At 44.5% G+C, this 72089-nt stretch overlaps 2 protein-coding genes and 1 pseudogene across 2 annotated transcripts; 1 reads left to right on the top strand and 2 right to left on the bottom strand.

Moving 5' to 3' along the window:
- Window positions 1–17493: 17493 nt before the first annotated feature.
- Window positions 17494–19107, bottom strand: LOC120366601 (centromere protein V-like protein 3). Its single transcript, XM_039475637.2, has one exon. It carries the CDS (start codon window positions 19105–19107, stop codon window positions 18286–18288), a length of 822 nt encoding a protein of 273 aa, XP_039331571.1. The 3' UTR covers window positions 17494–18285.
- Window positions 19108–37055: 17948 nt separating this feature from the next.
- On the top strand, window positions 37056–38237 carry LOC120366627 (centromere protein V-like protein 3). Its single transcript, XM_074391932.1, has one exon. It carries the CDS (start codon window positions 37056–37058, stop codon window positions 37881–37883), a length of 828 nt encoding a protein of 275 aa, XP_074248033.1. The 3' UTR covers window positions 37884–38237.
- A 13467-nt stretch (window positions 38238–51704) lies between these two features.
- Window positions 51705–64204, bottom strand: LOC101052299 (ATP-dependent RNA helicase DDX3Y-like; annotated as a pseudogene).
- Window positions 64205–72089: the final 7885 nt, after the last annotated feature.

Raw genomic sequence — 72089 nt, 5'->3', positions numbered from 1 at the left:
AGTGATTCTCTTGTCTCAGACTCCTGAGTAGCTGGGGTGGCGCCCACCACCACACCGGCTAATTTTTTGTATTTTTAGTAGAGACGGGGTTTCACCACATTGGCCAGGCTGATCTTGAACTCCTGACCTCAAATGATCTGCCCACCTTTGTCTCCCAAAGTGTTGGGATTACAGGTGTGAGCCACCACATCTGGCCCATTGTTTTTCTTTCATCCAGTTTTTTTACTTTTTGTTCATGGTGAGTAGGATTGTAACAAGTTATTTCATCACAGTCATGGCTGGATGTGAAAATGGCCCACACATAATTTTTTCTATTTCTTTTTTGTTTGTTTGTTTGTTTTTTGAGACGGAGTTTCGCTCTTGTTACCCAGGCTGGGGTGCAATGGCGCAATCTCGGCTCACCACAGCCTCCGCCTCCTGGGTTCAGGCAATTCTCCTGCCTCAGCCTCCTGAGTAGCTGGGATTACAGGCACGTGCCACCATGCCCAGCTAATGTTTTGTATTTTTAGTAGAGATGGGGTTTCACCATGCTGACCAGGATGGTCTCGATCTCTCGACCACGTGATCCACCCTCCTCGGCCTCCCAAAGTGCTGGGATTACAGGCGTGAGCCACCGCGCCCGACCACTACTTCTTTTTCATCAAAATTTTAAAAATTTGTTTTCAACCTGATATCTATTGCAGATCATGGTGACTACAGTTAACAATAGTGTTTTGTATGCTTCAAATTTGCTTAGACAGTAAACTTCAAATGTTTTCACCACAAAAAGACTGATATTTGAAGTGATAGAGATGCTAATTTGCTTGATGTAATCATTCCACTTGGTATTCCTAGCCTATAATATCACTGTATACACCGTAAATAGATATAATTGTAATTTTTCAATTAACAATTTTAAAAATTAAAAAGTTACAAAAACTAACTAAAACCTCTGTTAATCTCTATCTTTAATTGGTGTATTTAGACAATTTTTTTTTTTTTTTTTTTTTTGAGACAGAGTTTCGCTCTTGTTACCCAGGCTGGAGTGCAATGGCGCGATCTCGGCTCACCGCAACCTCCGCCTCCTGGGTTCAAGCAATTCTCCTGCCTCAGCCTCCTGAGTAGCTGGGATTACAGGCACGTGCCACCATGCCCAGCTAATTTTTGTATTTTTAGTAGAGACGGGGTTTCACCATGTTGACCAGGATGGTCTCGATCTCTAGACCTCATGATCCACCCGCCTCAGCCTCCCAAAGTGCTGGGATTACAGGCTTGAGCCACCGCGCCCGGCTGTATTTAGACAATTTACATTTATTTTATTCATTTATTATTTTAGACTGTGATTAACGTTTTATTAATGATAACCTACATTCACACTGTGCACTTCTAAGATTTACATCCAAAGCATATATTGCATTTACATGCAATGAACAGTGCAAGATAACAAATTCAAGCCATGGCTGCATTAAGAGTGTGGTTTGTTTTAAATTAAAATGAATATATAATACCATTACCACCTCCTTTCATCATGTACAGTACAAATCTACTCTTCCTCCTTTTAAAAAATATAAAATTTGGCCGGGCGCGGTGGCTCAAGCCTGTAATCCCAGCACTTTGGGAGGCCGAGGTGGGTGGATCATGAGGTCGAGAGATCGAGACCATCCTGGTCAACATGGTGAAACCCCCTCTCTACTAAAAATACAAAAAATTAGCTGGACATGGTGGCGCGTGCCTGTAATCCCAGCTACTCAGGAGGCTGAGGCAGGAGAATTGCCTGAACCCAGGAGGCGGAGGTTGCGGTGAGCCGAGATTGCGCCATTGCACTCCAGCCTGGGCAACGGGAGCGAAACTCCGTCTCAAAAAAAAAAAAAAAAAAAAAAAAAAAAATATATATATATATATATATATATATATAAAATTGGCGGGGCGCGGTGGCTCAAGCCTGTAATACCAGCACTTTGGGAGGCCGAGGCGGGTGGATCACGAGGTCAAGAGATCAAGACCATCCTGGTCAACATGGTGAAACCCCCGTCTCTACTAAAAATACAAAAAATTAGCTGGGCATGGTGGGACGTGCCTGTAATCCCAGCTACTCAGGAGGCTGAGGCAGGAGAATTGCCTGAACCCAGGAGGCGGAGGTTGCGGTGAGCCGAGATTGCGCCATTGCACTCCAGCCTGGGTAACAAGAGCGAAACTCTGTCTCAAAAAAAAAAAAAAAAAATATATATATATATATATATATATATATATATATATATATATATATATAAAATTGGCCGGGTGCGGTGGCTCAAGCCTGTAACCCCAGCACTTTGGGAGGCCGAGGCGGGTGGATCACAAGGTCAAGAGATCAAGACCATCCTGGTCAACATGGTGAAACACCGTCTCTACTAAAAATAAAAAACAGTAGATGGGCATGGTGGTGCGTGCCTGTAATCTCAGCTACTCAGGAGGCTGAGGCAGGAGAATTGCCTGAACCCAGGAGGCGGAGGTTGCGGTGAGCCGAGATCGCGCCATTGCACTCCAGCCTGGGTAACAAGAGTGAAACTCCGTCTCAAAATAAATAAATAAGCCAGGCGCGGTGGCTCAAGCCTGTAATCCCAGCACTTTGGGAGGCCGAGGCGGGTGGATCACAAGGTCAAGAGATCGAGACCATCCTGATCAACTTAGTGAAACCCCGTCTCTACTAAAATTACAAAAAATTAGCTGGGCATGGTGGCGCGTGCCTGTAATCCCAGCTACTCAGGAGGCTGAGGCAGGAGAATTGCCTGAACCCAGGAGGCGGAGGTTGCGGTGAGCCGAGATCGCGCCATTGCACTCCAGCCTGGGTAACAAGAGCGAAACTACGTCTCAAAAAATAAAAAAATAAAAAATAAAAAAAAAATAAATAAATAAAATAAAATAAAAATAAATAAATACATATCCAGTCAATCAACCAATCAGCAGCAGTTGCAACAGCTATTTATGGCCTGGCGGGCATGATAAACCACCCTGCATCCCAAAATGAAGGAAACAGCATGTCCTATTTCCCTGCAGCTACAGCTAATCCCCAGAGGGCCAACTCACTCAGTGACCTTCACAGGCTGACCACAGGTGGGTTGCTCCACATGCACAGATGATGCCAAGAGGCCCCAGGTCCTCAGGGTCCTCCATTCAATGGCAGAAAGTAATTTAAGGCCATTGTCCCCCTATTCTTCATGAAAGGGAAAAGAACAATCTAGATGTAGTGAGATGGGATGGTTCCCTCTCACAAATCCCCTTGTGGGATTTGTGATGGAATGGGGGCGGGTAAATGGCTCGTTTTGTTCTGCCACCAAGCTCAAACCCCTTGCAGGAAGGGGATAGCATATAGGCGAGCAGTTCCTGGACCAGGGTGAGCACTTTGGAGCTCTGGCCCCACCCAGCAACTAGGGGTGTGTTACAATTAATGCTCTTTTAGCAGTTGCCATCTGTGGATGGCTAAATGTTAACCAGCTCAGTGGAGAGTCAAGGTGACAGCCTGTTACACTCTGCTCTCTTGGTACCCCAGTTCTTCTACGGTGTCCAGGAAGAATCAGGTCACAGGGACTTGAAGGAAGGTGAATGTAGAGACTTTATTAAGCGGCGGAAGTGGCTCTCAGTGGAAGGGGAGCTGGAAGGGAGATGGTGCAGGAAGAAGGTGATCTTCCCTGAAGCCTAGTCTCCTCTGGCCGAGCTCCTCCCTAAAGTCCTGCCATCTGATGTCAAGCCACATCTATCGTAGTCTCTGATGCTCAGTTGCCTCTTTTCCTCTAGACACTCAGCCGTTTGTTCTCGTCTCTCCTTCTCTGCTGCACTGCTCTGCTCTTCTGCCAGTGGAGTTTGGGTTTTTTTATTGGGTACAGGATTGTGGTTATGGCGAGCACCCTGATACTAATTCACACTCAACCTCAAGCTATTTGTCAAAATTACAGTTGAAATTTTCTACCAGCTATGGTTCAACCAGTTTCTGTTCCTGTTAGTTAAGTAGATCTTAGCTGTGATCTACCTAGCTATGATGCTCTGGATTCATCTACTTCTCAAATTTCAGGATGGTGGTTTGTCCTGACAACTCAGTTGTCTGACGGGATCTTGAAAAGTCATTGATTTTTAATTTTGTCCAGTTTTATTCTGTTTGAAGAATGGGTGTTTTATTCTGTGTGAAGAATTCCTCTGTTTGAGAAATTTCTTTGCTAAGAAATTCCAAGCACGTTACATGTCAGAGTAGCTCCCTGGTTGTGCAGCAATAGTTGAGTATTGTCTTTAGCCCCCAAATACTTATTTTGTCTTCCTGAAGCTCTGATGATTCAAATGTTAGAACTTTTGTTTTAATCCCAGAGTTCTGTTCATTTTGGTTTACTTGTTTTTCTCTGCTTTCAGGTTGAGTATATCCTACTAATCTGTACATGAGTACAGATTAATCTACATGAGTACAGTATGCTGCATTACCGTGCATGAGTACAGTATTTATGCAGAGATTAATATGATATACTCAATCTGAAAGCAGAGAAAAACAAGATATAATCAGGTTCACTGATTATATAAAATATAAAACAGGGAAACACAGATATAATCAGGTTCACTGATTATATCTTTCATCAGCTCCATTCTACTGTAAACCCTGTCCAGCAAGTTTTTAATTTTTTTCTCATTTTTTTAGTTGTAACTTCCATTTTGTTTTTTTCTATAATTTCTATGGCTTGGCAGAGATCCTCTTGTTTTCATTTACTTCGCAGTAATCCATAATTACTTCTTCAAGTAATTTTACATTGGCTACTATAAAAATCTTTGTGTGATGAGATAGAAGGTTGGCACAAGACACGGGTCATAAAGACCTTGCTGATGAAACAGGTTACAGAAAAGAAGTGGCTAAAACCTAGCAAAACCAGGATGGTAATGAGTGTGACATCTGGTCGTCCTCACTGCTACACTCCCACCAGTGTTTTAACAGCTTACAACATCAGGAAGTTACCCTATATGGTCTAAAAGGGGGAGGCATGAATAATTCACCCCTTGTTTAGCATATAACTACGAAATAGCCATAAAGATTGGCCACCAGCAGCCCTTGGGGCTGCTCTGTCTATAGAGTAGCCATTCTTTTATTTCTTTACTTTTTTTTTTTTTTTTCTGAAACAGAGTCTTGTTTTGTCACCCAGGCTGGAGTGCAATGGCATGATCTCAGTTCACTGCAACCTCCGCCTCCTGGGTTCAAGTGATTCTCCTGCCTCAGCCTCCCAAATAGCTGGGATTACAGGCGCCCACCACCACGCCCAGCTAATTTTTTGTATCTTTTTTTTTTTTTTGAGACGGAGTTTCTCTCTTGTTACCCAGGCTGGAGTGCAATGGCGCGATCTCGGCTCACTGCAACCTCTGCTTCCTGGGTTCAGGCAATTCTCCTGCCTCAGCCTCCTGAGTAGCTGGGACTACAGGCACACACCACCACGCCCAGCTAATTTTTGTATTTTTAGTAGAGACAGGGTTTCACCATATTGGCCAGGATGGTCTCGATCTCTTGACCTCGTGATCCACCTGCCTTGGCCTCCCAAAGTGCTGGGATTACAGACTTGAGCCTCCGTGCCCAGCCTCTACTTTTTAAGTACGCTTGCTTTCACTTTATTATTATATGTACTGTCTCCTAATTCTTTCTTGTGTGAGATACAGGAACCGTGTCTTGTGGTCTGGATTGGGATCCCTTTCCAGTAACGCCTACTCCATAACAAAAGCCAAATGTTTGTGGGGAACACTTTACAGAGCCTTGTCCAAAGCCATGGGGGAGGATATTCTTATTCAAGCGGCCTCCAGTTTTGCATTCTCACCTAAGGAGTGAATGAAGATACACAAGAAGACAGTTATGGGCTGGGTGTGGTAGCTCATGCCTGTAATCCTAGCACTTTGGGACATTGAGGCGGGAGGATCACTTAAGCCCGGGAGTTTGAGACCAGCCTGGGCAACATAGCAAAAGCCTGTCTCTACAAAAAATACAAAAAAATTAGCTGGGCATGGTGGCACACACCTGTAGTCCCAGCTACTCTCCTTGAGGGGCTGAGGTGAAAGGATCCCTTGGGTCTGGGAGATTGAGGCTGCAGTGAGCTGTGATTGCACCACTGCACTCCAGTCTGGATGACAGAGTGAGACTCTATCTCAAAAAAGGAAAACACACCCTTGTGAAGATCAGAAGCCAGAGAAACCATTGAGATTTAAATGGGATATTACAGAATGCCCTCTTTCCCTCACACCTTTCCAACACAACAAGGCACCCGTAAGATAATATTAAATTACAGCTGGAAGAGCTGCAACACAGAAAACTTTCTCTGAGAAGGAATACTTAGAGAAGCCCGTAGTGAAAACAGGATACAAAAACTATACTGGAGGAAATTGCAGCCTTTGAATCCTAGTGCTACAACAAACTCTAAACAAAGCCTAACTCCTAGCCATATTAACATAAGTAAGGTTATCCAAACTTCATAAGTAAGGTAATGCAAACGCTTCATGCCAAATCATTAAATAACAAAGACGGTGGTAACATATGTATATTGTGATACCTAAAGAAACCACTAAAAAAAAGTACAAGGCCCGGCACGGTGGCTCACGCCTGTAATCCTAGCACTTTGGGAGGCCTAGGCGGGTGGATCACGAGGTCAAGAGATCGAAACCATCCTGGTCAACATGGTGAAACCCCGTCTCTACTAAAAATAAAAAATTAGCTGGGCATGGTGGCGCGTGCCTGTAATCCCAGCTACTCGGGAGGCTGAGGCAGGAGAATTGCTTGAACCCAGGAGGTGGAGGTTGAGGTGAGCCAAGATTGCGCCATTGCACTCCAGCCTGGGTAACAAGAGAGAAACTCCGTCTCAAAAAAAAAAAGTACAAGGTGAGCACAACAGGGTGACATAGTAAAAAATAATTTATTTGTACATTTAAAAATCAGTAAAACAGTGTAACTGGATTGTTTGTAACATAAAGGATTAATGCTTGATGTGATGAATATCCCATTAACCCTGATGTGATTATTATGTATTAGGTGCCTATATCAAAATATCTTATGTAACCCACAAATAAATACACCTACTATGTACCATAAAAATTTGAGAAAAAGTGTGTTCAACAAAAGGTACAAAGTGATATGCTCAAAGTATTGTAGAAGAGTGAAAATTCAATTTTCAAACATATCCAAGTAGACCAAATGAATACAAACAAACACAGGAATGAGAAACACAGGGAACAGAAAACAAATAATAAAATGGCAGACCATTTCAATATTTACTTCACATGTAAATTGCCTAAGTACACCAATTAAAGGCAGATCTTGGCAGAGTTAATTAATTAATTTTTTGAGACAGGGTCTCCTTCTGTCTCTCAGACTGGAGTGCAGTGGCATGATCTCGGCTCACTGCAACCTCTGTTTCCTGGGCTTAAGCGATTCTCCCACCTCAGTCTCCTAAGTAGCTGGGACCACAGGCGTGCACCATCATGCCTGGCTAATTTTTTGTATTTTTCGGTGGAGACAGGGTTTCGCAGGGTTGCAGTGAGCCAAGCTCGGCCACAGCACTCCAATTTGGGTGATGGCGATCCCCTCTCCAAGAAAAAAAAAAAGCAGTGGTGGCCATTCAGTTCTGACTGAGGGCACAGCATGTGAAACGGCCTTGTGATCAGCATAACTGTAAGAAGTCCAAGGAACGGAAGAGACTTTATGTGACTGGAGTGAAAACCACAAACAGGGGAGCGCTGTGAGATGGGGGGGCAAAGACAGAAAGTGGCTGAGTGCCACTCAGGCTGATGACTGGGTCTGTGTAATCAGATGGCCTGCATTTGGCCCCAGGCTCTCTCCATGAGTAGCTCTGTAACAGGGGACAAGTAATTGAACCTTGTGGGGCCTCACTCGTATCCTATGGGATGATGAGAAAGTTACCTTAGGGGGTACTTGTGAGAATTCGGGACATTGTGCCCGTAAAGCACACAGAACCATCAACTCTGATGACCAGTGGCAGTCAGTCATCGAGTGAATGTGAGCAGTTATGACTGTGAGTATGGTGGATGGGCAAGGATAGCGGGGAGGAAGCAAGAGCGGCCTCACGGGTGCAAAACTGGAACACGCACCCATTCCCTGATGCCCGCACTCCGCTGGCACGACTCTGGCTGAGAACATTCCCTTAAATTCTGCATCCCAAGTGCCTCTCTTGTTGCATCCTAGTCCTGAACCTCAGGGAGAGGTCAGAACACACAGGCCATGCTAAAGATTTTGGTTTTCACCCTAAGAGCACGGAAGAGCCCTTACGGTTGTAACCAGGTGGAGTGAGCGGGGTGTGTGTGCGCGTGTATGTGATACTCTGTTCTTGTAAGTATCACTTGGGAACGTTTGGATTGGAGAGAGGCTGGAGTGAATGCGGGTAATGGCCACTTAGCAACACTTCACATTGTCAAAGTATCCCGTGATGAGAACTTGGACAAGATGGTGGTAGTGGAGATGGAAAAACAGAGAGAACGTTGATGGATATGTAGGAGAGAAATCTCTGCTGGCCAGAATGCCACACGACAGGTAAGGGAGAAAGGGGTGACAAGCATGATGCCTAAACTGCTGGTGTGTGCCACTGAAGAGAGTGATTCCGAATGGGGTGGCAACACTGGAAAGGAGCCAAACGCATGCATTTGTCTTTGGTCCTGTGGAGTCAGAGGTGTCCTTAACACGATCGGATATACTGCATAGAGTTGGTCACTCCAGCCTGGAACTGTGCTGACAGTGTGGGCGCATAAAGAAATATCCTTGGTGACTTATAGATGGTGAGTTAGAGGTGAGGCTCCGATCGGGGATGCCCAGTAAAAGCATGCATCGATAACGAGTGGCCCTAGGACCAAGCCCAGAGAAGGTCAAATACGCAATGCCAGGGTACGGGAGGAAGAGCTGATGGAGGAGCTAGGTGAATGTGAGCTCTGGCGAAAGGGCGAAGGACATCGGGACAGCAGTGGCACAGGATTGGAGAGATAAGAGTGTTTCTAGGAGGAAACAGTGCTCTGTGGTGTCAGAGGAAGGAGGAAGGTCATGCAATTGAAACCTGGACAATCTTCATTACCTGTAGCAGCCCAGAGGTCACGGGTGATGTTAGTCAATGGAAGACAGTGAGGGGGGTGCCAGAGTGAAGGTCACGTGCAGGCTGACAGGTGAGAGAGAGGTGGAGGAATGAGGACAGAGCACCCACCCCTTCTTCCAGACACCCGATCATGAAGGGAAGGAGAAAGAAAAGATGCTTCGTGGAGGGGTTCATTGGTGAAAGGAAGGACGATTTTAGAGAAAACATAAAGGAAAATGATGTAAGGTGCCAGGTTTAAATTGTCGATATTACAAGTTTCCTCTGGATCCAGGCTGCGTGCTCAGTGCCGTACGTCCATTACGGCATTAAAGCCTCACGAGATTCTGAGGGCATGGGGTTATTACCACATTCGACAGATAAAAACCCAGGGTGAGAGAGGAAATGTGACTGCGTCGAAGTGACAGGTTTTTTGTTTTCTTTAAAAGCTGCATCAAACATCCTTGTATTACATACTTTTTGTACATGTATATGATCATATTTGCAGGAAATGTTCTTAGAGGTAAAACTGATGCATTAAAGGACATGAAAGTTGGAAAGTTGAAACTTTCTGCCAATTTGTCCTTCAAAGAAGTTGCACCAGGCCTGGTGGGGTGGCTCACGCCTGTAATCCCAGCACTTTGGGAGGCCAAGGCGACGTGGCAAGTTATGCAAGAGTGTGACGCGCGGACTAGGCACCTCCCCACCGCCACACCCTATCATGTTTCCCTTGAATTCTGGCGGCTGGTCCCGGATCCCTTCAGTTGTCCCTTTTTCTCCCGTGCTTTGACTGTGTGCGACATCTGACAGAAGCAAAGCAGAAGCTCCCACCTCCCAGAGAGAGGGGGGAAGTTTCTTGAAGGGAGGAATGGGAAGGTGGGGGAATGCTTCCAGCGTGCCCCTGCACTTTGTCTCTGGCTCTGTTGAGTTGTAGGGGCAGCTCTCCTCAGCGTGTTTTCAAGCACTGGGGTTGGGGGTGGACGATGACCAATTGTCTGGAGACTGAGTGCAGAGGAAATTGTCCGGAAAGTGAGTGCAGGAGACGCTAGACGATTGCTCTGGCTGCTCTGCCTGACTCCTGAGGAGTAGGCACTGAGCTTGGGGACAGACAGCAACTCTTTGGTGAAACAGGGAGATTGCCTCTAGGGCTCACATCCAAGGAGAGGTGTGACAGGGACAGGAGGGATGGGTACAGTTTGAAACCCTGGCATCAGGCCTTTTTGAGCCTTGGACACAAGCATGGGTACCCGTGCGTGTGCATTTTCTGTGGTTAAAGGTGCCTTCCGGAAGGGATCGGGCAGTGCTCCCTCAGCCCACCCTGAGCAAAGCCTCTCTGCTGGTCTCTGCCTACCTGCAGGGAAACAGTGTCTGTCTCTGCCTTTGTGTGGTTACCTTATAGCTTGGATGGGACATGCACAGTCATCCAAAATTATGTTTGTGTCTCCCGTTCACGTCTCTAACACCCAGAACAGAGCTAATTGTATGAATGAACAAAGTAATAGTTTCACAGCCAACTCCAATTTTAATCAACGTATGCAATCAGAGTTGAAAACCCGACACACTGTTATGTTGAAATTGTACTCCTAGCTAAACGTATCCAGTGCTTGCTGTGTGGCAAACACTCTTCTGCGTGTTTCACTGTGGCGTGGGACATGACGAACAGGAACCTAGGCTGCCATAACACGGTGACCTGACCTAGTCTGAGGAGTCAGAGAAGAGTGCCCCGACAGTGCCATTTACAATATTGTGCAAAGACACTTAACGTGAGATCTCCGCTCTTAGCAGACCTTTAAGTGTACAAGAGAGTGTTAGCTGCAGGCACAATCTTGTCCAGAAAGTCTCCAGAGCTTATTTTACTGGCATCACTGAAACTTTACACTCACCGATGAGCGACTCCCCGTTTCCCCCACCCCCTTCAGTCGAAGGGAACCACCATTGCGCTCTCTGCTTCTATGAGCCATTTTCTATTTCTCCTTTCAGTGGAATCACCTAGTATTTGTCTGCGACAGGCTCATTTTGACGGCACTCTTCACAATAGCCAAAGTAGAGAAACATATTAAATGTCTGTCACTGGGCCGGGCTGCATGGCTCACACCTGGAATCCCAGCACTTTGGGAGTCCGGGGCGGGCAGATGGCTTGAGGTCAGGAATTTGAGACCACCCTGGCCGACATGGCGAAACCCGTCTCTCCTAAAATGACAAAAATCAGCCAGGTGTGGTGGTGCATACATGTAGGCCCAGCTACTCAGGAGGCTGAGGCACTCAGGAGGCTGAGGCACGAGAATAGTTTGAACCCCGGATGCACAAGTTGCAGTGACCTGAGATCGTGCCATTGCACTGCTGCCTAGATGACACAGCGAGGCGGTGTCTCTACAAAAAAAAAAAAAAGAAAAAAGAAAGAAAGAGAGAGAGAAGGAAAGAGAGAGAAAGACAGAAGGAAAGAAAGATAAAAAGAAAAAGAAAAAACAGTCTGTCACTGGATGAATGGATTAAGAAGATGTGGCATACACAAACAGCACGATGCAGCTTTTAGGAACGAAACCCTGCAACGTGGAACAACACGGATGAACCTCGAAGGTTTTAGGCTAGGGAAAATGAGCTGGGCTCCAAAGTACATAGACTGTGAGATTTCACCTCTGTGAGGTACCGAGAAGAGGCAAATACATGGAGAGAGAAGGTAGAATAGAGATGACCAGGGGCCGTGGGAAAGGGGAGAAAGGGAGTTACTGTGGGAGGGGTACCAAGTTTCTTTTGAGCAGATGAAAACTGGTGCGAATGGATCGTGGTGAGGGTTGCACAACAATGTACTCACACGCCAGGGACACGTCAACTAGAAAGGGTTAAAATGCCAAACGTCATGGTGTGCGTATTTTACCTCAATAAAAAAAGATGCATAAAGAGAAACTCACAGGACAACTTTGCAGCATTTTCATTTCCCTTGCTCCGCCTGCTTCCCGATGCGGTGTTGGCATTGCACCCAGCAGCCTGCATCCCCTGTGAGGAATCCCGGTACCTGGTCCTGGAGGGAGCAGAGCTCATTCAAAGGTCATGGTTTTCATGGGTTCTAACCTGTCTAGCGGCTTCCTGAAGGACAGAAGCAAGCTGCTCCTCTCTGACCTAACAGGGAAGTCAGGGCGGAAAAATGCTGGGCATTTCCTGAAAACCTCATAAGGCAAACTGAAAAACTGCAGCTGCCGGAGGCAGAAATTACAATGGAAATCTATAACGTAACCCCAAATCTGGGAGACATGCTGGTGGACAGTCCATTGGGGAAATGAGAGCATTCGGAAGCAGTCCCGTACCTCAGTGGCACGTTTGCCAGGCTCATGTGTGTTATGGCGTGTCTCAGTTTTTCATCCCTTTTTATTGTCAAGCCATACTCCCCTTAATGGAGAAACTAAATTTCACCCATGAGTTCATCAACCGATGGACGCTGGTCCACTCACAACCTTTCACCGCTAGGAAGAATGATACCATGTATGTTCGTGTACAGGTTTTGTTGGGACACAGGTTTTCATTTCTCTGTCGTGCATACCTAACAGTGGACCTCCTGGGCCATAGGGAAATTCTGTTTCTAGTACTGAGGGGCAGCCAGATTCTTTCCAACCAAGCTGCCCTAGGCTATATTCCCACTAGCAATGTACCAGGACTCTAATCTCTCCACGTCCTTGTCAGCAATTGTTATTGCCTGTCTTTTTTATTCTTCATCTTGCTGAGTGTGAAGCCATAGCTCATTGTGGTTTTGATTTGCATTTCCCTACTTGATAATGATGAAGGGGGGGCGGGGTAGATTTTCCTGTGCCTATTGGCCATTTGTATACTTTCTTTGGCAAACTGTCTATTCCGATTCTGTGCTCAGTTTTGAATTAGGTCATCATTTGACTGTTGATTTATCAGAGTCCTATATATATACTGGATGCATCTATGGTCAGAGAGTACAATGCAAGATATTGGACCTAACGCCCGCCTCAGCTTACTGCGGGGAAGAGGAACTCAGGCAGAGTCTCGTAGTCTCCCGGAGTCGTGGGGTACGTGGTAGGAACATTCGTCATTAAAAAGGAAAAAAAATTCCTGCCATGTGTGACATGAGTAAACCTGGAGCATATTAGGCCAAGTGCAATAAGCCAGGCACAGAGAGACAAATGGCACCTGATCTCACTTGCATGTGGAGTCTCCAAATGGGAACTCATACATGCAGACAGTACAAATGGTGGGTACTGGAGGTTACGGGTTGGGAGGGGTAAGGGGTGTTGGCAATGGATACCAATGGTGTTGGCAAATCAGAAGAAATAGAGACAGTCGGTTTTTCTGGTGGACACCCTTGTGCCTGCCTGGCATACCTGGAAGGCTTATGTTAGAGATGCGAGTCCTAACTAACTGTCTCTGGGATGCTGGGAGCAGGCTCCCTGGGTCTTCTGGAGGCAGGAATCTGCCACCTTTGGATGAGGAGGCTTTATCTCAGAGACCCTGGGGTTATCATTGGATTTTCCCCAGCTGGAATCTGCAGTTCCCCACAGCTGTTGACAGTTCCTCCAATGTCCACGTGTGGGCATGAAGTCACTGATGCTTACATCTTTTACAGCCTGACCTATGAGAGCGGCCTTCACTCACTTCAAGTCTACTATTTAGTTGAGAGGCAGTGATGACATCCGCCCCACCAGCCGCACACCTGACATTGGGAAGAGCATGCAGACTGTGATCCTGGCTCAGAGTCAAGGCTCAGAAATTGTGGTGCCATTCCCAGAAAAGCCTTAATCCTGCTCATGCTGGAGGAGGGGGAAGGTATTAGGGTAACTCACTGAGGCGTTTACTTTGGAGGCCGAGGCAAAAGCAATAGGGTCTAGGTCCTTTTGGTCCACATATCTGGGCGAAATAGCGTAAGTTACATTAGGAACGATAGTTGTCATTTCTTGAGCACTTGACACATCAGGGCATGGAGCGCCACATTCTCTTTCCGGCACTTCACTAAAGATGCTCAGTAAATGAAGAAACAGCTAGTTCTGTCGCCATTGTGCAGATGATGAAACCAAGGCCCGGAGCAGGGTGCCGACTGGTCTGACAAAGGGTGCGCTATCGCTCCGCTCCTGCCGGACCCTGAACTCGGCTGGCCTGTGACTCGTCACACAGTTTTGAATGGAAAAGTCTGTCTCTGTTCCTCACGTCACACACTGGGAGACGACAGGGTCTGGGGAAGCTTGGAACTTAACAAGCCACCAGAAGGCCCATGTCCTTCTGCCCTCCTACCTTTCTCTAAATGAATTGCTTTTACGCTCAGTTTTCACATCAAAGAAACGTGGATGCCGGCTCCTGAGGCAATGGTCCTGGAAGTACTGCCTACACCTCAGGCTCTGCACAGGCGAGACCAAAGCTGCCTTTGAATTCTTGCTCAGACAACAACAGGAAGAATAGAAAGGGCTCACACGCAGTAAGTGCTGACTACAGTCGAGGCTCCATGATTCCTTCCTGGGCACGCTCTCCTTGAAGCCTCACAGAGCAGGTGAATGGAGCTTCTAAAACTGGTTGCCAGTTTAGGCAGGCACGAGTAGCAGAGTTGGGACACAGGCAGAGGTGGATGTCCCTTCAAAGCCTCTGTCCTGAAAATAAGTGTTTTCCAAACTCTGATGTGCAGGCCATTTGTGGCCATAGACACAAGTACCTCGGCACGTAGGCGAGCAACGTGGGGGCTCATGAAACAGCAGAACGTGTAATCTACGGTCATTTCAGATTTTGACAGGAGGCCCGCATCGTGGTGGCCTGTGCTGGGCACCTGGCCACAGGATCTCGGCCAGGGCTGAAGAGCTGCTTTTGATGGGAGCTGGAGATAGGGTGAGATGCGGAGAGAATTGGATCCGTGAAAACAGAGAGGGGCCAGGTCGAACGGGGCAGAAGTGCCTGAGAGCTAGGTGTTCTCCAGTCTTTATTGACCGTGGTATCCAGCAGCCGTGGCTGTCCACCTTCTCCCTGCCACCTGCTCCTTGGCACCCATGGGCTTGGTCCTTCCATTGTCAGAGTCTCAGTTTCTTCCTCCACCAATTGAGATGAACAATAGGCATTCTGAAAGATTTTAGTGCCAAGTAAATAAAGGAGCACAAATGAGACATTTGTTGAGAGAGAGAGAGAGAGAGAGAGAGAGAGAGAGTCCTTAGATCTAGTTCATCTTTTTCATTTTCCAAAGTACAGCGACAAATGTTGTGTCACACCTGTAACGTCAGCACTCTGGGAGGCCGAGGCAGTCGGGAAGCTTGAGCTAAGGAGTTCGAGACCAGGCTGGTTCCCGTATGGTGAAATCCCCTCTCTACAAACCATACAAGAGGTTAGCGGGCTGTGGCGGCTCGTGCCTGGAATCCCGGCTACTGGGAGGCTGAGGTGAAAGGATCACTTGGGCAGGGGAGGTGCAGGCTGTAGTGAGCTGGCATCACCCCACTGCCCTCCAGCCAGGGCAACAGAGCCAATATCTGCCTCAAAATATAAAACCAAATAATAAAAATCACGTATAAGAACAAACATTTTCAATACATCTATTTCTAATTACGTTTTGTGACCAGAGATACTGTTTTCCATTTGGTTCGTGATGGAAATTTTCCTTTTACAACACATTTCCAGGTCTTTCCTTGACGCTTGTCAGAAAACAAATTCACCTTCTAGTCTGGAGTTCATCCTGAGACGTCATCTGAAGAGCCGGCGTACAAACGAGTGGCCTTTGTGGATCGGGTGCCAGATGCGCTCCTCCATTCTACCGAGACAGGGCTGTTTCCATTCCCTTCCCTGTGGCATTCCACGGACGAGCGGAGCTACGTTCTGAGAACGTCGCCTGAGCATCTTCACCCAACTCCGCTTTCGTCCACAGCCCGAAGTCCTTCTCACTTTCTATTTGAGACATCCCAGACCCACTGTAAATGCCTGTGGAATGGATGAATGAATGAAAAAACAGGGATTTAAAACGGAGGGAGGAAGGGGCAATCAGTGGCACGGGCTAAGGCAGGCCAGCATATGCAGCTAGCAGGAAGTTACCTATTTCTGGTGGGGTCAGAAGTACCTATGGTCCCGAAGATAAGAAGACTTCTACCCTGGACTGGGTTTGCCATGGCCATGGTGAGCTCCAGGACTGAACAGCCAGCCCCCTTCGGACTGTCCTCTTCCCTCCGGACCTCCGGTTGTTCATTTAGTCTCCTCTCGGTCTTGCTCAGAGATAGGAGTCAGTCACCTATTTGGTTTCCTGATTATGTCTTGAATCCTCGACAACAGTGCACAACCTATATGTGACCCGTTAAACACATGTGACTGGCCACCATGTGGCAGCGGACACCAGTGAAACATAACCGGCTCCCTAGGAGCCCACCGTGACGGACTATATGGCAACAACAAGATCTGGCATCTCTCATGCTGTGATGAAAGTTGCCACGTTCACAGCGAGACCTGCGATTTACTCTGCCTCCCACGCTTCAATCTGAAAAGGCTGTGACTCACCTCTAATCAATAGCGTATGACACAGGAGTCTTGCTTGAGAGAGGAGACGCAACGTTCACCATGGATACAGAAAAGTGCTGCTTGGAGCCTGAGTCATGTAGTCGGAAGCCTGAGAGGACTGGGAGGCCCACGCTGCTGTGAGGAGGCCAAAGGCCACGGAGTGGTAACACGGAGGCCCTCCGCCCGCCGGGCATCGTCTTCCAGTCCTCTCCATGCAGGCAGCAGGGATGTCAGTGAATGAGCCTTCAGATGGTTCCAGTCCCCAGCCGGTCGGGCTTCTGCAGCTGAGGTCCCAGACTCATGGGAGGCAAGTCATATCCACTGTGCCCATTCGGAATTCCTGCCTCTGAACTTCCACGCATATGATATAATGGTCGTTATTTTATGGCCTCACTGCGGGGCCGTTTGTCATACAGCACGAGGAACAGGAATGCAGGACACATGCCCTAACCAAAGCCATTCCTCCTCCCTAGAGTTAAACCCTAATCTGATGCTGGCTTAAATTATTTCACCGCCAATGCGTCATGGTTTTCCCAACTGTATAGATGCCCCTGAACAAGGCAGTTTCGTACCCTCTGGGTGCCTTGATGGGAGGAGTTTGGGGGACCTAAAATCAAGAAAACAAGCACTCAGGGATCATGTAGTCAAGGCAAGGCACCGTGTTGACCCTGAGAACGCTCTGTTAGCTGTTAACATTCTCGGGGACAGAGGAAGTTGAAGAATCCAGTTTAAGCTGCTTGATGCCAGTTACATAGCCGTGTATGACAGCAGGTCCGGGATTCAAAGACAGGTAGTGTGTCCCCAGAGGCCAGATGTGTAAACCCTCTGCTAATTCCCCTCATCAGAAATGTAGGGAACCCTGTGCAAGTATTCTCTGCTACAAAAGGCAGAGTCACCAGCATCTTCTGAAATAATCTGAGACCAAGTACTTTCAAAAACCAAGCCTTGCCATAGCCAAGTCGAACTTCACAGACACACCAACACACATAGATTCCTAAAAGGTGTTTACTGATTTCTATATACTTAACACATGTACAAGACAGGTCTTTCAAAAGATTAAAGAGGGCATACAGTGAGTGCATGGGTGTCTTTCTCATTCCTGTATCCCCATCTCCTTACCCAGAGACACTTTCCAGATGTCAACAAGGAAAATAGTAACAGCTTTTGGTGATTAAGAGCAATGAGGTATGGAACACGACCAAATCTTGAAATAGATCACTAAAAACCCAGTAAATAGCATAACGCGAATCTAAGTAGTGGCAATATGAATGTCTACCCAAAAGTCACAGGTGAGGGCGCACACCGCACCATAACGAGTGGAAGACGTCCTGGCAGCATGTTTACAAACTGTTTGTGTGTTGCCGTCCTACACACCAGACACAAAGCGCTGAAAACGACAAGGCTGTTCACAATGGCACCAGGAACGTACAGTACGCGGGAATCATCGGCAGGTGATTTGTGACAACCGTACGCAGAACAGTAAAAGCGAGAGATACAATCAACGGATGGCTGGAAAAAGCAGAGACACTCTTCTTGCTAATGGGATTGCAAGGTTAATGTTGTACACAAGATTAAAGTTGTGTTCAAGGTTTGGAACGTCAGCGAGTTCACTGAAAACTAGCGGAGGGGAAGGGCAAGCCCTGGAAGGGAAACCACGGTTTGACCAGGCCAGAAACACCTCGCTCACAGCGTGTGATCTGTGCAGGTAGCCGGAGGCTCCGCGCAGGGCCGCCCGGCCGGCCGGTTTCGGGCGTGCTTGCGCTGTTCCTCTCTGCGCGGACAGTCACTGTTGCTGTTCGCGGGGACAGGCAGGGGCTGACTGGGAGGACGTCTTGGGGGTGGCCTTGCGCTGCTCCTCGGCGTCCTCCTTCTCCGGGTCGCCCCCGCCGACCTCCTCGATGACCACGCTGCGCACGGTGCCCTCGTCCAGGCAGTGCGGGGCGACGCCGTAGACGCGGGGGTCGGAGACGGTGGCGTGGAAACTCTGCACCCCGCACCTGCTGCAGAAGCTGTGCAGCGCCGGGTGCGTGTTGGAGCGGTAGGTGACGATGCTGTCCGCGCCCTGGAGCAGCGTGAAGCGCGAGGCCGGGACGAGGAAGTGGCGGTGCTGCTTCTTCCTGCACAGCCTGCAGCTGCAATCCACGACGCGCAGATCCGCGGGGGCCCAGACCGCAAAGCGGACCGCGCCGCAGTGGCAGCCCCCGGTGTGATGGACGAGGCCCGGGTACTCGAAGGTGTCCAGCAGGACCTTGGCGGCGCCCTCGCAGCTGAGACCCCACAGCTTCCTGAACTTCTCCCAGCGCTCCCGCTGCGCGCCCAGGTCCAGGTCCTGGGGGGACGCGGCTGGCGCCGGCGGGTCCGCGGGTGGTGCGGAGGGCAGCGGGTCTCTAGTGCGTTTCTCCCGGACCCGCCGCCATCGGCGCTTCTGCCACCACCTTCCCAGCCACCTCCGGGCCGCCGCGGGGCTCCGGACCCCGACTCTGACCCGGGGGCGCTGTCGGCGGCTGGCGCGGGTGACCCGGAACGCCGCGCAGGAGGCGGGAGGGTCCCCGGGGCGTTTCGGCCTCCGCCGCGGAGCAGTGGCCCGGTTCCTCACTCTGCCCATGGCGCCCGAGGCCTCCAGATCCGGTGCCTACCCCACTACCCCTATTTCCTCGTCAGACACTGAGCAGCCTCCTTGTGTCCGCCGGCAGGATTGGTTACCTGTTGAATGTGATGTAAAGAGACCCTTCCCTTGACCCTACCGCAACAGCCTTCGCTGGCCTGAAAGTCAGTCGTGAGGCATTCAACAAACACCTGAAAGTCAGTCGTGAGGCATTCAACAAACACCTGCTGGGCACCAGGTACCCCACCTGGGCGCTGGGGTGTGGAGATGCATCCGGCTTCCCAAAGCACTCACATTCATTTAGGATCAGGTGGATGCAAATACAGTCCCCAACACCTTGGGACCTTGGCTCTGGCAGAAGTGAGAACCAGGGGCTCTGGGAACACAGAGGAAAGCCCACACACTGGAATCCGAGGGGCCGGTGGGAGGGGCACGGAAAGACTCCTCTAGAGTCTTCTTGGGGGTTGATTCTTTGATTCGAGTGTAGTGTTTCGTCTTTCTGACTCATAATTTTCGTCGCCATAAAGGCCTCTTTACCTAATGTTGACATCCCTACTTCTGCTCTTCTAGTTGATGTTTACCTGATGAGGCTTTTCCCACCCGACGTATCCTTTTCATGTACCCAGGGCAAGGGAAATGCAACTGAGCTTCATATAAACGTGGAATAGTCAGACTGCGTTCCTCGCTGACTCTGCCAATATCCACGTTTTCATACATGGTTTAAGTTCATTTCTACGATCCCTGGGCTAGTGTTTAAGTCCACCAATTTATTATTCGTTTTCTTTTGTTTCCTCCCTGTCTCGGCTAACATTTCCTCCTGTTTGGCCTTTCTGTGGCTTAGGTGTACACTCTGCAGGGTGTTTATCTTGGTTCCCGAAAGTGTTTTCAACTGTTTGTCTCAGTGCTTGCTCTGGGATTTTCAGTGTGCATACGTGACTTACTGCAGGCTCCTGGTAGCCACTCCTCATTACTTCCATTGAAGTGTGGAAGCCTCGGCCCCTTTCAGCCCCTCTGCCTTCCTGCTTATCCACAACCTTGTCTAGAGTTATCAGATGGTTTCGTAAGTTTTCCTTTAACCAACAACAAACGTGATTTCTACAATTCACAAGGAAAAGGGTGGCTTAATGTTTGACCCCTAAGAATGTGTTTTCTGCCGGGTGTGGTGGCTCAAGCCTGTAATCCCAGCACTTTGGGAGGCCGAGGCGGGTGGATCACAAGGTCAAGAGATCGAGACCATCCTGGTCAACATGGTGAAACCCCGTCTCTACTAAAAATACAAAAAATTAGCTGGGCATGGTGGCACGTGCCTGTAATCCCAGCTACTCAGGAGGCTGAGGCAGGAGAATTGCCTGAACCCAGGAGGCGGAGGTTGCAGTGAGCCGAGATCGCGCCATTGCACTCCAGCCTGGGTAACAAGAGCGAAACTCTGTCTCAAAAAATAAAAAATAAAAAATAAATTTAAAAAAAATGTGTTTTCTATTTGTCTTGACTACTTTCTGATACTCCCAGAGGCCGTCTTTTATTCGTTTTTTTTTTTATTGCATTTTAGGTTTTGGGGTACATGTGAAGAACATGCAAGATTGTTGCATAGGTACACACATGGCAGTGTGATTTGCTGCCTTCCTCCCCTTCACCTATATCTGGCATTTCTCCCCATGCTATCTCTCCCGACTCTAGCCATTCTTTCACCACGGGTCGTGACAAATGCTTTCCTTTACCTGATAAATTTTCCCTTCATCCATGAGGGATGGTATCACTGGATACAAAATTCACAGCTGATAGGACTTTTATTCAACACCTGAAACATGTCAGGACACTTCCCCAGCAACCCCAGCTGGTCTGAGTAGACATTTACCCTCATTGAAATTGGGTTCTCCTATTATCAATGGACTGCTTCAGTCTTGCTGCTTTCAGTGTTTTTATCAGCTTCAAAACCCGACTATGATGTGTGTCCACCGACATGCGCATTGCTTTGTGGTTGTCTTCTCTGCAGTTTGCTTTTCTGCCAGAATCTCTGGATTTATGTTTTTCACTAAAATTTGGACATTTTCAGCCTTCTTTTCTTATACTACTCTTTGAGTCCACTCTCTAGTTTTGGTGCTAGAGATGTTGGAACTTTGCTATTGTCTTAACTTCATTGATGATCCATTCAGTTTCCAATGAGTCTGTGACCTCTCGAGCACACTAAGGTGTTCTCAATCCTTTTTTTCTTTTCTTTTTTTTTTTTTTTTTGGAAGAGTCTGGCTCTGTCACCCAGGCTGGAGTGCAGTGGCAGAATCTCACTGCAACCTCCACCTCCCAGGTTCAAGCTATTCTCCTGCCTCAACCTCTGAAGTAGCTGGCATTACAGGCTCCCACCACCACACCCAGCTAATTTTTGTGTTTTTAGTAGAGACAGGGTTTCCCCACATTACGCTGTGGTGATCCTCCCTCCTCAGCCTCCCAAAGTGCTGTGATTATAAGTGTGGCCACCACGCCGGGCCATCAAGTCAAGCCTATTGATTGGCCTCCATTACGATGATGGTATCTTCTGTCATCACAGGTCTCTCACCGAGTGCATCCAGCAATGTTTCCAAATTCTGTTATTGTTCTCATTTTCTGTTCCATCATTTCTTTTTCATACATCTGCTCATTGCTGAGATTTTCCATTTTCTAGTCTTGCTCTAGACTGTTTGCAATTTAATGATGAAGCATTTTTATGATGTTTGCTTTAAAATGTTTGTCAGAGAATGGCAACATCTGTGTTGTCTCTATGTTGTCACCACTGGATTGCATTTCCTCATTCACACTGTGCTATTCCCGGTTTTTGACACAATGGGCTATGCTGTATGGCATACCACATATTCCGCTTATTACTTTAGGAGTCTCTGGGCATGAGACAAATAGTGGATGTTAGAAGTCAGCTACTTTCTTTAGGTTAAGCATGTAGATTCTGGTGTCCGTTTTTAGGTTCTGGGATTTTTTTTTTTTTAAGTGTATTTTCAGAGCATTTGTGATGCTATTTTTGTGTGTTCGGTTTTTCTGCTGACACAGAAGCCCCAACTGTTCCCTGCTGGTGATTTTTTTGAGAGGCAGAAGAAGCTAAAGTCCACACTTTATTCCAGGTTTTCTACTCCTTAGCAAATATCCTTTTTTTTTCTTTCCAAGATACCACGCAGCCTACCATACTACATTTAATTGTCATCATCCTGCCTTAGGTTCCTCGTGGCTGAGACAATTTCTCAGACTTTGCTTGTTTTTGTGACCTTGAGGGTTTTTAGGGTTACTAGTGAGATATTTTCTACAACGTTATTTTTTCAAGACAGTGTCTCTTGCTTTGTCATGCAGGCCTGAGTATGCAATGGCAATGGTGGGATCTCAGCTCACTGCAAACTCCACATCCAGGTTCAAAGCATCTCCTCCTTCAGCCTTTCAAAGTACATGAAACTACAGGCATGCACCACCATGCCGGGCTAGAGTGTGTGTGTGTGTGTCTGTGTGTGTTTGTGTGTGTGTGTGTGTTCTGTAGAGATAGGGTTTTGCCATGTTGCCCAGGCTGGTCTCAAACTCTTGGACCCGGCCTCCCTGCAATATTTTTCTTCTCAGATTTTTCTAATGCTTTTCTCATGATTAGACTGATGTTGTGAGCTACTGGAGAATCTCCACAAAGGTAAAGAGCCATTTTCAAGTGATCGCATGAAGGGTAGATAATATCGACATTAGTTTTGACTGTGTAAGTTGACCTCGATCACCTGGCAGAAGCAGTGTTGGATGGTGCTCCCATGAAAATTTCCTCTTTTCACCCCTGTCCATACGCTGCTCTTTGGAAGGAAGTAATTAAGAAAAGATCACTCTTAACTGGTACTAAGTTATACATTTTGTCTTTGAGGCAGAGTATATACATTCTTTGGAGTTCTCCTTCATGGCACAGCTATCTATGCTTCTGCATTTATTTCCTTATTCAATCATTGACTTATATCACAATACTTTCATGGATATTTATTTGATACATTACATTATAATCCAATACTTCTTTTTTTAAATTTTTTTTTTTTTCCAGTTGTGGCCACTGGGTGCACTTTCCGTTCACCCTTAGGTCCCATTGGTGTGCTCCCAGTGTTTGGGGTTCCATTTTGTGTAATTCCTTGCTTTTTGGCACATCCTGCACATTTCTGTCTTGCATATGTTCTAGGCTTGTCTGGTCTATTTTGTAGCTCCCAGAATCAGCCAATTCTCCAAGGATCTTTGTTTTCTTTTAGCAGAAAATAGTATCAGAAGTCAAGTATGGCTACTAGCTGTTCTCGTAGCTACCAGAGTCTAGTGGTTTCTAGGTCCTCTCTGCTGAAACAGAAAGCAAATACATATGTATGTGTACTAACCCCTGTATATGCACATTTCTACATATGTTTTGATACGTGATCATGAGGATCTATAATAAGCTGAATATGAGTTCCTACCTATGTCTTCAATTCTACTCCATCACAGCATGAATCATTCTTGCCCCTGTCACATTACAATCTGCACTTCCCTCTCCTGTAGTGAAAAACCTGCCTCTCACCATCCACCATCCCTTTACTAATTGTTAGGTTCCAGTATACATGCAAATGCTGTCAGAGTTTTCAACCTGTGTCCATACTGGCAACAGGTTTGTCTAGTCGAGTGTGCTGCATTTGTACAATTTCTTTTGTCTTTAGCCTTACACACCTCTTTCATTACCAGTGTTGCTTAGATTAGCTCTTTGTACTTGACAGTCTTCAGGGATGCTTTTCATCCATTGGTAAGGTTAGATTCTTTTGTCACATTCTGCATTTCAGCCTGATATTTCCCAACCTCCATAATAATGTTTTAAAAGGTTAAACACATTAACTTTCCTTCTGTGTCCTGTCAATTTCCATGGATTCTGACAAATGCTTTGTCTCATACAATCACCCTGTATCTCACCCTATCCTCACACAGAGAGAGTTATTTTTATTTCCTCTTCTTTTGAGGACACAAACCCCATCAGAGAGCCCCCACCCTCATGACCTCATGACCTCAAACCCCATTACCTCCCAGAGGCCTCACCTGCAAATACCATCACACTGGAGGTCAGAACTTCAACAGGTGAATTTGGGCAGGAAGCAAACATCCAGTCTATAATGCACAGGATAGTTTCACTGCCCTAAAGCATTACCTGTGCTTTGCCTACTCACGTCCTCCCGTGAAAGTTCCCTCCACATACCTTGCCTCCTTCTATTCAACCTTTTGAATAAAGTTTCTCTTTACTAATCCTGGATTTGTATTTTGTTTGACAAGACATACATTTTGAAGCAAACTGGGCAAATACTTAATAGCAAGAATGTTGGAAGGTGTGGCAAGACTCTGATGAACCTCATTAAGAACCAAGCAGACTGTCTTCCAAATTTGCTGAAAGATACAGACTTCCCACTTTTACGTGAATGGATGTTCCTGTTGTTCTGCATCTGAGGCAGCAGTTGGCTTGTCCATTTGGGGTTTTGCCGTTCTGTTAGATGTGTAGTATCATTTCTTGATTATTTGAATTTGCATTTGTCTATCAACGCCAAATTATGGTACACATTCGTTCACATGCTCATTTATCACTTCCACATCTTTGGTGAGGTGTGTGCTCAGAACTTTAGCTGATTTTGAAATTGGGTTATTTGTGGTTGTTCGCTTTTTCAGTGTCAAAAGTTCTTTGAATATTTGAAATCAAGTCTTTTCGCAAATACCTGTTTGGAAATATTTTCTTTCATTCCTTAGGTTGTCTTTCTTTCTTTCTTTCTTTCTTTCTTTTTTTTTTTTTTTTTGAGACGGAGTTTCGCTCTTGTTACCCAGGCTGGAGTGCAATGGCGCGATCTCGGCTCACCGCAACCTCCGCCTCCTGGGTTCAGGCAATTCTCCTGCCTCAGCCTCCTGAGTAGCTGGGATTACAGGCACACGCCACCATGCCCAGCTAATTTTTTGTATTTTTAGTAGAGACAGGGTTTCACCATGTTGACCAGGATGGTCTTGATCTCTCGACCTTGTGATCCACCCGCCTCGGCCTCCCAAAGTGCTGGGATTACAGGCTTGAGCCACCGCGCCCGGCTGTCTTTCTTTCTTAACAGGAATGTCTTCCACAGAGCAGAAAGTTTTAAATTTTAATAAAATCCTAATGACTTTTTTATATTCATGGACTCTGTGGTAGGCTTTGTGACTAAAACCCCATCAGGAAACACAAAGACATGTTGATGTTTTCCCTGTGTTTCTTTTCCCCTGTGTTTCATATTTCTGCATTTCTTTTTATATTTTACATTTTTTTTTTTTGTGAGACGGAGTTTAGCTCTTGCTACCCAGGCTGGAGTGCAATGGCGCGATCTCGGCTCACCACAACCTCCGCCTCCTGGGTTCAGGCAATTCTCCTGCCTCAGCCTCCTGAGTAGCTGGGATTACAGGCATGCACCACCATGCCCAGCTAATTTTTTCTATTTTTTAGTAGAGATGGGGTTTCACCATGTTGACCAGAATGCTCTCTATCTCTTGACCTCGCGATCCACCCATCTCAGCCTCCCAAAGTGCTCGGATTACAGGCTTGAGCCACCACGCCCGGCCTATATTTTACACTTTTATATTTTCTGTGTTTTATATTTTGAATCTTACATATGGGACTTTGGTCCTTTTTGAGTTAATTTTTGTTAAAGTTCTTGGTCTAGGTTAATTTTTTTCCCATATGGACCCGAAATTTCCCAGCACCATTTATAGAAAAACTATCCTTTTTCCATTGTATTGTGCACATGCCTTTGTCAAGGATCAGTAGAGAAATATTTCTGCAGTTCAATTATTGGGCTTGCTAGCCTGTTGCATTGAACTGCGTGTGTATTCTTAGCAAATGCCACCCTGTCTTGATTACCATAGTTTTGTAGTATGTGTTAGAATCACATCTTACGACCTTGTGTAGCTCTGTTCTCCTTTTTTAGAATGGTTTTTCTATTCTAGCACATTTGTGCTTCAATACAAAATTTCGAGTCAACATGCTGATATGTACAAAGCGATTGCTGTAATTTTTATTGGGATCCTGATGTTACTATAGATCAGTCTTAGAGGATTTGAAATCTTCTAACAATTCTAAATCTTCCAGTCCATATATGTGACATCTCTCTCCACTTATTTAGATCTTCTTTTGTTTTTTTCTGATCGATATTTGTAGTCTCTACAAGCGGATCCTATGCCTGGCGTCTAGATTTAGACCTAAGTACTTAATAGGTAGAGTTGCTTTGTAAAGAGCAACTTAAAAAAAATCAATTTCTCATTTTTCACTGATCATATGCAGCTAAAAGTCGTCATCAATATAGTGATTATGTCCTGTGACCTTGAGAATCCAGCATTTTCCTGTTGTAAGGATGGGATTGATCATTTCTTGTCTATTTACACGTGGAGCTGAAACTGGAAGTCTCATTTGTGACCATTTTTGAAACATGCCACATCAGTATAAGTTTATGGTTTGCAAATATCATGCCAAGTACTAGGAGAAGCAGATACGAGTTTGAAGTAGTTATTACAGGGAAGTTAGGTGTGTGTAGTGGGGGTGGGAGGGATTCAGAACCAAATGATTTCTGTTTTCATTGAATTGCTATTACATCATTTAGTAATGTAGTTACTAAACTGTATGACAATTTAACTCTTAAAATTCTACATGTATGTATGATTTGAGAAAATTAAATAATGGATGATGCATTTTATGTACAAATTGTCTAGAAATTTTACAGGAAAGAATGCACAGAAATTGTAAAGATAATTCGAAGATGAAATAAATAATGGCCCCCAAATGCATACAATTATTAAAGCTGTTATTACCTCATTTGCTGGTTGATGTCAGTTGTCAGTATTGTTCCTCACTATGCATGCATTGCCTAAGATCACAGCAGCTTTGCACACTAATTGGCCAAGGTGAAGATGTAAAAATTGGCCTCTGTCAAATCATAAGGAGGCAATGACATAGAAGGGGACCTTATCCTCATTTTACAAATGGAGAAATTAACGCTAAGAGAGATTAAGTAACTTGCTGAAAGTTATACACTAAGTAAGTGGTGGATCTGGGACACTCTCCCAAGTTGTATCTGCTATCAGCACCCATGTTCTTTCTGTTATACGGCTCTGCCTGTCCAAAGGTGGGCTGCATTTTGAATTGTCACAGCTTCATTGGATAATGGTGTTCTTTTCTTTCATCTGATCTTTGAAAAAAAATACAAATAAACAAGTAGAGATAACTACAGTCATCTACTTCTTTTTAGAAAACACAAACTCCTAAGCCTCGTTAAGTTGACTTAGAAGCTGGAAACAAAGATAGAAATCTTCCAAATTTATTTACTGAAAGTAGCCTGATACCAAAATCTGGAAAAGACAGTATATGCACAAGGGATCCCAGGGGGTTAAGTCTCACCCCTAGCCTGGATCCACTGGATGCAGATCCACTGGCCTGAAAGAAAAAGAGAAAGGGGCTGTGGGACCCCTAAGGTGCTACGGACAGGGAGCAGGCTGATACGACTACTCAGATGCACACACCTGCTACCAATCATGAAAAAGGAAGCATGACCCAGAATGAGGAACTAAGGACCCACAGGCAGAACCGAGAGGTGCTGAGGATGTTCCAGGCTTTGAAACTTTATCAGAAAACTCTGGTGTTTTATATATTCTTATATATATAATTATTTTCTAAAATATGGACTACATTATGTACCCCCAAATTCATATGTTGAAGCCCTAATTTCCACTGTGAGTATACTTGGAGATAGAGAGCTTTAAGGCAATAATTAAGGTTAAGTGAGGTCATAAGGGTGAGGCCCTAATCTGATAGGACCTGGTGTCTTTACAAAGAGAGGAACAGATACCAGAGTTCCTTCCCTCTCCATGAGTGCACAGAGGAAAGGCCATGTGAGGACACAGCAAGAAGGCTGCTGTCAGAAAGCCAGGAAGAGAGTCCTCACCAGAAACCAGCCCTGCTGGCACCTTTATTTTGGACTTATAGCCTCCACAACTGAGAAATCAGAAATACCTGTTATTTAAGCACCAAGGATGTGACATTTAGGTTGTGTCCACCTTAGCATACTAATTATAGATAGGTAGAGCTATGGATATAGAGATAATCTATCCATGGAATCAATACAAAAATATTGTCACTTTTTGTGCTAGTAAGTCTGAAATTTGGTGTATGTTTTATACTTACAGAACATCTCAATTAGTTTTTTTCTGAGCCTTCTGAGTAGTTGCGATTACAGGAGTACACCACCACGCCTGGCTATTTTTTTTTTTTTTTTTTTTTTTTAAGTAAAGATAGGGTTTCACTTTGTTCTCCAGACTGGTCTCAAGTGATTGGCCCACCTCAGCCTCTTAAAGTGCTGGGATTACAGGCGTGAGCCACCGTGCCCAGCAGCACATCTCAATTCTGACTAGACACATGTCAAGTGTTCCATAGCCATGTGTGTGGGCATGTGCATACAGCACAGGTTTGGATCTTCTCTCTTCCTTAGTCCCTCTTGTTCATTTCCTATTGACTTGTGATACCACCTCCAGCAGTTCCCTTAATTGTGGGCTCCTGTCTGAGAAGAGAGCCCTGTGGTGTCAGTTTGGAGACTTCACCCAGGCTATGCTGTCTCAGCACCTTTGTTACTTCCTGAGTGGGTGTCCCTTGCACTAATCTGGTATGGATGTTGTTCTACAATTACGAAGCTAATCAAACACTGTGCTATTGCTTCTTGTTTTTCTCTTACACCAATACAGATACCATGCAAGTGATACGGCTGTTGGCGGTCGTCTTTTCTTGTCTACTTGAATTTTGCTGTTTGCGGAGATAAATTGTAACCTAGAAATTTTTAAAATATTATCTCTCTCTCTCTGTGTGTGTGTGTGTGTGTGTGTGTGTGTGTGTGTGTGCTTAGTGCTCTAGTTTCTCTGTTTGTATGTGGGCATCTGAAGAAATTTAAGAAGTATGCATCCTCTGCTGCTGTCATCTTCCCAGGATCTCCATCATCAAGTGCTCTTATCCCTTGAAAAATGTACCACTATTTCCTTCACTGAGAAAAATATTTCCCCAATGTGTGGTGATGACAAGTAGCATCTACAGTCCTCTCTTTGGTAATTACCGAAAGAAGACAAAGGGATCCATCATCTGTACTAACAGACTAAAATAGAAAAAATTAAATTCAGGAAAGACACCAAAATCCTATGGGGTATGCCATTAAACATGTTTGCAAGTAAAGGAAATATTTTTGGAACACATATTTTAAAAGCTATTGCTATTGTCATATTACTTGTTCTTGAAAAATTCTGCAGATGTCTAAAGACTATAACAGGAAGTAGACTTTATTGCTGTAGCAAGTCTTACAACCTTTCAATGATGGAGAGCCTACCTTTATTCCCATTTTACAGATGTGGAAATGAAGCTCAGAGAAATTTTGTGACCTTTGATAATTCATTGCTAGTACAGCTTAATTCCAGAGTCAGAATTCCTTGGTTTGAATTTTGGTGTTTCTATGGACCCACTGTGTAATCCTGGACAAGTTAGTTAAACTGGGATCGCAAGTTTCCTCATTTATCAATTGGGCAAATCTTCTTTTTTTTTTTTTAATTTCAGTAGCTTTTGGAATACAAGTGGTTTATGGTTAAATGAGTTATACATTTATAGCACCTAGCTAGATGTATATTTGACAATACTTAGAAAAAGTCATAATCATGAAACATATTTGATGCTATAACTTATCTTTACGTATTAATTCTAAACAAATATTTACATGAAACCACAATGTTATATGCTCAAAGGTGACTGTTATATTGTTAATTATTTTTAAACAGTTGAAAGAACCTAAATTTCCAGCAGGATACTGCCGATCCATAGAATAAACTTACGCAGATTTCATAGGATGTTTTTTGAAGAACTTTTAATGTCATTGGAAAATGGCTTTGTTGTGCAAATAAAAATCACTGTGTACTGAATATACTGATTTATATTTACATATATCTGTCTGTCTATCTAGCATACATCTTTGTATATACCTAGCTCTCTACATACTTATAAATGAAGAAAATCTTGCCATCTGCAAAAACATGGAAGAACCCCGAGGACATGAGTCTAAGTGAAATAAGCAAAAAAAAAAAAAAAAAAAAAAAAAAAAAAGAAAGAAAGAAATAAGCAAGGCACAGAAAGACAAATGCTGCATAATCTCCTTTTTCACATGGTATCTTAAAAAGAAAGTCGAACCCACAGTAACAGATAGGAAAATGGTGGTTGCCAGGGGTTGGAAGTTGGGGAAATAAGGGAAATCCTGGTCACAGGGTATAAACCTTCAGTTACAAGATGAGTAAGTACTGGAGACCTAATGTACAGCATGGTGACTACTGTGAATAATAATGCATTGCATACTTGAAATTTGTTAAGAGAGTAGATTTCCAGTGTTCACATCACACACAGAAAGGTAACTGTGTGAGATGCTGGATAATTAGCTTGATCTTGGTAATTATTTCACAAAGTATACACATATCTAAACATCACATTGTACTCCCTAAATATACAAAGTCAAGGTTAGTTGGGGTCAACCTTGGAATTCTCCCCACTACAGTTTGCCCTCTGGCCCCCAGGGATCCATCTGTCCCATATACAAGATACGTTCACCCCTCTCAGATTTCTCTTGATATTCCAGCATCAGCTCAATTCCTGAAGTTCGTCCAAATCTTATCAGTTCAAAGTCTAGACTCTCCTCATCTCCACCATCTAAATCAGGCATGGATGGCGTTCCTGGGTGTGATCCATTCAACACAACTCTGGGAACACAGTCCCTCTCTAACTCTGGCCCAGTGACACTAAAGTGACAAGCTTTCTTCCTCTAACACTCCCAAATACAATGATGGGAGACGCTTAGGGTAACAGCTGTGAACATCCTGGTTTGATGCCTGGGAAAGGAATGAGGGAAAAATTTCAAAACCTGGAACATCCTTGGCACCTCTCGGTTCTGCCTGTGGGTCCTTGGTTCTTCATTCTGGGTCATGTTTCCTTTCTCATGAATGGTAGCAGGTGTGTGTATCTGAGTAGCCGTATCAGCCTGCTCCCTGCGTATAGCATCTTAGGGGTCCCACAGCCCCTTTCTCTTTTTATTTGAGACCAGTGGATCTGCATCCAGTGGATCCAGGCTAGGGGTGAGACTTAACCCCCTGAAAGCACAAGACAGCCTTCCTCAAGAATTATCTGACCCAAAATGTCAATAGTGGATAATGCAGATGGTCCAGGCTGGCAGTGTTTCTGCTGCCTGAGGTTTCTCAAGAGCCTCACCCCTCAGCTGCTCTCCCTCAGGACTAGGACTCAGCATCAGGTAGGTGGAGCAATGCAGAGCCTGTTCCCCAGGAGCTGCAGGAGAGCTGACCCCAGTGTGCTTAGCTGCAGCACACTGCAATCTCTACCTCACCTTGCAGGAGGCAGGATGAGCAGGGAAGGATCTTGGTTCAAATACCATAGACTCTCAGGTTTTTTACAATGTATACTACAGTTTGTTGATTTTCTTGAATCGATATCCCTTCATTTGCTGCTTTCTTCTAGTACCATTTCCAGGGGCTCTGAATGATTGTTTTATAATTTTCACTTATATCACCGGGAAGTGGGTCAGCTGAGCTCCTCACACTGTCACGGCAGATATCAGTTTCAGGACCTTCGCATATTCATTCCCAAAACAAAATTGACATAGAAGGCATGACTCTTAAGCCTTAGTATTATATTAATGTTTGTGTTATATCCTGTATCAGATTGTTAGAAACACACACACACACACACACACACACACACACACACGTAAATTCTATGCCTATTTAGGTGAAAAAGGAGAGAAAATACTCTTTTGTCCAAACAATGTTGGACAAAAGAGTGACTCATGTGTTGGACTTGAGTGACTCATGTGGATTTTACTGGCATCCACTCTATTACACACAAGCCACATCATCCACTTGTTCAAGATACTCCCTTCTTCATTTGGGTTTGTTTCAAAGACGATGGAGGGACAGCACCGTTAAGTTTACAGAAGCCTGCTATATAGTTGAGACAATCTCTGAGGCACATCTTTAATTTCTTGAAAGGGGTTTTTGTGGGACTGAATACTCTGGACTGTTGGCCCTACTGAGCTCTCAGCAAACGTTGAACCTTGAACAGCCACACTCTCTGAGTTCTCCATAGGCCACACACTCACAAGCTAAGTCTTCATCTAGTGCCCCCATCCCCTATCCCCATAGGGATGCCTCTAGCATGGCTCAGTGCAAGTCCCAACGCCTCAGAACCAGGGAGCCAAAGCCATAACTCTTAAGCCCGGAGCTGAAGGTCTGAGAACCCACAAGGCCACTTGCGTTAAGTCCTGAAGTCCCAACCCCCCAAAATCAATATAGCCTGAGAATTTCCCAAATCATCCTGCCTTGATTCCTTTTTATCCGTTTTTCCCCTAATTTCTCTTTCTCCTTTCACTTTCCATATGGGCACCAAGAAGTAAGCAGGCCACTCCTTCGGCAGTATGCTTGCAGGTGTCCTCAACAATATAATAAATCTAACTTCATCATTTTCAAGTTCTGCTTTGCCCCTTTCCCCACAAGCGCGGAATGCAATCCTGCCAGGCACTCGGCCACTTTCTAGTGACATTCCCCCTTCCCAGAGATTCCAGTAACATGCTCCTCACTGCTTCTGCAGCCCTCACAGTCAGAAACCTCCATGTCCACACTGGTACCAGAAGTCTGTACACTGTGATTTTGGCCTTCTCAGAGCCAACATAGGGTCTGCCGAAAATTCTCCTGATTGTTGTAGAGCTCCCACCAGAAGAGATTTGAAATGCCAGATTTTATACTGACAGGCTGCTCAAGGCAAACTTAGTGTCTCTCTTAGCCTCCCCCAACCCTGCCAGCCTCCACCCACTGCCTCGGCCATACACCCAAGTTTGTCATTTATATTTTTCTTCTTTCCACAAAATTGCAGGCAACAATCTTCTTTTTTTTTTTTTTTTTTTTTGAGACAGAGTTTCGCTCTTGTTACCCAGGCTGGAGTGCAATGGCGCGATCTCGGCTCACCACAACCTCCGCCTCCTGGGTTCAGGCAATTCTCCTGCCTCAGCCTCCTGAGTAGCTGGGATTACAGGCGTGTACCACCATGCCCAGCTAATTTTTTGTATTTTTAGTAGAGATGGGGTTTCACCATGTTGACCAGGATAGTCTCGATCTCTTGACCTCGTGATCCACCCGCCTCAGCCTTCCAAAGTGCTGGGATTATAGGCTTGAGCCACCGCGCCCAGCCAACAATCTTCTTAAACATTGGGCCACTACTTAGCAGGGATCCCCCTTTCTCCAGTTTACATGACATGTCCCTCCATCCTTCTGAACCTTCATCAGTAGTGTCCTGAAAAGTCAGACTTCTACTAACTTTCTGTCCATGGCAACGAGGTCTTTTCTCAAGGCGATTTAAGCATTCTTTCTTGTGCAGCTCAGATTTCTTCCACCCTTGGCCAACAACCCAGTTTCAAAACCATGGCCATGCTTTGAGGTGCATGAGTGTGTGATGATTGATTCATCTACTCTGGGAGGCTGAGGGAGGAGGATGCTTTGAACCTGGATGTGGAGTTTGCAGTGAGCTGAGATCCCACCATTGCCACTGCATACTCCAGCCTACGTGACAAAGCAAGAGACACTGTCTTGAAAAAATAACGTTGTAGAAAATATCTCACTAATAACCCTAAAAACCCTTAAGGTCACAAAAACAAGCAAAGTCTGAGAAATTGTCTCAGCCACGAGGAACCTAAGGCAGGATGATGACAATTAAATGTAGTATGGTAGGCTGCGTGGTATCTTGGAAAGAAAAAAAAAGGATATTTACTAAGGAGTAGAAAACCTGGAATAAAGTGTGGACTTTAGCTTCTTCTGCCTCTCAAAAAAATCACCAGCAGGGAACAGTTGGGGCTTCTGTGTCAGCAGAAAAACCGAACACACAAAAATAGCATCACAAATGCTCTGAAAATACACTTAAAAAAAAAATCCCAGAACCTAAAAACGGACACCAGAATCTACATGCTTAACCTAAAGAAAGTAGCTGACTTCTAACATCCACTATTTGTCTCATGCCCAGAGACTCCTAAAGTAATAAGCGGAATATGTGGTATGCCATACAGCATAGCCCATTGTGTCAAAAACCGGGAATAGCACAGTGTGAATGAGGAAATGCAATCCAGTGGTGACAACATAGAGACAACACAGATGTTGCCATTCTCTGACAAACATTTTAAAGCAAACATCATAAAAATGCTTCATCATTAAATTGCAAACAGTCTAGAGCAAGACTAGAAAATGGAAAATCTCAGCAATGAGCAGATGTATGAAAAAGAAATGATGGAACAGAAAATGAGAACAATAACAGAATTTGGAAACATTGCTGGATGCACTCGGTGAGAGACCTGTGATGACAGAAGATACCATCATCGTAATGGAGGCCAATCAATAGGCTTGACTTGATGGCCCGGCGTGGTGGCCACACTTATAATCGCAGCACTTTGGGAGGCTGAGGAGGGAGGATCACCACAGCGTAATGTGGGGAAACCCTGTCTCTACTAAAAACACAAAAATTAGCTGGGTGTGGTGGTGGGAGCCTGTAATGCCAGCTACTTCGGAGGTTGAGGCAGGAGAATAGCTTGAACCTGGGAGGTGGAGGTTGCGGTGAGATTCTGCCACTGCACTCCAGCCTGGGTGACAGAGCCAGACTCTTCCAAAAAAAAAAAGAAAAAGAAAAAAAGGATTGAGAACACCTTAGTGTGCTCGAGAGGTCACAGACCCATTGGAAACTGAATGGATCATCGATGAAGTTAAGACAATAGCAAAGTTCCAACATCTCTAGCACCAAAACTAGAGAGTGGACTCAAAGAGTAGTATAAGAAAAGAAGGCTGAAAATGTCCAAATTTTAGTGAAAAACATAAATCCAGAGATTCTGGCAGAAAAGCAAACTGCAGAGAAGACAACCACAAAGCAATGTCGGTGGACACACATCATAGTCGGGTTTTGAAGCTGATAAAAACACTGAAAGCAGCAAGACTGAAGCAGTCCATTGATAATAGGAGAACCCAATTTCAATGAGGGTAAATGTCTACTCAGAGCAGCTGGGGCTGCTGGGGAAGTGTCCTGACGTGTTTCAGGTGTTGAATAAAAGTCCTATCAGCTGTGAATTTTGTATCCAGTGATACCATCCCTCATGGATGAAGGGGAAAATTTCTCAGGTAAAGGAAAGCATTTGTCACGACCCGTGGTGAAAGAATGGCTAGAGTCGGGAGAGATGGCATGGGGAGAAATGCCAGATATAGGTGAAGGGGAGGAAGGCAGCTAATCACACTGCCATGTGTGTACCGATGCAACAATCTTGCATGTTCTTCACATGTACCCCAAAACATAAAATGCAATAAAAAAAAAAAACGAATAAAAGATGGCCTCTGGGAGTATCAGAAAGTAGTCAAGACAAATAGAAAACACATTTTTTTTAAATTTATTTTTTATTTTTTATTTTTTGAGACAGAGTTTCGCTCTTGTTACCCAGGCTGGAGTGCAATGGCGCGATCTCGGCTCACTGCAACCTCCGCCTCCTGGGTTCAGGCAATTCTCCTGCCTCAGCCTCCTGAGTAGCTGGGATTACAGGCACGTGCCACCATGCCCAGCTAATTTTTTGTATTTTTAGTAGAGACGGGGTTTCACCATGTTGACCAGGATGGTCTCGATCTCTTGACCTTGTGATCCACCCGCCTCGGCCTCCCAAAGTGCTGGGATTACAGGCTTGAGCCACCACGCCCGGCAGAAAACACATTCTTAGGGGTCAAACATTAAGCCACCCTTTTCCTTGTGAATTGTAGAAATCACGTTTGTTGTTGGTTAAAGGAAAACTTACGAAACCATCTGATAACTCTAGACAAGGTTGTGGATAAGCAGGAAGGCAGAGGGGCTGAAAGGGGCCGAGGCTTCCACACTTCAATGGAAGTAATGAGGAGTGGCTACCAGGAGCCTGCAGTAAGTCACGTATGCACACTGAAAATCCCAGAGCAAGCACTGAGACAAACAGTTGAAAACACTTTCGGGAACCAAGATAAACACCCTGCAGAGTGTACACCTAAGCCACAGAAAGGCCAAACAGGAGGAAATGTTAGCCGAGACAGGGAGGAAACAAAAGAAAACGAATAATAAATTGGTGGACTTAAACACTAGCCCAGGGATCGTAGAAATGAACTTAAACCATGTATGAAAACGTAGCTATTGGCAGAGTCAGCGAGGAACGCAGTCTGACTATTCCACGTTTATATGAAGCTCAGTTGCATTTCCCTTGCCCTGGGTACATGAAAAGGATACGACGGGTGGGAAAAGCCTCATCAGGTAAACATCAACTAGAAGAGCAGAAGTAGGGATGTCAACATTAGGTAAGAGGCCTTTATGGCGACGAAAATTATGAGTCAGAAAGACGAAACACTACACTCGAATCAAAGAATCAACCCCCAAGAAGACTCTAGAGGAGTCTTTCCGTGCCCCTCCCACCCGCCCCTCGGATTCCAGTGTGTGGGCTTTCCTCTGTGTTCCCAGAGCCCCTGGTTCTCACTTCTGCCAGAGCCAAGGTCCCAAGGTGTTGGGGACTGTATTTGCATCCACCTGATCCTAAATGAATGTGAGTGCTTTGGGAAGCCGGATGCATCTCCACACCCCAGCGCCCAGGTGGGGTACCTGGTGCCCAGCAGGTGTTTGTTGAATGCCTCACGACTGACTTTCAGGTGTTTGTTGAATGCCTCACGACTGACTTTCAGGCCAGCGAAGGCTGTTGCGGTAGGGTCAAGGGAAGGGTCTCTTTACATCACATTCAACAGGTAACCAATCCTGCCGGCGGACACAAGGAGGCTGCTCAGTGACTGACGAGGAAATAGGGGTAGTGGGGTAGGCACCGGATCTGGAGGCCTCGGGCGCCATGGGCAGAGTGAGGAACCGGGCCACTGCTCCGCGGCGGAGGCCGAAACGCCCCGGGGACCCTCCCGCCTCCTGCGCGGCGTTCCGGGTCACCCGCGCCAGCCGCCGACAGCGCCCCCGGGTCAGAGTCGGGGTCCGGAGCCCCGCGGCGGCCCGGAGGTGGCTGGGAAGGTGGTGGCAGAAGCGCCGATGGCGGCGGGTCCGGGAGAAACGCACTAGAGACCCGCTGCCCTCCGCACCACCCGCGGACCCGCCGGCGCCAGCCGCGTCCCCACAGGACCTGGACCTGGACCTGGGCGCGCAGCGGGAGCGCTGGGAGAAGTTCAGGAAGCTGTGGGGTCTCAGCTGCGAGGGCGCCGCCAAGGTCCTGCTGGACACCTTCGAGTACCCGGGCCTCGTCCATCACACCGGGGGCTGCCACTGCGGCGCGGTCCGCTTTGCGGTCTGGGCCCCCGCGGATCTGCGCGTCGTGGATTGCAGCTGCAGGCTGTGCAGGAAGAAGCAGCACCGCCACTTCCTCGTCCCGGCCTCGCGCTTCACGCTGCTCCAGGGCGCGGACAGCATCGTCACCTACCGCTCCAACACGCACCCGGCGCTGCACAGCTTCTGCAGCAGGTGCGGGGTGCAGAGCTTCCACGCCACCGTCTCCGACCCCCGCGTCTACGGCGTCGCCCCGCACTGCCTGGACGAGGGCACCGTGCGCAGCGTGGTCATCGAGGAGGTCGGCGGGGGCGACCCGGAGAAGGAGGACGCCGAGGAGCAGCGCAAGGCCATCCCCAAGACGTCCTCCCAGTCAGCCCCTGCCTGTCCCCGCGAACAGCAACAGTGACTGTCCGCGCAGAGAGGAACAGCGCAAGCACGCCCGAAACCGGCCGGCCGGGCGGCCCTGCGCGGAGCCTCCGGCTACCTGCACAGATCACACGCTGTGAGCGAGGTGTTTCTGGCCTGGTCAAACCGTGGTTTCCCTTCCAGGGCTTGCCCTTCCCCTCCGCTAGTTTTCAGTGAACTCGCTGACGTTCCAAACCTTGAACACAACTTTAATCTTGTGTACAACATTAACCTTGCAATCCCATTAGCAAGAAGAGTGTCTCTGCTTTTTCCAGCCATCCGTTGATTGTATCTCTCGCTTTTACTGTTCTGCGTACGGTTGTCACAAATCACCTGCCGATGATTCCCGCGTACTGTACGTTCCTGGTGCCATTGTGAACAGCCTTGTCGTTTTCAGCGCTTTGTGTCTGGTGTGTAGGACGGCAACACACAAACAGTTTGTAAACATGTTGCCAGGACGTCTTCCACTCGTTATGGTGCGGTGTGCGCCCTCACCTGTGACTTTTGGGTAGACATTCATATTGCCACTACTTAGATTCGCGTTATGCTATTTACTGGGTTTTTAGTGATCTATTTCAAGATTTGGTCGTGTTCCATACCTCATTGCTCTTAATCACCAAAAGCTGTTACTATTTTCCTTGTTGACATCTGGAAAGTGTCTCTGGGTAAGGAGATGGGGATACAGGAATGAGAAAGACACCCATGCACTGTATGCCCTCTTTAATCTTTTGAAAGACCTGTCTTGTACATGTGTTAAGTATATAGAAATCAGTAAACACCTTTTAGGAATCTATGTGTGTTGGTGTGTCTGTGAAGTTCGACTTGGCTATGGCAAGGCTTGGTTTTTGAAAGTACTTGGTCTCAGATTATTTCAGAAGATGCTGGTGACTCTGCCTTTTGTAGTAGAGAACACTTGCACAGGGTTCCCTACATTTCTGATGAGGGGAATCAGCAGAGGGTTTACACATCTGGCCTCTGGGGACACACTACCTGTCTTTGAATCCCGGACCTGCTGTCATACACGGCTATGTAACTGGCATCAAGCAGCTTAAACTGGATTCTTCAACTTCCTCTGTCCCCGAGAATGTTAACAGCTAACAGAGCGTTCTCAGGGTCAACACGGTGCCTTGCCTTGACTACATGATCCCTGAGTGTTTGTTTTCTTGATTTTAGGTCCCCCAAACTCCTCCCATCAAGGCACCCAGAGGGTACAAAACTGCCTTGTTTAGGGGCATCTATACAGTTGGGAAAACCATGAAGCATTGGCGGTGAAATAATTTAAGCCAGCATCAGATTAGGGTTTAACTCTAGGGAGGAGGAATGGCTTTGGTTAGGGCATGTGTCCTGCATTCCTGTTCCTCGTGCTGTATGACAAACGGCCCCGCAGTGAGGCCATAAAATAACGACCATTATATCATATGCGTGGAAGTTCAGAGGCAGGAATTCCGAATGGGCACAGTGGATATGACTTGCCTCCCATGAGTCTGGGACCTCAGCTGCAGAAGCCCGACCGGCTGGGGACTGGAACCATCTGAAGGCTCATTCACTGACATCCCTGCTGCCTGCATGGAGAGGACTGGAAGACGAGGCCCGGCGGGCGGAGGGCCCCCGTGTTACCACTCCGTGGCCTTTGGCCTCCTCACAGCAGCGTGGGCCTCCCAGTCCTCTCAGGCTTCCGACTACATGACTCAGGCTCCAAGCAGCACTTTTCTGTATCCATGGTGAACGTTGCGTCTCCTCTCTCAAGCAAGACTCCTGTGTCATACACTATTGATTAGAGGTGAGTCACAGCCTTTTCAGATTGAAGCGTGGGAGGCAGAGTAAATCGCAGGTCTCGCTGTGAACGTGGCAACTTTCATCACAGCATGAGAGATGCCAGATCTTGTTGTTGCCATATAGTCCATCACGGTGGGCTCCTAGGGAGCCGGTTATGTTTCACTGGTGTCCGCTGCCACGTGGTGGCCAGTCACATGTGTTTAACGGGTCACATATAGGTTGTGCACTGTTGTCGAGGATTCAAGACGTAATCAGGAAACCAAATAGGTGACTGACTCCTATCTCTGAGCAAGACCGAGAGGAGACTAAATGAACAACCGGAGGTCCGGAGGGAAGAGGGCTGTTCAGTCCTGGAGCTCACCATGGCCACGGCAAACCCAGTCCAGGGTAGAAGTCTTCTTATCTTCGGGACCGTAGGTACTTCTGACCCCACCAGAAATAGGTAACTTCCTGCTAGCTGCATATGCTGGCCTGCCTTAGCCCGTGCCACTGATTGCCCCTTCCTCCCTCCGTTTTAAATCCCTGTTTTTTCATTCATTCATCCATTCCACAGGCATTTACAGTGGGTCTGGAATGTCTCAAATAGAAAGTGAGAAGGACTTCGGGCTGTGGACGAAAGCGGAGTTGGGTGAAGATGCTCAGGCGACGTTCTCAGAACGTAGCTCCGCTCGTCCGTGGAATGCCACAGGGAAGGGAATGGAAACAGCCCTGTCTCGGTAGAATGGAGGAGCGCATCTGGCACCCGATCCACAAAGGCCACTCGTTTGTACGCGGGCTCTTCAGATGACGTCTCAGGATGAACTCCAGACTAGAAGGTGAATTTGTTTTCTGACAAGCGTCAAGGAAAGACCTGGAAATGTGTTGTAAAAGGAAAATTTCCATCATGAACCAAATGGAAAACAGTATCTCTGGTCACAAAACGTAATTAGAAATAGATGTATTGAAAATGTTTGTTCTTATACGTGATTTTTATTATTTGGTTTTATATTTTGAGGCAGATATTGGCTCTGTTGCCCTGGCTGGAGGGCAGTGGGGTGATGCCAGCTCACTACAGCCTGCACCTCCCCTGCCCAAGTGATCCTTTCACCTCAGCCTCCCAGTAGCCGGGATTCCAGGCACGAGCCGCCACAGCCCGTTAACCTCTTGTATGGTATGTAGAGAGGGGATTTCACCATACGGGAACCAGCCTGGTCTCGAACTCCTTAGCTCAAGCTTCCCGACTGCCTCGGCCTCCCAGAGTGCTGACGTTACAGGTGTGACACAACATTTGTCGCTGTACTTTGGAAAATGAAAAAGATGAAATAGATCTAAGGACTCTCTCTCTCTCTCTCTCTCTCTCTCTCTCTCTCAACAAATGTCTCATTTGTGCTCCTTTATTTACTTGGCACTAAAATCTTTCAGAATGCCTATTGTTCATCTCAATTGGTGGAGGAAGAAACTGAGACTCTGACAATGGAAGGACCAAGCCCATGGGTGCCAAGGAGCAGGTGGCAGGGAGAAGGTGGACAGCCACGGCTGCTGGATACCACGGTCAATAAAGACTGGAGAACACCTAGCTCTCAGGCACTTCTGCCCCGTTCGACCTGGCCCCTCTCTGTTTTCACGGATCCAATTCTCTCCGCATCTCACCCTATCTCCAGCTCCCATCAAAAGCAGCTCTTCAGCCCTGGCCGAGATCCTGTGGCCAGGTGCCCAGCACAGGCCACCACGATGCGGGCCTCCTGTCAAAATCTGAAATGACCGTAGATTACACGTTCTGCTGTTTCATGAGCCCCCACGTTGCTCGCCTACGTGCCGAGGTACTTGTGTCTATGGCCACAAATGGCCTGCACATCAGAGTTTGGAAAACACTTATTTTCAGGACAGAGGCTTTGAAGGGACATCCACCTCTGCCTGTGTCCCAACTCTGCTACTCGTGCCTGCCTAAACTGGCAACCAGTTTTAGAAGCTCCATTCACCTGCTCTGTGAGGCTTCAAGGAGAGCGTGCCCAGGAAGGAATCATGGAGCCTCGACTGTAGTCAGCACTTACTGCGTGTGAGCCCTTTCTATTCTTCCTGTTGTTGTCTGAGCAAGAATTCAAAGGCAGCTTTGGTCTCGCCTGTGCAGAGCCTGAGGTGTAGGCAGTACTTCCAGGACCACTGCCTCAGGAGCCGGCATCCACGTTTCTTTGATGTGAAAACTGAGCGTAAAAGCAATTCATTTAGAGAAAGGTAGGAGGGCAGAAGGACATGGGCCTTCTGGTGGCTTGTTAAGTTCCAAGCTTCCCCAGACCCTGTCGTCTCCCAGTGTGTGACGTGAGGAACAGAGACAGACTTTTCCATTCAAAACTGTGTGACGAGTCACAGGCCAGCCGAGTTCAGGGTCCGGCAGGAGCGGAGCGATAGCGCACCCTTTGTCAGACCAGTCGGCACCCTGCTCCGGGCCTTGGTTTCATCATCTGCACAATGGCGACAGAACTAGCTGTTTCTTCATTTACTGAGCATCTTAAGTGAAGTGCCGGAAAGAGAATGTGGCGCTCCATGCCCTGATGTGTCAAGTGCTCAAGAAATGACAACTATCGTTCCTAATGTAACTTACACTATTTCCCCAGATATGTGGACCAAAAGGACCTAGACCCTATTGCTTTTGCCTCGGCCTCCAAAGTAAACGCCTCAGTGAGTTACCCTAATACCTTCCCCCTCCTCCAGCATGAGCAGGATTAAGGCTTTTCTGGGAATGGCACCACAATTTCTGAGCCTTGACTCTGAGCCAGGATCACAGTCTGCATGCTCTTCCCAATGTCAGGTGTGCGGCTGGTGGGGCGGATGTCATCACTGCCTCTCAACTAAATAGTAGACTTGAAGTGAGTGAAGGCCGTTCTCATAGGTCAGGCTGTAAAAGATGTAAGCATCAGTGACTTCATGCCCACACGTGGACATTGGAGGAACTGTCAACAGCTGTGGGGAGCTGCAGATTCCAGCTGGGGAAAATCCAATGATAACCCCAGGGTCTCTGAGATAAAGCCTCCTCATCCCAAGGTGGCAGATTCCTGCCTCCAGAAGACCCAGGGAGCCTGCTCCCAGCATCCCAGAGACAGTTAGTTAGGACTCGCATCTCTAACATAAGCCTTCCAGGTATGCCAGGCGGGCACAAGGGTGTCCACCAGAAAAACCGACTGTCTCTATTTCTTCTGATTTGCCAACACCATTGGTATCCATTGCCAACACCCCCTACCCCTCCCAACCCGTAACCTCCAGTACCCACCATTTGTACTGTCTGCATGTATGAGTTCCCATTTGGAGACTCCACATGCAAGTGAGATCAGGTGCCATTTGTCTCTCTGTGCCTGGCTTATTGCACTTGGCCTAATATGCTCCAGGTTTACTCATGTCACACATGGCAGGAACTTTTTTTCCTTTTTAATGACGAATGTTCCTACCACGTACCCCACGACTCTGGGAGACTACGAGACTCTGCCTGAGTTCCTCTTCCCCGCAGTAAGCTGAGGCGGGCGTTAGGTCCAATATCTTGCATTGTACTCTCTGACCATAGATGCATCCAGTATATATATAGGACTCTGATAAATCAACAGTCAAATGATGACCTAATTCAAAACTGAGCACAGAATCGGAATAGACATTTTGCCAAAGAAAGTATACAAATGGCCAATAGGCACAGGAAAATCTACCCCGCCCCCCCCTTCATCATTATCAAGTAGGGAAATGCAAATCAAAACCACAATGAGCTATGACTTCACACTCAGCAAGATGAAGAATAAAAAAGACAGGCAATAACAATTGCTGACAAGGACGTGGAGAGATTAGAGTCCTGGTACATTGCTAGTGGGAATATAGCCTAGGGCAGCTTGGTTGGAAAGAATCTGGCTGCCCCTCAGTACTAGAAACAGAATTTCCCTATGGCCCAGGAGGTCCACTGTTAGGTATGCACGACAGAGAGATGAAAACCTGTGTCCCAACAAAACCTGTACACGAACATACATGGTATCATTCTTCGTAGCGGTGAAAGGTTGTGAGTGGACCGGCGTCCATCGGTTGATGAACTCATGGGTGAAATTTAGTTTCTCCATTAAGGGGAGTATGGCTTGACAATAAAAAGGGATGAAAAACTGAGACACGCCATAACACACATGAGCCTGGCAAACGTGCCACTGAGGTACGGGACTGCTTCCGAATGCTCTCATTTCCCCAATGGACTGTCCACCAGCATGTCTCCCAGATTTGGGGTTACGTTATAGATTTCCATTGTAATTTCTGCCTCCGGCAGCTGCAGTTTTTCAGTTTGCCTTATGAGGTTTTCAGGAAATGCCCAGCATTTTTCCGCCCTGACTTCCCTGTTAGGTCAGAGAGGAGCAGCTTGCTTCTGTCCTTCAGGAAGCCGCTAGACAGGTTAGAACCCATGAAAACCATGACCTTTGAATGAGCTCTGCTCCCTCCAGGACCAGGTACCGGGATTCCTCACAGGGGATGCAGGCTGCTGGGTGCAATGCCAACACCGCATCGGGAAGCAGGCGGAGCAAGGGAAATGAAAATGCTGCAAAGTTGTCCTGTGAGTTTCTCTTTATGCATCTTTTTTTATTGAGGTAAAATACGCACACCATGACATTTGGCATTTTAACCCTTTCTAGTTGACGTGTCCCTGGCGTGTGAGTACATTGTTGTGCAACCCTCACCATGATCCATTCGCACAAGTTTTCATCTGCTCAAAAGAAACTTGGTTCCCCTCCCACAGTAACTCCCTTTCTCCCCTTTCCCACGGCCCCTGGTCATCTCTATTCTACCTTCTCTCTCCATGTATTTGCCTCTTCTCGGTACCTCACAGAGGTGAAATCTCACAGTCTATGTACTTTGGAGCCCAGCTCATTTTCCCTAGCCTAAAACCTTCGAGGTTCATCCGTGTTGTTCCACGTTGCAGGGTTTCGTTCCTAAAAGCTGCATCGTGCTGTTTGTGTATGCCACATCTTCTTAATCCATTCATCCAGTGACAGACTGTTTTTTCTTTTTCTTTTTATCTTTCTTTCCTTCTGTCTTTCTCTCTCTTTCCTTCTCTCTCTCTTTCTTTCTTTTTTCTTTTTTTTTTTTTTTTTGTAGAGACACCGCCTCGCTGTGTCATCTAGGCAGCAGTGCAATGGCACGATCTCAGGTCACTGCAACTTGTGCTTCCGGGGTTCAAACTATTCTCGTGCCTCAGCCTCCTGAGTGCCTCAGCCTCCTGAGTAGCTGGGCCTACATGTATGCACCACCACACCTGGCTGATTTTTGTCATTTTAGGAGAGACGGGTTTCGCCATGTCGGCCAGGGTGGTCTCAAATTCCTGACCTCAAGCCATCTGCCCGCCCCGGACTCCCAAAGTGCTGGGATTCCAGGTGTGAACCATGCAGCCCGGCCCAGTGACAGACATTTAATATGTTTCTCTACTTTGGCTATTGTGAAGAGTGCCGTCAAAATGAGCCTGTCGCAGACAAATACTAGGTGATTCCACTGAAAGGAGAAATAGAAAATGGCTCATAGAAGCAGAGAGCGCAATGGTGGTTCCCTTCGACTGAAGGGGGTGGGGGAAACGGGGAGTTGCTCATCGGTGAGTGTAAAGTTTCAGTGATGCCAGTAAAATAAGCTCTGGAGACTTTCTGGACAAGATTGTGCCTGCAGCTAACACTCTCTTGTATACTTAAAAGGTCTGCTAAGAGCGGAGATCTCACGTTAAGTGTCTTTGCACAATATTGTAAATGGCACTGTCGGGGCACTCTTCTCTGACTCCTCAGACTAGGTCAGGTCACCGTGTTATGGCAGCCTAGGTTCCTGTTCGTCATGTCCCACGCCACAGTGAAACACGCAGAAGAGTGTTTGCCACACAGCAAGCACTGGATACGTTTAGCTAGGAGTACAATTTCAACATAACAGTGTGTCGGGTTTTCAACTCTGATTGCATACGTTGATTAAAATTGGAGTTGGCTGTGAAACTATTACTTTGTTCATTCATACAATTAGCTCTGTTCTGGGTGTTAGAGACGTGAACGGGAGACACAAACATAATTTTGGATGACTGTGCATGTCCCATCCAAGCTATAAGGTAACCACACAAAGGCAGAGACAGACACTGTTTCCCTGCAGGTAGGCAGAGACCAGCAGAGAGGCTTTGCTCAGGGTGGGCTGAGGGAGCACTGCCCGATCCCTTCCGGAAGGCACCTTTAACCACAGAAAATGCACACGCACGGGTACCCATGCTTGTGTCCAAGGCTCAAAAAGGCCTGATGCCAGGGTTTCAAACTGTACCCATCCCTCCTGTCCCTGTCACACCTCTCCTTGGATGTGAGCCCTAGAGGCAATCTCCCTGTTTCACCAAAGAGTTGCTGTCTGTCCCCAAGCTCAGTGCCTACTCCTCAGGAGTCAGGCAGAGCAGCCAGAGCAATCGTCTAGCGTCTCCTGCACTCACTTTCCGGACAATTTCCTCTGCACTCAGTCTCCAGACAATTGGTCATCGTCCACCCCCAACCCCAGTGCTTGAAAATACGCTGAGGAGAGCTGCCCCTACAACTCAACAGAGCCAGAGACAAAGTGCAGGGGCACGCTGGAAGCATTCCCCCACCTTCCCATTCCTCCCTTCAAGAAACTTCCCCCCTCTCTCTGGGAGGTGGGAGCTTCTGCTTTGCTTCTGTCAGATGTCGCACACAGTCAAAGCACGGGAGAAAAAGGGACAACTGAAGGGATCCGGGACCAGCCGCCAGAATTCAAGGGAAACATGATAGGGTGTGGCGGTGGGGAGGTGCCTAGTCCGCGCGTCACACTCTTGCATAACTTGCCACGTCGCCTTGGCCTCCCAAAGTGCTGGGATTACAGGCGTGAGCCACCCCACCAGGCCTGGTGCAACTTCTTTGAAGGACAAATTGGCAGAAAGTTTCAACTTTCCAACTTTCATGTCCTTTAATGCATCAGTTTTACCTCTAAGAACATTTCCTGCAAATATGATCATATACATGTACAAAAAGTATGTAATACAAGGATGTTTGATGCAGCTTTTAAAGAAAACAAAAAACCTGTCACTTCGACGCAGTCACATTTCCTCTCTCACCCTGGGTTTTTATCTGTCGAATGTGGTAATAACCCCATGCCCTCAGAATCTCGTGAGGCTTCAATGCCGTAATGGACGTACGGCGCTGAGCACGCAGCCTGGATCCAGAGGAAACTTGTAATATCGACAATTTAAACCTGGCACCTTACATCATTTTCCTTTATGTTTTCTCTAAAATCGTCCTTCCTTTCACCAATGAACCCCTCCACGAAGCATCTTTTCTTTCTCCTTCCCTTCATGATCGGGTGTCTGGAAGAAGGGGTGGGTGCTCTGTCCTCATTCCTCCACCTCTCTCTCACCTGTCAGCCTGCACGTGACCTTCACTCTGGCACCCCCCTCACTGTCTTCCATTGACTAACATCACCCGTGACCTCTGGGCTGCTACAGGTAATGAAGATTGTCCAGGCTTCAATTGCATGACCTTCCTCCTTCCTCTGACACCACAGAGCACTGTTTCCTCCTAGAAACACTCTTATCTCTCCAATCCTGTGCCACTGCTGTCCCGATGTCCTTCGCCCTTTCGCCAGAGCTCACATTCACCTAGCTCCTCCATCAGCTCTTCCTCCCGTACCCTGGCATTGCGTATTTGACCTTCTCTGGGCTTGGTCCTAGGGCCACTCGTTATCGATGCATGCTTTTACTGGGCATCCCCGATCGGAGCCTCACCTCTAACTCACCATCTATAAGTCACCAAGGATATTTCTTTATGCGCCCACACTGTCAGCACAGTTCCAGGCTGGAGTGACCAACTCTATGCAGTATATCCGATCGTGTTAAGGACACCTCTGACTCCACAGGACCAAAGACAAATGCATGCGTTTGGCTCCTTTCCAGTGTTGCCACCCCATTCGGAATCACTCTCTTCAGTGGCACACACCAGCAGTTTAGGCATCATGCTTGTCACCCCTTTCTCCCTTACCCGTCGTGTGGCATTCTGGCCAGCAGAGATTTCTCTCCTACATATCCATCAACGTTCTCTCTGTTTTTCCATCTCCACTACCACCATCTTGTCCAAGTTCTCATCACGGGATACTTTGACAATGTGAAGTGTTGCTAAGTGGCCATTACCCACATTCACTCCAGCCTCTCTCCAATCCAAACGTTCCCAAGTGATACTTACAAGAACAGAGTATCACATACACGCGCACACACACCCCGCTCACTCCACCTGGTTACAACCGTAAGGGCTCTTCCGTGCTCTTAGGGTGAAAACCAAAATCTTTAGCATGGCCTATGTGTTCTGACCTCTCCCTGAGGTTCAGGACTAGGATGCAACAAGAGAGGCACTTGGGATGCAGAATTTAAGGGAATGTTCTCAGCCAGAGTCGTGCCAGCGGAGTGCGGGCATCAGGGAATGGGTGCGTGTTCCAGTTTTGCACCCGTGAGGCCGCTCTTGCTTCCTCCCCGCTATCCTTGCCCATCCACCATACTCACAGTCATAACTGCTCACATTCACTCGATGACTGACTGCCACTGGTCATCAGAGTTGATGGTTCTGTGTGCTTTACGGGCACAATGTCCCGAATTCTCACAAGTACCCCGTAAGGTAACTTTCTCATCATCCCATAGGATACGAGTGAGGCCCCACAAGGTTCAATTACTTGTCCCCTGTTACAGAGCTACTCATGGAGAGAGCCTGGGGCCAAATGCAGGCCATCTGATTACACAGACCCAGTCATCAGCCTGAGTGGCACTCAGCCACTTTCTGTCTTTGCCCCCCCATCTCACAGCGCTCCCCTGTTTGTGGTTTTCACTCCAGTCACATAAAGTCTCTTCCGTTCCTTGGACTTCTTACAGTTATGCTGATCACAAGGCCGTTTTACATGCTGTGCCCTCAGTCAGGACTGAATGGCCACCACTGCTTTTTTTTTTTTTTTTTTTTTGGAGAGGGGATCGCCATCACCCAAGTTGGAGTGCTGTGGCCGAGCTTGGCTCACTGCAACCTTCACCTCCTCGGTCCAAGGGATTCTCTCAGCTCAGCCTCCAGAGTAGCTGGGACTACAGGCACCCACCACACCAGGCCCTGTTAAATATGTTGAACATATTTTTTGTATGTTTTAGTAGCGACAGGGTTTCACTATGTTGGCCAGGCTGGTCTCCAGCTCCTGACCACAAGTGACCTGGCAGCCTCAGCCTCCAAACTGCTAGGATTACTCTTGTGATCCACTGTGGCCACGGCTTTTTAAGGATGTGCCAATCATCCTTCAGACTTCAGCTCTGCTGCCACTCAATTGGGCCCCACATCAAAGTCCAGGTCAGGGTCCTATTATTATGACCCCACATAGAAATGTGCTCCTTATCATTAGGGTGCTGTCATTACAGATCGTGTACTCATTCATGTGATGTTTGGTTGATGCGATCTCATCTCCAGACCTGTAAGCAGGAAGAAAGACAGCACCATGTCCGGTTTTGCTCTCCACTGAACTCCTGTAACTCACACAGCACTTGCACTCGGCAACTATTAGACGCTTATTGTGGAATGAATTATTTAATTAGTTGGTGAATTGTCGAAGTTTCCTGTAGTGCCGCAGGATGAGGAGAACAGTTTTCGAGGCGGAGGGAACCGTATGCGCAGAGGCTATAGTGCAGTAAAGAAATCCACATGTTTGGTAACTCAAAGAAGGCCAGCATGAGTATCGTCAATGCCTTCCAGTCAAAGAGGACCAGGCATGCGCAGCCAGTTAAATAAATTGGGTTTATGATTCGTTGCAATGAAGGAGAATAGGACGCATTGCATAAGGAAGCCTGCAGCGTTTCAGAAGTGTTATGCGATAAAGAACCTATTACAGGATTAGCGTTTTGGTTGGGCGCTTGCGTTACTTATGCGGAAAAACAGGGCTCAGCTGTGGGTGAAAGTCCAGATTCTTAGCAGCACAGAGGCCGAGTTATAAGTGTGAGGGAAGTGTCTGGATGTCTGAGACTGATTCTTCCCTGAATGAGTCAAAAGCAGAGAGATCTGGACACAATGGGCGCAAGAACCTGGAGAGGTAGGCGGGGCCAGGCCATGTGGGGCCTGGAAGATCATGAAGCCATGTTAGCGGGGTTGTGGGGAAGGGGACAAACCCTGGCGTATCTCCAGTGAGAAGAGCAGGACAGGGAGGATGACACTGTGGTGAAGGAAAAGAAGAGCTACCCACACCCACGAGGAAGCAGGGCAGGTGGAGGCCAAAGGATGGGGTTCTGGGCTGGGGACGGGAAGGCTGGCTGGACCTATGAGCCCTGCTGGCCTATGGAAGCATGAAAAGAGGCGCGCCAACAGTCTTTCTTAGTTTGAAGACAGGGTGTGGCTGCGGTGCAAACCGGACAATACGTACAAGACAGGCACCAGCTCTTCCCGCCAGCTCCCAGGCCTGACCCTTAGGGAAAGCCTCACCGTGCATTTCCCACGGGAGACGGGTCTCCTTGATGTACTTGGTTGCCTTGGGGACTCCGGTGCTTGACCCCGCTTCCGGAAACCACCGGTGCCTCTCCAGGGCCAACTTCTTCTCAGTTGGATTCATCACGGCCAGATAGTTTGCTGTGAACTGGCTGAGATGATCTGCAGGTGGGTGAACGGCTGGCCTTGTTGGACGTTTTGGATGGATTGGACAGTTCCTCTCCTACTGAAGGATGAATAGCCCCTTTAAATCTGCTATTCCAAGCTTCTGTCTCTTGTGACATTGGCATGTGTTCATTACACCAACTTTATTTCATAACGTGTTTCGTAGCTTCTATTTTATATGTAGCATTTACTACTTGTTCATTGATCAAGTAATACCAACCATCATCTCATTAATAATTTAACAGTGTCAATGAAGAGAGTCAGACTCAGTAAAATATTTGAAGAGATTTATTCTGAGCCAGACATGAGTGACTGTGGCCCGTAACACAGCCCTCAGGAGGGCGTCAGGATGCAGCTTAGTTTTGTATATTTTAGGGAGACATGAGACTTCAATCAAATGCATTTAAGAAATACATTGGTTCGGTCCAGAAAGGTGGGACAACCACATACATTGATTCGGTCCTGAAGCGGAGGTGGGGGTGCGTTACAGGTTACAGGTGGGTTAAAAGTGTCCTAGTTGACAATTGGTTGGGTTGAGTTTATCTAAAGACGTGAAATCAAGAGAAAGAAAATGTGTGGGTTAATGTAAGAATTGTGGACACCAGAGTTCGTACTGTGCAGGGGAAACCTTGCTTCAGGTAGCAGGCTTCAGAGAGAATAGACTGTCAATGTTTCTTACCAGACATTAGGTCTGTGTTGGCGTGAATGCCAGAGAGGTATAATGAGGCATGTCGGAACCTCACTTCCCGTCATGGCCTGAACTGGTCCTTCAGGTTAAATTTTAAGAGTGTCTTGGGTGGGCATTAGTCCATTCTAATGGTTAGGAGCCTTAGAATTTCATTTCTGGCTTACAATAAATTTATTTAACATGTCAAGACTTACACCACGCCACATGCTTTCCGAAGTACTGAGCATGTAGTATCTTATTTAAGTCTTACAAAAACCCATGAGGTTTTCTTCAATATCCACATCACTGATAAGGAAACTGAGGCCACAGAGAAGTTAGGTCATTGCACACAAGTAGGATGTGGTAACAGGGCCGGCTTCGTGGACCTGCAACCAGAGTAGTCCCACAGGGCTCCCTGCTCAGAATGGGCCCCTGGGCTTGACATTTAGTGTCGCTGTCTTGAAACCCTGAAGTATTTCTTTCCTTGAATTTGTGTTTGTTAGACGAGGTCTGATGAAACAATGCAGTGTGTGCTGGGGTCCCGGAGCCTCGGCTGTCATGTGGTTTTGCTCTCACCCCCTCCCGGCCTCACGGGCATGGGTTTTCTGCTGCCCCCTCCCCCACCCACCCTCTCAGACTCCCTTTCCCTTTGGCACCCCAGCGAGTGCCGCTGCACTTTGCCTGGGCCTGGGTGTGGGTGCAGGGAGGGGCAGGATGAGAATGCCAAGTCACAGGGCAGGGCCCCGGACAGCTGTGAGGACCTTCACCCACCCTATGCATGTCCCCTTAACTGAGGGAACACCAGGTTAAATTGCAACTGGAAAAATCCTGAGAGGTCAAAACAGAGATTGAGTAAGAAAGGAAAGTCAGCTTTTGCTGCTTTTGAACAGCGGACCCCACAGGCTCCTTTTGTATGAGGCCCCTCATTATCGCGTTTGACCTGCATGGTAGAGAAGGGTCACAAACTCAGGTTTGCATAGCTCCAAAGCCTGTTCCTTCTTCTCCTTTTCTGTTTTTTTTTTTTTTTTTTCTTAGCAAAGTTTAAGAAATGGAATAGGTGATACATACACGTTTGGTATAAAATTCAAGGTGTCAAAACTATGTGCAGCTAACGGATTCTTCTCACCCCCGTTGCTGAACCATCTGGAACTCTTTCCCCAAGGCCACTCCTCTTTTCCACCAGACTTTTAGATACCCTTCTAGAGAAACATCACTGGCATTCGGGCATATACCTTATCCAAACTCCTCTTTCTACATTAAGGCGAGTAGCAAACGGTGTGTGGACCTGGCATTTTTTTTCCCATCTCATAATGTATCTTGGAGCACTTTGTGTGCTTAATACAGGCAAAAGTTACAGCATGCTTTCCGTGCCATTGCCGTAAATGCTTCAAACCATGAAGTTCATCCTCGCCATGACACAGGCAGCTAGGTGCTTTCCTCATTGTGCGCATGAGGAGTGTAGAGCACATGCGATTGACGTAACTTGCCAGCGGTAATACGGCTAAACAAGGGAAGAACCAGGATTCGCAGCCACGCAGTGTAGCTGCACAGAGGTAAGAGCCTTCTGCTCTTTTCCCATGCCTTTAGGGTATGCTTTGATATGAATAGATCCTTTTCTTTATTTAGCCAGTGCCCAGTTGACCAGGGGTGTACCCAGGCTTAGACCATTACAGACCACACCGCACTGAGTAAAGTCGCATGTAATGTCATTCCCTACATGTGCAAGTACACCCAAAGAGCAAATTCACAGCAGCGAGATTTCTAGAAGAGGGAGGCAAAAGGCACACACGATGTGGACAGATATTGCTAACTTGCCTTCTCTAGGTATTACATCAAGTTATGCCCATACTAACAATGCAGGAATGTGACTCTTCCCAGATGCTCACCAAATCAGTCTGTTTCAAACATTTGCCTATTTGTCCATAGGGTAGATAATGGACGGTATCTTATTGTGATTAAGATACCCATTTCTCCGATTGGGAGTGTGGCTGGGAAGTTTTCTATACATTTGTATTTTTCTTTCTGTGAACTGTTCAGGCATATAGATACAGAGACTGACTAGCTGTTCTCCAAACCTGTTTCCTTTTCTTCCTGGGGCTTCCCAGTCTCCTGGCAGGTAACTGTGACTGGTGGACTGAGGCCTGGGCAATGAATGGTGGGCCCAAGTGAGACTTCCCCGAAACCCGATTCATAAAAAGCTCCTATGAGATCCTCCCAGTCCTTCTTCCCCATCTGCTGGAAAGATGTTGACACCCAAAGACTCTGTCTCAAAACAACAACAACAACAAAATACCTGAGACTGGGTAATTTATAAAAGAAAGAGGTTTAATTGGCTCACGGTTTTACAGGCTGTACAAGAAGCCTGGGAGCTTCTGCTTCTGGAGAAGCCTCAGAAAACTTACAATCATGACTGAAGGCCGAGAGGCAGCAGGTATCTTTTACATGGCTGGAGCAGGAGGAAGACAGAGACGGGGAGGTGCTACACACCTAAAGGACCGGGTCTCCTGATAACTCACTACCAGGAGAATAGCACCATGGGGATGGTGCTACACCATTTATGAAACCTCCGCCACCGTGTTCCAGTCACCCCTCACCAGGCCCCACCTTCACACTGTGGATTACAGCTGAACATGGGATCTGAGTGGGCACATACATTCAAATCTTATTATATACTATCTTTTTATTTTTTTCAAAATATTTTTAGTTTATATAGTACCTTTTAAAACGATATTGCTAGGGGCTGAGAGCAGTGGCTCATGCCTGTAATCAACAGCACTTTGGGAGGCCGAGGAGGGCAGATCACCTGATGTCAGGAGTTTGAGAACAGCCTGGCCAAAATCATGAAACTCCGTCTCTACTAAAAATACAAAAATTAGCTGGGCGTGGTGGCGCGTGCCTGTAATTTCAGCTACTCAGGAGGCAGAGACAGGAGAATTGCTTGAAACGGGAGGTTGAGGTTGCAGTGAGTCAAGATCAAGCCATTGAACTCCAGCCTGGGAAACAGACTGAGATCCCATCTCAAAAAAAAAAAAGAACATGAACAAATATCACGCCACTTCCTTCTTTCCTCCATGCCAGTAATGGGAAATCTGCTGTCACTAGAATTTATGTTCTCCTATAAGTAATGTATCATATTCGTATGGTTGGTTTCCTGATTTATTTTTTGTCTTGAGGTTTCAGAAGTTAAAATATCATGTGCTTTGGCATGGATTACTTTGGATTACCCAATTAGGGGTTCACTTATTTCCTTGAATCCATACTTATATGGCTTTTTTTTTTTTCCAAGATCTGGGAAGAAGTAAGTCATTTTAAAAAATAGTTTTTAAAGCAAATGAAATTTTATGTATGAAGGCATAGCTATTTAGAGAGTCTCAAGATAACTGAAACTACTACAATATGATACCAACATGCTTTAAAAAAATAAACTTTATATTTTATCCCAGGTTTATTCCCTTTTTTTTTTTTTTTTTGAGATGGAGTTTCGCTCTTGTTACCCAGGCTGGAGTGCAATGGTGCAATTTCGGCTCACCGCAACCTCTGCCTCCTGGGTTCAGGCAATTCTCCTGCCTCAGCCTCCTGAGTAGCTGGGATTACAGGCACGTGCCACCATGCCCAGCTATTTTTTTGTATTTTTAGTAGAGACGGGGTTTCACCATGTTGACCAGGATGGTCTCGATCTCTCGACCTCGTGATCCACCCGCCTCGGCCTCCCAAAGTGCTGGGATTACAGGCTTGAGCCACCGCGCCCGGCCCCCCAGGTTTAAATTTATAGAATTACTGTGATCCTCACGTCTCAGTTTGGGAAACACTTATTTTGAACAAAGGGGTTTTGAACTGACATTTATTTACTTTGATTTGTGCCTTAAATCTTTCATTTATTGTTATCTGAATTTGTAACATGTTTAAAAACCTGCGCTCATTGTCTCTATGAGGCTTAAATGACGCAATGCGCTTAAAAAAAAATACAGCCTAGCCTACAATAAGCATTTACTGCATGTGAGCTCTTTTTACTTTTTTCTGTTCCTGTTGGAGCAAAAATTCAAAGGCAGCTTTTGTCTCAACTGTACACAGCTTCAGGTGTAGGCAGTAGTTTGAGAACCACTATCTCAGGAACCTTCCCCCACATTTCCTTGCCATTAAAACTTAGTAAAAAAGCAATTCGGTGGAAAAGGTCACATAGGTATAAAAAGGTAGGAGGAGAGAAGAATATAGGCTTCTTGATTCTTTATTAAGTTCCTACTTCCCCTAGATCCTACCATCTCCCACTGTATTGTGTGAGAAACAGATATAGCCTTTTCTATTCAACACTATGTGAGAGGAGCACAGGGAGGCAAAGTACAGGACCCTGCAGGAGCACACAGATGGGGAACCCATTGTCAAACAAGTCAATCAACCACTCGGGGACTCGGTTTTCTCATCTGTAAAATGGTTATAGAAGCACATATCTTTTAATTTCTTGAGCATTTTAAGTGACGTGCTGGAAGAATACAGAGCTCCGTGTCCTGATGTGTCAAATTGTCAACAAATGTCACCTATCATTACTAATGTAACTTATGTAATTATACCCAGATATTTGGACCAAAAAACCCCCGACCTTATCGGTTCTGCTTGGGACTCAGCAGGAAATCTGTCAATGAGTTACCCCAATACCTTTTCCCTCCCACATTGTGATAAGAAGATCAAGGTTTTTCTCTGAATGGCACGCTTTCAGAGATTCCTTCACAGTCTCTGAGACTTAGCTTTGAGACACTATCGCAGTCTTCATGCTCTTCCAAATGTAGAAAGCATGGAGAACAAGCATGAGGTATGAGGTTGCAGGGGTTGATGTCACTCCTGTCTCTCCCTTATAATAATAGACCTGAAGTGAATTAAATCTCTTCTCATGGGTCAGGCTTTAAGAGATGTAACCAGCATGGACCTTCACAACCATGAGTGGACATTGAAGGAACTGTCAACAGCTCAGGGGAGTTGAAGGTACCTGCGGGGGAAAGCCAAATTATGACATCATGGTCTCTGAGATAAACCCTCATCAGTTTCCTACCTATAGAAGGCCCCAAGAGCTTGCTGTCAGCATCAGAGAGATATCCCAGTTAGGACTGGTATCTCTACAAAAAGTGTTTCAGGATCACATGCAAGTACAACAGTGTCCAACAGAAAAAGAGTGACTGTCTTACCTGAGTATAACTTCTTGGGTATTTGAAAATCTTTTCTAGAAATAATTTGATGAAGATTCTCTTTCCCATTTTCTTTTTCTTAGCCTGAATAAGATCTTGCTAAATATGGGATATTAAAAACTATGTTTCATGAGATCATATTTCCGGTAAAGATGGAGAAAAGGTGACCAGATTGACCCTTCCCCCTGAAGCAATGAAATAATCTAGGCAGCATACATGAAAGAGTAATTTCCAAGATATCGAACATAAAACCATGAAAGAGTAATCTGAAGAGATGAGAAACAAAAACAAATTGAGTAACATGACTACCTCAGTTTACTGTAGGAAAGGGTAACCCAGGCAGAGCTTGGTGATTTCCCTATGTGGAGTACATTGTAGAGGAGTCAAGGTGGCTCTAGTTTTCAATTTAGAGTGTTAGAGAAGAGAGAGCTGCACAGAGGGAGAACTTGGAAGCTTTGTAGAGATTTCCCTTTGAGTATTTAAGTAAGTGGTACAGAGGTTTGCCATGAGACTACTAGAGGTTAGGGGAAAAGCCATCTGAAAGGACTAAATAGCATTAAGCTCACACAGGGTGGGGAATGTGACTCCCATCAGCTACAGTGGAAAAGCTCACACATCACAGAGCATCACAGAGCATAAAGCAAAGTACTCGAAAGGCTTTGCTTTGAGAATGGAAGAAAATTATTCCCAGAGTGAACATCACTCTGATCATACCTAATACAGCATAAAAATGAATCCTGAAATGACAAAATATTAATAGTTTCTAAATTTCTTAACCACATCTGAGAACAAAAAGGAAAACTACAGAAATAGAAAAATAGTTATTATTCAGCTAATTAGAATGAACAATATCTGGCATCTAATAAAAAATAATGAAGCATGCAAGCAAGCAGGAAAATACAACTCTGAATGCAGAGAAAATTCATTCAATGGAAACAAATTAAGAATGACACAAATGGTAGAATTACTAGACAAGGATATTATATGGTTATTATCACTATTCCATATGGTCAAGAAGCTTGAGGAGAAGTCGAGAACGTTAAACAGAATTTTTAAATACATGTCACTCAATTTGTTTCCCATCTCTTCAGATTATTCTTTCATTGCTTCATGTCCAATACCTTGGAAATTATTGTTTTATATTTCCAGTCCATGACTTAATGTAATTTTTAAAAATAATAGATTTTTTATTTTTTTAAAGATTTAGAACTTTTTATTTTAATAAAATCAGAATAAACAGAGCACAAGCAGTGCCGGCATCTAAAACTAATACAACAAGCAATTACTAAACTTACAGTGACTAGAGGTTCAATGGTTATATTCAGCAATTCCATTCATTTTTTTAAATTTTTTTTTAGGGCTTGAAGTGAGATCCATTCTTTATTTACTGAAGATATTGCTGGCTGATAAAACTGAATGTAAGTCACTGATTACGGCAATACACAAAAATAACTACATGTTTGAGGACTGTAAATATGCCAGACAATCACTGAAAATCAAACAAAACAAAACATATAACAAAATTCAGACAATCTTTGTGGATGTGGACACTTCATATCAGTGTTCAGAAGTGTTTCATGTTTCATTAATATCTTAAGACAAGTATATCAAAATCTTGATATGTTTTAATTTCAAGTTGACAGTTTTGTCTTGAATTTTGTCGGAAAATTATAGCTACAGTGCCAATGCCAGGTCTGTTTAATTTGACTCAAGTTTAATAGGACTTAACATTAAAAGCTCACACTACCCCAAAATATATTATTTCACATGTGGTGATGTTAAACATTCAAGTGCCAGTGTTTTTTGTACCGTCTTTCGGTCAAGTTTCTTTAAGCTTTCAAAGAATCATTTTCAGGCTTACAAAAATAAATATTTGTCAAAATATTCAATAAATATTATACAACTAGTAGCAAACAGTATCCAAAATCTGTTGTGTCCAGATAGTTTCCTTCTCAACTATCATTCCATGGTCCCAAATAAAATTTTAGAATCTACTTCTTGACTGGCTACATTCAACAGTCTCCAAGAGACAAAATAAGTTTGGAAGGTTGAGGACACGCACACAAGACATATATATATATATATATTCTCTGAATGTGCAATAAAATAAGTACTTTGTAAAAAGTTATGGGCAAAATGTACAAGAGTCTAAACCTGTACTAACTGAAATATCACCTTAACAAATAACCTCAATACTGTCAAGTGCACCTACCTATGTTTTAGAACAAGGCACAATACACTTGAAAATCTATTGTACTTTAAGAAATTTTTGCCAACTTTTTATGTCAACGAAAATATTTGTTTTTAAAGATCATTGCATTCTGGCCACAAAATCAGTACAAAATTCCAAGTGGGAGAGGCATTTTTAGTGGTGGACAATCATCTTTGGCCAAATTTAGCACAAGAGACTATAAATACAATGGAAATCTATGCAACTGAAGTACACTAAAACTGCACATACAGAACACATACTTTGTGCAGTTTAGTACATATTTGCAACCTGTGTGATTTCAAGGATTTCTGTTAGTCTTAGATTTACAAAGTCTACAGGCCTAAGCCATTTTAACATTTCAATGCAGCTTTAACAGAGCAATATGAATCTACATTTAAATTAAAGCCTGCTGCATAATCCTTCCTGTTTAAACCCCTTCTTGACCAAAAAACATCAACACTAGCATGCATTGAAGACCAGAATCCAAACAAGCCTATGGTGAGGACTGGTCATTGCCATGGTCAGCCATTCTAACATTTCACATTTTTATAGCAGGCATTAAGAAAACTAATTAAATGAAATCTCCCCCAAACATTTTATCAAAGCTTTAATCCTTTCCTCTGATAGTATGCCCACATTTGCCTAGCTTAGAATAAACTGCCTAACATTAAATGAAAAAATGCAATATTTACTTGAATTAACTTTAAAGAGCTCTTTCAAAAATATTAGTGGACACATGCACACGAATGTTCATTGCAGCACTGTTTACAATAGCAAAGACCTGGAACCAACCCAAATGCCCATCGATGATAGACTGGATAGGGAAAATGTGGTACATATACACCATGGAATATTACGCAGCCATCAAAATGATGAGTTCACGTCCTTTGTAGGGACATGGATGAACCTGGAAACCATCATTCTCAGCAAACAAGAGCAGAAAATCAAACACCGCATGTTCTCACTCATAGGTGGGTGTTGAACAATGAGAACACATGGACACAGGGAGGGGAGCACTACACACTGGGGTCTGTTGGGGGGAAATGGGGGAGGGACGGGGTGGGGAGGTGGGAAGAGATAGCATGGGAAGAAATGACAGATACAGGTGAGGGGAAGAAAGGCAGCAAGCCACACTGCCATGTGTGTACCTATGCAACAATCTTGCATGTTCTTCACATGTACCCCAAAACCTAAAATGCAATAAAAATAATAATAAATAAATTAATTAATTAATAAATGAATAAACCAAAAATATTAGTGGGTATGTTGCCACATTCCACCTCATCGTGACTGGAATGGCTTATTTAAAGAGTATAAATTTCTAAGTGCCTATCCAGGATAGAGTGAGCAAGTCAGAGCTGAACTTAGTACAGGTTGGCTGTATAAAAAACTATGCTTTAATGCTTTAAGGTGTTACCCCAACCCACAAGTCTGCAAGAGTCAAACAGTCCTAATGCAGGCTACTGCCTGGAGTTTTTTTTCCTTTTTGTATTTATGGATGAATTGATGATTCCTGTTAAAGTTGTATCACACCTGTGTGCCAAGGTTTGATTTTAGGCCAAGTTTAGTAAATTTATTTCATCAAAACAATTGGTATTGTGAGCATTACTGAGCCAACAGGACATCAAAGCAATAAGTTGTCTAAAGTTAAAGTCACAGTACATTAACAAACAAATGATCCTTAGTCACAAAATTATAAATGCAGTTTGGGGTGTGACAAAAGCAGGAGGGAAGAGTTAAATCCAAACTACAGCAATTAAGTCTTCAAACAATTTCTGAATAGAACTGCTGTTTATTTCCTTTCATTTTTCTTCTTGTGACTTTGAGCTCCCTTGAATTTCAGGAAAATCACAGCTGGTAATGTACTGCAAGTTCTTGAAGATACACAATATAGTCTGGCTAAGTTACATGTGGTTTCCATATGAGCTTGTTTGTAAGGGCGACTTTGCTGCAAAGCAGATTCAATTGCCCCAACAGTCAACCCCCGGTAGTTATAATTTCCTCCATAACCATCACAATTGCGGACGCCTCCATAGCCACCTCCACCAAATCCTCTGCTGTTGCTGTAACCACCTCCACCCCTGCCGCTGCTGCTTGCACGACTACTCCTAAAGCCAGAACTGCTGGAACCTCTACTCTGTCGATAGTCTCTAACACCAAATCCTCCGCTGAATCTTTTAGATTGTCCACGATTGCCACCCTTGTAGTAATGTTCATAAGCCATATTTTCCAACCAAGAAGGCACTTCTTGTTTAGCTTCTATAAAAAGAACCAACAAATCCTTTGTAATATTCATATTTTTTTCATTAAGGAATGAGGTGGCAAGGCCCAGGTTTCCTACACATCTGGTACTGCCAGTATGATGCACATATTCTTCAATCACTTGGCAAATCAAAATTGATAGCATGTCTCACATTTGAAATGTCTAGTCCTCGCGCTGCCACAGCTGTAGCCACAACAATTGGACTTTTCCCCAAGTGAAACTGGTGAAGGGCCTCCTCTCGATCTCTCTGTGATCAGTTTCCATGAATACTAGTACAAGCATGTCCTTCATGGTATAAGAAATCCTCCACGGAATCCGCTCCCATTTTGGTCTCCACAAACACTGAAGTCAGTGAATCCCTCCCTGTTGCACCTAGGAGATCAAGCAGAAATGACCATTTATCTAAATCTTCCACCCAAACTACTTTCTGTGTCAGTGTGATATTCTCAGAGGTAGAGCCTATTCTGCCTACAGCCAAAAAGATATATTCATCCAAAAAGTCATGAGCAAGCATCCGTATTTCCTAAGGAAAAGTAGCACTAAACATCATGGTGTGATGAATGCCCTTTAGTGGCATAGTATCTTGTTCAATTACACAAAGTATCTAAGGTTCAAATCCCATATCCATCATCCAATCAGCTTCATCCAACACCAAGTATTTGCAGAAGTCTAATCCAGTCTTCCCTCTTTCCATCATATCCACTAGATGTCCTGGAGTGGCTACTAACAAGTGGCATCCACGTTCTAAGTCCCGAATCTGTTAATATCAACACCACCATAAACTACACAAGGACGAACTTTAGATTGGTATGGAAATTTTCTGACTTCTCATAGATCTGTACAGCCAATTCTCTTGTTGGGGCTAAAACTAAGGAGATTGGGTATTGTTTGCGACACCCATACCTTCCATTTTTCTTCACAGCCTTCAAAGCTTCTCCTGGACCATCTGTATATATCTGACTCAGTATGGGCAAAAAGTTTTCCCAGAACCCGTTTGGGCACAAGCCATTAAGTCTCTTTTTCTCTTAATAACAGGAATGGTATGTTTTTGCACTGGAGTAGGACAAGTATACTGAGTAAGCTCAATGTTACCCATGATAATTTCTCCCATGTCAATATTGCTGAAATTTTCAATATGTGGAGGATAGTCACTGCCAGTTGCCTCTACTAGTATATCATCATATTTCTCAAAGTTAATCCCTGTATTTCCTTCAGAAAACAGTTCCTGCTCCAAGCGTTCACTTGGTGGAAGTGGTTTGACCAATCACCTTCATCTGACTTGTCACACCAACGACTGTGACTACTCCATTCAAATCTGCCAAAGCCAGATTTAATTTTTTGGAGAAGTTTTAGGTGTACAGAGAAAAATGAGAAAAAGTACACAGAATTCCTATATATCCCTACTCTCACCAATTTCCCCTATTTTTAATAACTTGCATTAATATGGTATACTTGATGAGTCAATATTGATACATTATTGCCAACTAAAGTCTATAGTTGACATTAGAATTGATTCTTTGTGTTGTACCTTCTATGGCTTTGGACAAAAGTAGGATATTTGTTCACCTTTACACTATCATATAAAATAGCAGTTTCACTGCCCTAAAAATCACCTACATTCCAGCAATACATCCCTTCTTCTCACCCTGGGAATCCTTGGAAAGCTTCTGCACAGAAATGAAAACGATTAACAAAGTAAAGAGACAATCCACAAAACGGAATGGGAGATGATTTGCAAACTAACCACCTGACAATAGATGAATAACCAGAATATATATCGAGCTCAAACAGATCTGTAGGAAAAAATCTAATAATCTAATTTAAAAATGGACCAATGATCTGAATAGGCATTTCTCAAAAGAAGACATACAAATGGCAAACAGATATATGAAAAGGTGCTCAACATCACTGATCATCAGAGAAATGCAAATCAAAACTACAATCAGATATCTCACCCCAGTAAAATGGCTTTTATTCAAAACATAGGAAATAGATGCTGGCAAGGATGTAGAGCAAAGGTAACCCTTGTACACCGTTGATGGGAATATACATTAGTACAACCATTATGGAGAACAGTTTGGAGGTTCCTCAGAAAACTAAAAATAGAGCTACCCTATAAACCAACAATCCCACTGCTGGGCATATACCCCAAAGATAAGAAATCAGTATATCAAAGTGATATCTGCACACCTACATTTGTTAAAGCACTGTTCACAATAGCCCAGATTTGGAAGCAAACTAAAGTGTCCATTAGCAGATGGATGGATAAAGAAAATGTGGTACATTTACACAATGAAGTACTATTCAGCCATAAAAGAGAATGAGACTCTGAAAATGGTTGGAACTAGAGGTCATTTTATTACGTGAAATAAATCAGGCACAGAGAGACAAACACCGTATGTCCTCCCTTATTTGTGGGATTTGAAAATCAAAACAATTTACCTCGTGGAGATACAGAGTAGAAGGATGGCTACCAGAGACTGTGAATGGTAGTAAGGGGGCATTGGGAGGTGGCGATTGTCAATGAATACAAAAAAGTAGTTAGGAAGAATGAATAATACCTAGTATTTGATAGCACAAGAGGGTGACTATACTCAATAATAATTTAATTGTACTTTAAAAAAATAGTTGAAAGAGTATAAATGGATCGTTTGTAACACAAAGGGTAAATGCTCGAGGGGACAGACACCCCATTTTCTATGATGTGATGATTATGCATTGCATGCTCAGATCAAAATATCTCATGTATACCATAAATATCTGCAACCATTTTGTACCCACAAAAATTTAAAAAATAAGAAAGAAAAGAGTACAAAGAATAGATACAAACAACAGAAAACCAATAGCAAGATGGATAATTTAAACCAAATGTATCAATAGTATTGCATTTTAAATGATGTAGATATCCCGAATAAAAGACTGGGATTGTTGTAAGATTGAAAAAAAGGAAACCTTGATAATATGATGCCTACAGAAATCCACTTAATTTACAAATGACATAAAAGGTTAAAAGTAATAGAATGGAAAATGTATATCATGCAATCAGTCACCAAAATAATGCTGGAGCGACTATATTAATTTCAAACCAAGATGTCAGAGCAAAGAATATTATCTGGGATAAGGAAAGTCATTTCATCATGATAAAGAGCTCAATTTTTCAGCGCATCTACCCACGACATGATTTTCGTCCGCAACAACTGGAAGTTCTTCAGATTTTGTAAATCTAAATGTCATAAAAACTTTAAAAAGAAGTGCAATCCTCGCAGAGTTAGGTAGATCAAAGCATCTCGGAAAGCAGTTGGTAAAGAGCTTACAGTAGATAATTCATTTGAATTTGAAAAATGTAGAAATGAACCTATCAAATACCAGTGAGAGCTATGGAATAAAACTGATGCCAATGAAGAGAGTTGAAGAGATCAAACAGAAATGCCAAGCTAAATTGATAATGAACAGATTGAAGAAAAATAAAGAGCTACAGAAAGTTCAAGATATCAAAGAAGTCAAACAAAACATCCATCTTATCTGAACCCGCAGCAAAGGGAAGCAGTTGGAAGAGAAAATGGCACAGCAGTTACAAGAGGAAGTGGACATCGAAGATGCTTCTTAAAAATCTCCATAACCATTTCTTTCATGTACATTTGAAAATGCCCTTTGGAGACTTGGAACTCCTAAATTATTAGTTTATTTTTTACATAGGTGACTTAAATGAAAAGTGATTAAAATGTAGCTTTCCTACATTGCCATTTACAAAACATCAGGTATTACAGATGTTAGATTGCATCTCAGTGTTAAATCTTCACTGATCGATGTACTTATGTAAGTTATGAAAATTCTGCTTACAACTATAGAAGTGAATTGTGGACGTAAAATGGTCATGCCATTTGGCTAATTGCCCTAAGCAACATTCGCGTAATAACTAATGGCAAAAATTCATGGTTAGCGATGTATAAAATAAAATATTCTTTGCAGTAAAATAGTTTATTAATGTTACAGAAGAAGGATACGACAAGGAACTAATAATTTGTATGACAGTGTCAAATGTTGGGAGCATTTGAGAGCAGGCCCTTAAGCCTGGTCATAAACAGACTATCAACAGCACTAAGACATCCTCGTGATGGCAGTGACGCACATTGCTAGAGGTTGTTGGTTTACTGGAGCTGGGAAAGAAAGACCTAATCTGCCCTTGGGCGGAAGACCGCTTGGGGGGCTTCTGAACCATAAACAATAGCAGGAATGGCAAGTGCCTTAACGACATGTTCCAGTTGCAGTAGATAAGCGCCCCAGAGCCTGTTTCTAGCCAGTAAAGAATGCTTTGTTCCCTATGGAAGAACGCTTTTGGTTAAAAAGAAGATTCTCATTTGCTTGCGGTCAATAAATGTGTGGATCGGACTGTGTTCGAGGCTCTTAGCTGGGAATGCTGAGGCCCCACCTGTTTGTCCCATACCATACCTTTTTAATCTCTATCTCTGTGTCTGTTTCTTAATTCCTTCAGCGCTGCCTGGGTTGTGGTCTCCACGACCGAGCTGGTCTCAGCAGTCAAATATTATTTTCTTTTTTTTTTTTTTTTTTTTTTTGAGGCGGAGTTTCACTCATGTTACCCAGGCTGGAGTGCAATGGCGCGATCTCGGCTCACCGCAACCTCTGCCTCCTGGGTTCAGGCAATTCTCCTGCCTCAGCCTCCTGAGTAGCTGGGATTACAGGCACGCACCACCATGCCCAGCTAATTTTTTGTATTTTTAGTAGAGACGGGGTTTCACCATGTTGACCAGGATGGTCTCGATCTCTTGACCTCGTGATCCACCTGCCTCGGCCTCCCAAAGTGCTGGGATTACAGGCTTGAGCCACCGCGTCCGGCCTTCAAATATTATTTTCATTTTAATATTTCCTGTTTTGGTTTATTTACATCTTAGAACAGCATAATGACATTGTTTGATGAAACCTAATTATGCTGGACTGTTTTGACCTGGTTTAACCCTTCTGATAAGTAGATGGATGTTGGAGATAAGAACGGAATAATCTTTGCCTGGAGCGACACTACACTCTAGAATCTCCATTTCCAGTGATTCCTGGTAGAACAAACTTTATTTTTCTAGCCTAGCAATGATCCAGAAGCAGAGAAATCCCACTGCCTTTTAAAAGTTACGTGGTTTTCCTTTTAAAAGCTCCTGTTTTTGGAAAGTAGAATTCATGGGTACAACATCTGTTCATTATTTGCACATAAAATAAAACCATTTAAAAAGTAAAAAAAAAAAAAAGCTCAGTTTTTCAAGAGGATATAATAATTCTAAATATATACTTAATAACAGAACTCAAAGTACATAAAGAACTGACAAATCAATTATACCATTAAAATAAACAGGTCCACAATAATAATAGTCAGATTTCAACACTTTCTCTCAAAAACACTGATAGAACAAGTACAAAGAAATTCAGAAGGATATAGAAGCCTTGATCAACAGCATCGACCAACCTAACCTATTGACATTTTTACAATACTGTACCAAACAACAGCAGAATACTCATTATTCTCAAGCATACAAGGAATGTTAAAATAATAGGCCACGTGTTCAGTCATAAACAAGTCTCAATAAATTAAAAAGTTTTGAAATAGCAGAAAGTATATTCTCTGACTGAAATGGAATTCAATCAGAAATCAGTAACAAAAAGATACTGTGAAAGTCTACAAATACCTGAAAACTAAACAACATACTTCTGAATAACCCATGAGTCACAAGAATAAATTAAAAGGATAATCATACATTATCTTGAAGTGAATAACAGTTTATCCGAAACATGTTTACATTTGTAGGATGCAGCTAAAGCAGTACTTAGATGAGATTTTGCAGAATTTGATGTTATTTAACAAAGTCTCTAACTAAATAACAACAAGTTCCATCTTAAGAAGCCATAAAAAGATCAAATAAAGGCTCAGTGCGGTGGCTCACACCAGTAATCCCAGCACTTTGGGAGATTGAGGTGGGCAGATCACTTGAGGTCAGCAGTTCAAGATTAGCCTGGCCAACATGGTGAAACTCTGTTGATACTAAAAAAAATTAGCTGGGTGTGGTGGCACACACCTGTAATATCAACTACTTGGGAGGCTGAGGCAGGAGAATCACTTGAACCCAGGAGATGGAGGTTGCAGTGAGCCAAGAGAACACCACTGCATTCCAGCCTGGGTGACAGAGTAAGATTCCTTAAAAAAAAAAAAAAAAAAAAAAGGCCGGACTCGATGGCTCAAGTCTGTAATCCCAGCACTTTGGGAGGCCGAGGCGGGTGGATCACGAGGTCAAGAGATCGAGACCGTCCTGGTCAACATGGTGAAACTCCGTCTCTACTAAAAAAATACAAAAAAATTAGCTGGGCGCCGGGCGCGGTGGCTCAAGCCTGTAATCCCAGCACTTTGGGAGGCTGAGGCGGGTGGATCACGAGGTCGAGAGATCGAGACCATCCTGGTCAACATAGTGAAACCCTGTCTCTACTAAAAATACAAAAAACTAGCTGGGCATGGTGGCACGTGCCTGTAATCCCAGCTACTCAGGAGGCTGAGGCAGGAGAATTGCCTGAGCCCAGGAGGCGGAGTTTGCGGTGAGCCGAGATCGCGCCATTGCACTCCAGCCTGGGTAACAAGAGCGAAACTCCGTCTCAAATTAAAAAAAAAAAAAAAAAAAGATCAAATAAAACAGCATTAGGAGTATAAAAAAATAGCAAAAATCAGATAAGGAATCAGTGAAATAACAGAAAAGCATTAGAGAAAATCAATGTAACCAAAAGCAAGGTTTTTGAGATCAAAATATTGATTAATCTTTAGCCAGATTGATCAGAAAAGTAAGAGAGAAGACAAAAATTATCAAGATCAGGAATGAGAAGTGTGACATCACCATAGATTTTACAGATATTAAAAAATAGAGAAAGATTATTTTAAAAAAACTATAACACATTTAATAACTTGAATATAGTAGAGAAATTCATTGAGAGACAACAGATAAACTGTTATTCACTTCAAGATAATGTATGATTATCCTGTTAATTTATTCTTGTGACTCATGGGTTATTTAGAAGTATGTTGTTTAGTTTCAGGTATTTGTAGACTTTCACAGTATCTTTTTGTTATTGATTCCTGATTCAATTCCATTTCAGTCAATTTATTTGTCAGTATCTTTATTACCTTTGTACTAGTCTAGTCAAGAAGAAATAGATAATCTGACTAGCTCTGTATCTATTTGTGGTGTGAGGCCTAAAATTAAGGTCTGATATTATGTGTTACCTTGAAGTCTGGTGAAATTGGGAGGATCTTGAATGTTGAATCCACAAGTTCCCTTCCCTCTCTGCTCCCATGAATAAGGTTCCATGGCCAAACAATCCTCCTTATGGAGCAGACCAGATGTAGCTCCTGCTTATCTCTGAGTAGCAGGTCTTATCTCTCTGTCAGGCTTTAGAGTTGCTGAAACAACCCAATCACATCCTCCCATGTGAACCTGGGGCACTTTAACAATAGGACAAACTCTGCCTTTTACAGGCACTGGTTTTCCACTTTATTTCTGAGTGCAACACTTCATGTGTCACTGTATGGTACATGATGTCCCCCTCTCTCGGATTGTGAGTATATGTTGCTAATAAATTGCTATCAGTCTCATCTGTCCGGTGTCATATGTCATATGCCAGCTGTTTCCATAAACCTAGGCAGGAATCCCTCCCTCACTAATGGGGTAAATAGGAGGTGATGAAAACACTCTTCAGTACATTACATGTATACTTTAAAACTTTCCAAAAAAAAAAAAAATCAAAGGCCCAAATAGATTTACTTGTGGATTCTACTAATCATATAAGGAAGAAATAATGCCACCTACACAATTTTTTTCCAGAAAATTGAAGAAATAGAATATTTCCCAACTCATTGTATGAGGCCAGCATCACCTGGGGAAAAGGCTAATGCATCATGACCAAAGAATGCAAAGGTGGTTTAACCTTAGAAAAACAAATCAATGGAATTCACAATATTAACAGATTTTTTAAAGTCATTTCAATAGGTGCAGAAACATCATTTGACAAATCCAGCATTTTTATTCCTAGTAAAACTCTTAGCAAACTAGAAACAGAAGCAATCTTCCTCAACTTGATAAAAAAAATGGCATCTATGAAAAACCTACGGGTAACTTGAAATGTAGTAATGAAGATTGAGTACTTTCCTCCTAAAATAAGAAAAAAGTGGACAAATATGTTGTCCACTGGATGATCTAACTAGTGCAATGATACAAGAAAAAATGTTAATAAAAGTGTTAGAAAAAAAAACTTGGAAAGGAGTAAGTGAAACTGTCTCTTTAGTCTATGAAGATTACTATATCTATCTACAAAAGTCACATGCCTGCCTATATGCTAGTAACAATCAATTTGCTATTTAAATAAAAACACCAACATGATAATAACATTAAAAACATGAAATTCTTAGGGATAAATCTCACAAAAGGTGGGCAAATCTATACAATGAAAATTGGACTGAGAGATTTTGAGGAAGATCTAAATAAATGGATCGATATGTAATATTCACATGGAAGACTCAAGTTTTTTTTTTTTTTTTTTTTTTTTTTTTTTTTTTTTGAGACGGAGTTTCGCTCTTGTTACCCAGGCTGGAGTGCAATGGCGCGATCTCGGCTCACCGCAACCTCCGCCCCCTGGGTTCAGGCAATTCTCCTGCCTCAGCCTCCGGAGTAGGTGGGATTACAGGCACGCGCCACCATGCCCAGCTAATTTTTTGCACCTTTAGTAGAGACGGGGTTTCACCATGTTGACCAGGATGGTCTCGATCTCTCGACCTCGTGATCCACCCGCCTCAGCCTCCCAAAGTGCTGGGATTACAGGCTTGAGCCACCGTGCCCGGCTTTCAAGTTTGTTAATCTCTGAATTGATCCATAAACACAGATTAAACAAATACTCCAACAGACTATTTTGAAGCTAATTCTAACTTTCATATGAAGTTATAAAGAATGCAAAATAGCCAAAATGACTTAAAAAGAACAAATTTGGACAATTTACAGTAGCATGGTACACTAATAAAGATAGTATAGCAATGGTACCAATATGAGCAAAAATATTGGATTTCAACGAAGGTGCAAATGTAATTCAGTGAAAAAGGATAATCTCTTCAATAAACAGTGCTGGAAGAACTGGTTATCTGTACCCACGCAGCACAACCTATCCAAAAATTAATTGGGTCACAGATGTAAATGAAAATGCAAAACTATACAACTTTTAGAAGAAAATGTAGAAAAATCTTTGTGACCATACAGTAGGCAACAATTTCTTATACGAAACTCAAAAAACTTGATAAAAGAAAAGTGATAAATCAGAATTCATTAAAACTAAAAACTTCTGTCCTTCAAAAGACATCAATAAATGAAAGAAGGGGTAACCCGCAGAACTAGAGGAAATATTAGAAAATCACATACCTAACAAATGGCTTGTATCTCGTATACATAAGGAACTCTCAAAACTCAATAACAAGAGAACAAGCAAGCCAATTTTTAAATGGGGAAAAAATGAACAGATGCTTTACGTAAGAAGATGTATGAACAGCAAATGAGCCCATAAAATGCTCAACATCATTAGTCATTAGGAAAACGGAAATTACAACACAAAGACAGACAATTCTATATTTATTCGAATATCTCAAACTAAAAATCCTGACCACACCAAGTGTTCTTGAGGATGTGAAGAAACAGGAACTCTCATACATTGTTGGTGAAATGTGAAATGCCACAACCACTTTGATGAACAGTTTGGCAGCTTTTTTTTTTAAAGTTATACAAATACCTGTCGTATGATCCAGTCTTTACAACTCTGGGTATTTATGCAAGAGTAATGAAAGTACATATTCATTATGTGAATGAGCGTGTATATTTAAATACTCATACCAGCTTCTTTTTAGTAGCCGCAAACTAGAAACAGCAATAGATGAGGGAGGAAAATGCAGTACATCTGTACAATTAAATACTACTCAAAAATAAAATGAATACACTTTTGTCACATGGAACAACATCATTAAAATAATTATGGTGAGGAAAAGATGCCAGATGAATGGGGACACACTACTTGATTCCATTTATATAAAATTCTAGAAAATGCCAACCAATTTATACAGATGAAGAGCCTGTAAGCGATTATCTGAGGCAGGGATCGGAGCCGGCTAGAAATAGAGGTGAGGGGTATAGACTGTAGAAAACCATGAGGAAACTCTTGGTTATGATCGATGTCTTTATTACCTTTATTTGAGTGATGTTTTCGCAGATGCATTCAAACTTCAAAACTTCTCAAATTGACAACTTAAACATGTAAAGTTTATGGTATGTCAATTATATCTCAGGAAAGGTATTTAAAATATGTTCCATTCAGTAAAAGTGCAAAATCTTTCACTGTGCCTTCTCATCTATGATTAGATGATGTTGGCAGATTATTTTGGATCTATTTTATTTCCCATTCTATGGCCTGACAAATCTAGCTAAGGTAGTATGTTTCCTCACACCTGTTATATTAGGTTGTGTACTAAGGTCTGAGATAAGCAATAAGATAAGATAATGAGTAAGGTAGAATGTTATGGAGCTCACTGTCTATTGGAAGCAACATAAAGTAACACAAGAAATTGCAACGAACTGTGATGTAAATGATTATGATAGGGGAATTTGGGATCTTCTGACACTTGACAGGATGAAAATTTCCTCTGGTTTGGTAGTGGGGAAGATTCTAAAGCCTCATAGAGGTAGTGATGTGTAAGCTGTATCCTAAGAATCAGAAGAAGTTATCTGTATAGAGAAGGGGTAAGAATTGTCACAGAAGAAATAGGAACAACACGTATGATATCCTGGGTACTAGAGCGAACATGAAGGAATGATTTCTACTCAGGCCTTAATAGCAGATAAATACATTCTATGTGTGTAGATGGCTGACCTTGCCTTTGGACTATAAGCCTATTTCAAGTAATAAACCTGTCTAATGTAATTTGTGAATCCTTTGTGCCCAGGACAGTTTCAGGCACGTATTATATGTTTCATAAATGCTGACTCAAAAAGCAAATCCTGCATAAAATTATCCATTCACTAACTATATTTGAACAATATATATGTGTCAGACAGTTTAATAAACAACCTGTTTACATAGAATTTTAACACAGCTGAATGCAGTGGCTCACACCTCTAATCCCAACACTTTGGGAGGCCGAAGCAGGTGGATCACCTGAGGTCAGGGGTTCAAGACCAGCCTGGCCAACACAACAAAACCCTGTCTCTACTAAAAATACACCAAAAAAATTAGTTGGGCATGGTGGCACATACCTTTAACCCCAGATACTTGGGAGGCTGAGGCAGGAGAATAGCTTGAGCCGGGGAGGTGGAGGTTGCAGTGAGCAGAGACTGCGTCATTGCACTCCAGCCTGGGTGACAGAGGGAGATTCTATCTCAAAATATATATATATATATATATATATATATATATATATATATATATATAAAATAAAAA

Source organism: Saimiri boliviensis, chromosome X (assembly GCF_048565385.1).
Source record: "Saimiri boliviensis isolate mSaiBol1 chromosome X, mSaiBol1.pri, whole genome shotgun sequence".
Lineage (NCBI taxonomy): Eukaryota > Metazoa > Chordata > Mammalia > Primates > Cebidae > Saimiri > Saimiri boliviensis.
Note: the sequence above shows the minus strand (reverse complement) of the source record. Positions and strands in the feature narration are given on the sequence as shown.

Excerpts from the sequence above, each read along its gene's own strand:
- LOC120366601 (XM_039475637.2), bottom strand. The coding sequence starts at position 19,107 with ATGGGCAGAGTGAGGAACCGGGCCACTGCTCCGCGGCGGAGGCCGAAA.
- LOC120366627 (XM_074391932.1), top strand. The coding sequence starts at position 37,056 with ATGGGCAGAGTGAGGAACCGGGCCACTGCTCCGCGGCGGAGGCCGAAA.